Source organism: Alosa alosa, chromosome 7 (assembly GCF_017589495.1).
Source record: "Alosa alosa isolate M-15738 ecotype Scorff River chromosome 7, AALO_Geno_1.1, whole genome shotgun sequence".
Taxonomy (NCBI): Eukaryota; Metazoa; Chordata; class Actinopteri; order Clupeiformes; family Clupeidae; genus Alosa; species Alosa alosa.
This window is the reverse complement of record NC_063195.1, coordinates 31,636,381-31,707,522: the sequence shown is the minus strand read 5'-3', so window position 1 is coordinate 31,707,522 and position 71,142 is coordinate 31,636,381. Positions and strand designations below refer to the sequence as shown.

General features: G+C 41.9%; 4 protein-coding genes and 2 long non-coding RNA genes across 11 annotated transcripts; 3 read left to right on the top strand and 3 right to left on the bottom strand.

The window, feature by feature from the left end:
- Positions 1 to 26,754: 26,754 nt before the first annotated feature.
- Positions 26,755 to 27,221, top strand: LOC125297005. Its single transcript, XR_007193912.1, has 2 exons — positions 26,755 to 26,799; positions 26,937 to 27,221. It is a non-coding gene; the product is annotated as an uncharacterized LOC125297005 (long non-coding RNA).
- Positions 27,222 to 44,045: 16,824 nt separating this feature from the next.
- Positions 44,046 to 48,121, bottom strand: mcrip2 (MAPK regulated corepressor interacting protein 2). The gene is made up of 5 exons (XM_048247380.1): positions 47,342 to 48,121; positions 47,050 to 47,119; positions 46,065 to 46,195; positions 44,932 to 45,033; positions 44,046 to 44,466 (listed from the first exon to the last, which is right to left on the bottom strand). The coding sequence occupies exons 1-5, from the start codon at positions 47,394 to 47,396 to the stop codon at positions 44,396 to 44,398; spliced, it is 429 nt and encodes a 142-aa protein (XP_048103337.1). The 5' UTR covers positions 47,397 to 48,121; the 3' UTR covers positions 44,046 to 44,395.
- Positions 48,122 to 48,205: 84 nt separating this feature from the next.
- gde1 (glycerophosphodiester phosphodiesterase 1) lies at positions 48,206 to 52,825 on the bottom strand. Its single transcript, XM_048247377.1, has 6 exons — positions 52,279 to 52,825; positions 51,639 to 51,814; positions 50,819 to 50,924; positions 50,448 to 50,540; positions 50,024 to 50,235; positions 48,206 to 49,145 (listed from the first exon to the last, which is right to left on the bottom strand). Exons 1-6 carry the CDS (start codon positions 52,540 to 52,542, stop codon positions 48,998 to 49,000), a joined length of 999 nt encoding a protein of 332 aa, XP_048103334.1. The 5' UTR covers positions 52,543 to 52,825; the 3' UTR covers positions 48,206 to 48,997.
- A 525-nt stretch (positions 52,826 to 53,350) lies between these two features.
- tmem186 (transmembrane protein 186) lies at positions 53,351 to 58,174 on the top strand. 2 transcript variants are annotated; one of them, XR_007193980.1, is made up of 6 exons: positions 53,351 to 53,660; positions 55,064 to 55,221; positions 55,331 to 55,408; positions 56,067 to 56,278; positions 57,348 to 57,473; positions 58,048 to 58,174. XR_007193980.1 is itself a non-coding variant. In XM_048247378.1 (2 exons), the coding sequence occupies exons 1-2, from the start codon at positions 53,658 to 53,660 to the stop codon at positions 54,571 to 54,573; spliced, it is 702 nt and encodes a 233-aa protein (XP_048103335.1). In that variant the 5' UTR covers positions 53,351 to 53,657; the 3' UTR covers positions 54,574 to 54,792. The 2 variants fall into 2 exon arrangements, 1 of the variants encoding a protein (XP_048103335.1); XM_048247378.1 differs by lacking the exons at positions 55,064 to 55,221; positions 55,331 to 55,408; positions 56,067 to 56,278; positions 57,348 to 57,473; positions 58,048 to 58,174 and adding an exon at positions 53,875 to 54,792.
- On the bottom strand, positions 54,677 to 62,406 carry LOC125297191 (4-aminobutyrate aminotransferase, mitochondrial-like). The gene is made up of 16 exons (XM_048247376.1): positions 61,929 to 62,406; positions 61,522 to 61,609; positions 58,953 to 59,053; positions 58,618 to 58,647; positions 58,267 to 58,384; positions 58,074 to 58,123; positions 57,901 to 57,981; positions 57,681 to 57,773; positions 57,497 to 57,559; positions 57,344 to 57,407; positions 56,834 to 56,982; positions 56,407 to 56,544; positions 56,039 to 56,206; positions 55,679 to 55,825; positions 55,312 to 55,423; positions 54,677 to 55,198 (listed from the first exon to the last, which is right to left on the bottom strand). Exons 2-16 carry the CDS (start codon positions 61,583 to 61,585, stop codon positions 55,077 to 55,079), a joined length of 1,500 nt encoding a protein of 499 aa, XP_048103333.1. The 5' UTR covers positions 61,586 to 61,609; positions 61,929 to 62,406; the 3' UTR covers positions 54,677 to 55,076.
- LOC125297195 lies at positions 59,063 to 65,275 on the top strand. Of its 5 annotated transcripts, none has more exons than XR_007193985.1 (4): positions 59,063 to 59,081; positions 64,162 to 64,241; positions 64,626 to 64,796; positions 65,091 to 65,275. It is a non-coding gene; the product is annotated as an uncharacterized LOC125297195 (long non-coding RNA). The 5 variants fall into 5 exon arrangements; XR_007193983.1 differs by lacking the exon at positions 59,063 to 59,081 and adding an exon at positions 63,418 to 63,729; XR_007193982.1 differs by lacking the exon at positions 59,063 to 59,081 and adding an exon at positions 63,421 to 63,725.
- The last annotated feature ends 5,867 nt before the right edge of the window (positions 65,276 to 71,142 follow it).

Here is a 71,142-nt window from a genome sequence, read left to right as displayed (position 1 = left end):
TTAGTGAAACACAAACAGCACACAGTGAACACACAGTGAGGTGAAGCACACACTAATCCCGGCGCAGTGAGCTGCTTGCTCAAGGGCACTTCAGCCGCGGCCCACTGGTCGGGGCTCGACCGGCAACCCTCCGGTTACAAGTCCAGAGTGCTAACCAGTGGGCCACGGCTGCCCGCATTTGGACGTGTGAAGGAGGTAGATGGTTTGACAGCAAGGAAGCTGGTGGCCAGGGATTTCTTATGCTCAGCTTGTACCTTGCTACTGAAGAGGGCTAGTGGTACCATCTGCAACATGTATGTGTTATAACACATAATAATATAATAACATGTATATGTGTTATAACACATAATATAATAACATGTATATGTGTTATAACACATAATAATATAATAACATGTATCTGTGTTATAATTAAGCAATATAGCACGAGTGAGAGTGGGGTTGGTCATGGATATTCCCACGGGTGTTGTTCGGCCGTAGCCACGAGACCGGATTATTGCTGCATGCATGTTACAAGGACACTGGGCCATGTCATGTAAGGGACATGGTACTGCAAAAAAACGGAAACATAATCTACATTGCAGAACCACTCAACTTTATTAATGTATAGTGAATAAATGTTACACTACTGTGCACAGCCTGACGCGGACGATGCTAGCATCGCTAGCAGCGGTTAGCTAATTATGCTAACGTTATCTACAAGTCTCCTCCAAGTGACAATCATATTATACACAATGCTGGCAATGCTGAGAACAATTAACATCCTCGTTTATCTTACTTACATTGAGTTGACTGTGTGGCTTAATCCACAGATGTGGTGAAGCACTGTTTCGTTATGGTTTGCTAAGGAGTAACCCTTTGCTTGAAATAGTGGAGAGCTGGGTGTCAAATCTTCACATTGTGTCGCGGAGTGATTTATTATTAGCTGTGCTGAGTCTGAGTTGAAATTTCCAGGGATATTCCAACTCATGGAACGTCTCTCGGCCAATCAGAAACAAATAAATAGTTCCATAGAACCCAATTGTTGTATAATTAAGCAATATAGCACGAGTGAGAGTGGGGTTGGTCATGGATATTCCCACGGGTGTTGTTCGGCCGTAGCCACGAGTGGCCGAGTGCCGCAGGCAACAACAGCCGTGGGAATATCCATGACCAATCCCACGATCACGAGTGCTATATTGCTTTTATACAACAATTCTACCACAAATTAAATAATCTGAAAACACCCCATTATTGTTTAAAAATTTTAATTTCGACATCGTTCTTACGCATCAAAAAATAGTTCCCTTTTCAATAGACAGCGTCTTGGTTGCTAGGTAACCAACATTCCAGACCCCTCGTTACGGGTCTTTGTGGTTTACATGTCTTCTTGAAAGAAATTTGGAAATCACATTCATATCTAGGCCTCGGCTATTATTGTTAAATAAATAGTTCCATAGAACCCAATTGTTGTATAACACATAATAATATAATAACATGTATATGTGTTATAACACATAATAATATAACAACATGTATATGTATTATAAGCACATGTACTGTAGTGCAACAGCTGACTAAGCTGCCCGAGCAGGAAGGCCCATCCAAAACAAGTTGATTGCTAGTGTGTGACTTGAGGAAAAATCTAAATCAAAAAAGAAAACGCAATGGCAACAGGGAAAAAGCAATAGCAATAAGGTGAAAAAGCAGTGTAGTACAGGATTATGTGCCAGCCAGACTGTGACATACTCAGGTAGGACTAAGCCATTTGATGCTGTTGCATTGTCTGATCTGATGCACCGTTCTGACTGGCATGCACAATATTCCTTTTCACTGACAGAGGATACAGTACAAAGACATATTTGAAGAGTTGTTTGTCATCCTCTCTGTGTATCTCTGGGTCATTTAACTATGGATTCAGGAGGACGATAATAAGCACCGAATGCTGCCATAAAGACAAATGCATTATGTGTTAATATGCAATATTTCTAGATTTTTACAATATGTGTGTGTGGTATGTACAGGTGCATCTCAGAAAATTAGAGTATTATGGAAAAGTCCATTGCCCTGCACAGACTGAGAGATTAAAGTCACAGGAAACCATTGCCTGTGCTTTAACTTAAAGCTCATCTCAGGTCGATATTTCTGTACCATAAATTCTTTATTGTATTATTTTGACATTTTGTATTTGAATCTCCATCAAGATTAAATTAATCAAGATTGAAATGTCCCCTCTATGTGAATGAATCTAGATTACATAACTTTTCCATGACATTCTAATTTTTTGAGATGCACCTGTACAGTAGGCCTATGTGTTTGCACTGGATGGTGTTGTTGTGACTAATTTTACTCAAGATGAATGATGATGCTGAATGATTATTGTTAGGTTTGAGAATTTGAAGAAAAGGGATGTCTTTATGACATCATCACCTAGTGATTATGACATCTTCACCATGGCCTTTTGTCAGAAAACTGGCAAGATTCTACCATTCCAATTCTACTCTACTTCTGTTTGACTACTTCTACTACTGTTTGAGACACGTATAGCAATTTGGTTATTTTACTATTTAGTTTTTTGCCATTTTAATACTGATTATGGAACCCATGGAATGGGAGTTCAGCATGGCTTGGCCCATGTGGGGCCTAGCTCCTGTGCAGGCAGGCGTGACAATGGATGCAGAAGAGCCCATGGACTGGGAGGACAGCGGGACCCAGCCCTGTGGTCAAGCCGTTATACAGGCAGGCTGGGGAGTTGACAAGATGGCCAAAGCTCTGGAAAGTCTGGTCATCAAATGGTGACTCCCTCCAGAGCTACCAAGCCATCACCCAATGTCCTCTGGAGCCTGAGGTAACATGATGTGAAGGCTCTTGGTTCCAGAAGAGGCCTTCATGAAAGACCAGCAGAACAACCATGTTCTATGAGGAGATCAGAGCTCACCCCTAGCCTGCATTGACCCTGGTGAATGATCCTATTTCTCTTCAGCTTTGGTCTGTCCATTTTGCTGGCTGACTCCTTTGCTCACTGCTGCAATCCTTCACCTGACTGGCATCAATACCTCAGCAACTCATCCACTTTCACATCATCAGTGGTTCAGTACCTGAGTCCACTTAATCCCCTTTCCTTTCAATAGGCCTACTCACTTAGGCTTAATAATACATTCCATTATACACAGAATATTTTATAATAAAATCCATTGTCTTAAAGTGTAATGCCTCTTTTCTTTTTCCTGTTCAAATTGTACTAAGAATGTGTGAGTTATCCTACACCGAGCCCTCCACGTTGACACTCAGGTCAAGTTTAGTATAAAGGAGGTATACAAATGTAGCCTGGCTTCCAGACTCACTTATTATTTTCACTTCCTTTCTTTTACTAACAAGGAAATACTGTCCACCGTAAATGGGTCCTTCTTAGCAAATGGTGCCGTTTGTGTCCCCATGACATAATCAAATATAAGTTACACAACCTGGCCTGGGTTGTTACTTATTTTTTCAAGCTTGTTTACAAAATGAAATACATCTCATACTACGTAAAAAAAGGTTTATGCCCTCAGGGCTTATTAACTTATTAACTATTAACTTTAAAATGCCATGTCCTCTCCCCAGTCATGCTTTTTCAACTTCAGTTGCAAATATAAGTATAAAATTCAAACTAGTACTGTACAAACTGTAACTTAGGGGACAAGGCGAAATGAGCTGAGACATACGTTCACACTCTGTATCATGTTTCAACATACAAAATCACACCGGAATTCTCCTTTAAGTCCCTCGGTGTCACCTGCATTGGGTAATTTCAAAAACATCTCTCAAGGATGTCCTTGTGTGGGCACGACAATGTTATACCGGGGACATCAAGGGGACGTTTGTTTGCTAAATGCATGCGAGGCAACGGAGTTGAAAGAGCTCTGGCTGCAGCCTGCAGGACGGAGACATTCACATCCAAGGAGAGGGCTCTGGCTGCAGCCTGCGCGACGGGGTGGGGACATCCACATCCACGTGCGACTTCACGTGTTCTGCGCATGTGCAGAACTCCTCACAACGCTTTAAACCTCGTCATATCTGTGAACCTACCGTTGTTGAGTCCATTATCCCGTTTGTTCAACTGTTGCCACTTGCGTTTATTTGCTGTTATAATGTAAACCTTTTGAAATTCTGGTTGCTAAACACACCATTCTAATGTAGTTTGGGAGGGACAGAACAGCGCAAGCAGCGCCCCTCTTCTGTGGGGCGCATGTGAGATGTAGGCCTTCCCTACTAACAATGCGCCGTTGTTTCAACGTCCTAGGAACCCCCCCAGTTGGTGCCGAAACGGTAACATTACGTACACAATTTACGTTCCTGGACGTACATGGTCGTCCCACTAACGTCCCATGTACGTTACTACACAACGTCCCACAAACGTCTATGTTACCTTACCACGACAGCCATAAAATGTCGCTAAAACATTCCTAGAAAGTAATCTTATACATTGACGTTGCTGGGACCTTACATTGACATGCTGGGGTGCGTTTCCCAAAACCATTGTTGCTAACCTGTAACCTGCAACTTATGGTGGCCTTGGTCAGTCGGAGTCATTCCTTTTCTAGTTTTGCCGTTACGACAATATTAAACATGTTTGATATTATCGCAAGTCTTTCTAGTCGTGGCTCATGCAAATAGTGACGTGAACTATAAAAACCTATAGTGACCTCTCTCCAACACCAAACAGGAAGGGGCAAAGTAGGCGACAGCTGTAGCCTATATGATTATTTGTTATTCTTGTAATATTTGTCATTTCTTATACATATTTAGTCGGCTCTTCCATGTGACAGAACAACTCTATATCGGTTAGGGATGTCACGCATGAAACAATGCTGCAGAAACACGAAAATACGACTTTGAGTTTAGTAGGCTATCATTTCAGTTCCTGTATATTGCACGATGGGTAATAATTTAAAGGAGAATTCCGGTGTGATATTGACCTAAAGTGTATTGAAACATGATACCGAGTGTGAACGTATGTCTCATAGCCCATCTCGGCTTGTCCCCTGCAATCTGGCGCTAGTTAGCCGATGCTACCAACAGCTTTTTCAATAGTGGTGCTTCGGCATCGGGCTAGCCATGCAAATAAATCACTGTTTTACACCCATTTACGAGGCTCAATGTATCTCCACACTTCATTGGTAGACTTCCGAGGGCCCTGACATTTAAAACGAGACATTGAGAACTTTGAAAAAGCACTGGTAGTTTACTTACAAGACGATTTATACAGACAGTATCTTCACGAAGTTTAGCGTTTGCCGCCATCTTGAATTCAGTCACGATAAGTCGGCTAACTAGCGCCAGATTTTGGAGTGCAGGGGACAAGCCGAGATGGGCTATGAGACATACGTTCACACTTGGTATCATGTTTCAATACACTTTAGGTCAATATCACACCGGAATTCTCCTTTAAAGGAGTCTAGTTGCAGTCTTGTAAATAGTGACCCTGCAAGATCCCTAGTCATTGTAAAATCATAGTCTGTGACTTAAAACTCTACTACTTGTCTTTAGATGAGAGAGGGTCTGAGACTGTAGTCTTTCAAAAATATTTTCCAAATCTTTCCAAAGTCTGTCAGTGTAAGGAGGGCTTAAGTGCCACAGAGTACAATTCAAGACCCTCAGGTTTGTTTATAAAGCACTGGTCGTGTATAAATAAATTGACTATGACTAAATTACCTTCATCTTGGATTGTCTGAATCTCATCGGCCTCTGTGTTGGGCGTTTTTTTGGAGGCTCAGCCTCAGAGTCCTCCGAGTCCGCCGCAGACGTGTACAGAAACACATCTTCCAGCCCCTTGGCAGTGCCATAGTTCTTATTGTAATTATGGGACCATGAATAAACGTCTACCAAACGTCCACTGAAGGTAACTTACCTAAATAGAACCAAAATGTAACGTTCCATTTACGTTGTGTAAGTAGGGTTTGATATTCACCGATATTTGTCTTAATTTACCCGCATTCATCTCCAGTGTTAAGTTTCAGTTGCGCATGGGACGCACACAATGCATTCGCTCATACTAATTGTAGGCTATGCCTGATGACACCATATTTCCTGATTGGGGAAACTTTGTTTATTTTTTTTTTTCAGTCCGCGGTTCCATAATACCATTTAATGTTGCTGCAAATGATCAGACGTGACAGAAACACCGACAAAATTTAACTTCGCCGCTCTGCGGACCAGTAATCCTCTTGTCGAGGAGGCCCGTAGTTGTTTGAGAAAAGCTGCAGATCATAGACAGAGAAAGCAAATGCTCTGATAACAACGCAGTTGTCTACACAGCCTGTCTACACAGAAACAACAAGTGACCGGGACAGTCCCGATTTTGAGATGCGAGCCCTGACAAAAGCCGGGACGCTAAAATGTCCTGGTTCACATCAACCACTATTAAAGTGTCCCAGTTGTCAGAGGTTACATAGCCGACATGGTCTTATTATAGCCCGATCATTAACTAAACCCATGCCATGTAGAGACTGTAGCCTGAAGCAGTCACCAATGTTACAATGTATCTGTAAACATTGTTGCAATGCCTCTTCATATCTGCCTCGTTTTAAAAGTTATACGCATACGCTACGCATGTCTGGATAAAGGGTGAACAATGTTTAGGAGACAAACAAATTACTTTGCACTCGTGTTTAGGCATAGTACAGGCCCTTTTTCTCTGACTGAAAGTTGTGAGTTTACATAACAATATTTAATACATTTTCTTGGGGGTGACACCACCGAACCCCCTATAACTTTTGGCCTTAAAGAAAAAATGTCTGTGTCTGTCAGAGCTGCCGCATGGTCACGTTAAACACGGTCATGCACAAATCTGGTCACCCTAATCTGAACGCATATTCAGAAAGTTTTGGCAGGCCATAGAACCTTCTGCAACCGTGCTTGTGTACTGGAGCAAAGCACAGAAGATGGGATTAGATGGGATTTATTGCCCATATGGCTGTCCCGGGAAGAGGTGAGAAGACGACTTCCATCCAAGTTCCAGGAGTTCTGCCCAGATGTGAGAGTGATTCTTGACTGCACGGAGTTGCGCTGTGAAACGCCAAGCGCACTTACTTTGCATTCAGAGACGTATAGTTCGTACAAAAGTCACACCACATTCAAGGGCCTTATTGGTGTTTCTCTTTCTGGGGCTGTGACGTTTGTGTCAAAGCTCTACACAGGTGGAATCTCTGACAAGGACATCACAAGACAGTCCGGTGTCCTTGGTTTGTTGGAGAAAAGGGACAGTGTTATGGCAGACAAGGGTTTTCTAATTGAGCCCCTGCTGAGCACTGTGGGAGCGAAACTTATCATCCCCCCTACAAGCACAGAGTCCAGTGGTTAAGGCAGGAGACTGAGCAGACACAAGCCATTGCTTGTGTTAGGATCCTTGTTGAACGAGTCATCAGAAGGGTGAAAGAATTCCACATCTTTGACACCACAATTCCACTCACAGTTGCTGGCAGCATTAATCAGATCTGGAATAACTGCTGTGTTTTGGTAAATTTTCAAGGACCTATGGAGTTGGACAACCAGAGAGAGGACTCCCATTGAACCAAACAAAGTTGCTGATTGGATCTTTTATTTAAGCAGCCACAGCAACCAAGAGGATTTTTTACATTACATTACCCAGGGATGGCAGATAGCAAAGTGGCTGATTGGATCTTTTTTAAGCAGCGACAACAACTATTATTTTACGTGTTTTAAAAAAAAAATTATTTAGTGAATGTATTGGTATTGTATAGTTACTTTATAGGACTTGCGTGACGGTTGTGCATGTTGCTGATTGGATCATAAATGGCCACAGCAACTAAGAGGAGCGACTATAGAATTTGCCAAGGCAATTAAGAATCTCTTTTTACTAGTAGTTCAGGTGTGGTTAAGAGTTGTGCTATTTTCCAAATGTATTGTCAGTGGTAAGTATAATTGGCAAGTATAGTTACACACATAATAAATATTCCTCTTTATGTGTCCTGTGAAAACCACCGGTGATCCTCCTGCTCTGCAGGATGTCTTTACGGATCCCAGGTACAGCATTCGGTGTGTGTTGCAGCTGTCACGAGCCAGTTGTGAGTGGTGGTTGGATCAGAATGGCAATATGCTTTTTGTTTTGAGTAGATGTATGTAGTAATGTTTAATTGTTATTTTTTGTTAATGAATTGTGAATTGTTTTCTGATTCGTGTCTGTTGTATGTTTGTCTCGTCTTCCCACTCAAGACCTGCACCTTGCCTTGGTGGGTGGGCTTTCAACAAAGTCAGGTCACTGAAGAAAAAATTTGAAGAGAATATGACATCTTCATCACTGCCTCCTTTTGCTAGAAAACTGGCAAGATTCTACCATTCCAATTCTACTCTACTTCTGTTTGACTACTTCTACTACTGTTTGAGACACGTATAGCAATTTTCGTTATTTTCCTATTTAGTTTTTTGCCATTTTAATACTGATTATGGAACCCATGGAATGGGAGGACAGCATGGCTTGGCCTCTGTGAGGCCTAGCTCCTGTGCAGGCAGGCGTGGCGATGGACACAGAAGAGCCCATGGAATGGGAGGACAGCATGTCTTTGTGTGTGTCTGTGTCTGTTTACACATGTGCCAGTGTGTGTGTGTGTATAATGTAGGCCTACAGTTTCATTTCAGAAAATTAGAATACCATTGAACATTGAGAATTAAGAAAAGGGCTGTCTTTATGACATCATCACCTAGTGATTATGACATCTTTACCATGGCCACCTTTTGTCAGAAAGCTGCCAAGATTCTACCATTCCAATTCTACTCTACTTCTGTGTGACTACTTTTCTACTGTTTAAGACGCGTATATAGCCAATTTTATTTTCCATTTTGTTTTTTGGTATTTCTAGTTTAACACTGATATTATGGAACCCATGGAATGGGAGTTCAGCATGGCTTGGCCTATGTGGGGCCTAGCTCCTGTGCAGGCAGGAGTGGCGATGGATGCAGAAGAGCCCATGGACTGGGAGGACAGCGGGACCCAGCCCTGTGGTCAAGCCGTTATACAGGCAGGCTGGGGAGTCTACGAGATGGTCAAAGCTCTGGAAAGTCTGGTCATCAGATGGTGACTCCCTCCAGAGCTACCAAGCCATCGCCCAATGTCCTCTGGAGTCTGAGGTGAAGCCACCAAGCCAAGGCTTGGTTCCAGAGGAGCTCTTCAAGGAAGACCATCAGCTGAACATCATGGTCTGTGAGGACTACAGAGCCCAGCCCTAGCCTGCATTTACTCCGGGGAATGACTATTTCACTCCAGCTTTGGTCTGTCCATTTTGCTGGCTGGCTCCTTTGCTCACTGCTGCCATCCTTCAACTGTGTGGCACCACTACCTCGGCAAATACATCCACTTTCACATCATCAGTGGTTCAGCACCGAGTCAACTAAATCCCATATCCCTTCAATAGACCTACTCACTTAGGTTAAATAATAAATTACATTATACAACGAATATTTTTTAATAAAATGTATTGTCCTAAAATATAATGCCTCTTTTCATTTTCTTGTTCAAACTGCCCTACGAATTTGTTGAGTTATCCTATATACACACCGAGTCCTCTGTGTTAGGTATCGCTGAACTGTGTGTGTGTGTATAATGTACAAGACCATCTTAGGGCCAATCCCATTTCTGTTTTACCCCTTCCCCTTGGAAATGAGTTACCACTCTGGTCAAGTTTAGTAAAAAGGAAGTATAAATGTAGCCTGGCTTCCAGACTAACTTATTATTCTCACTTCCTGAAGAGTTTTGGGCCTCTCATGATTGGGAAACGTTTCCAACCCTAGCGTTGTAACGAGCGTAGACTATGCGTTAACTCTGATCTTGTTGGTGCAGCCTACCAAATCACATCTTTCTTTTACTAACAAGTAAATACTGTACGGTAAATGGGTCATTCTTAGCAAATGGTGCCATTTGTGTCCTCATGACAATCAAATGTAAGTTGTGTAGGCCTACTTGGCTTCACTCTCTTTAATTACTCTTACTGAGAAGCAAGCACTTTAAAAGCACATGTCCACTCCCGAGTCATGCTTTTTCAACTTCAGTTGCATACATAAGTAATAAAAAATTCAAACAATTTCTAGTCAGAATATGAGTCTGATATTGCTCCATTGGGACATAATTATGGGGCGTGTTTCAACCGATACAGAGGGAAATGCCTCTGCACTGGATAGACCTTAACCAATCAGAGCAACTAAATAGCTTACCGTGAGCTGTAGGAAGAACACACAACCATCCTTCTCCACATATGCCTTAAAGGACAATTCCGGTATTTAGCACTTTGAGTCCCTTTTCTGGATTGTTTTGGATGAACTAGAGTGGTGGACACCGAAATTTTGACGATGGGTCCTGTCTCGACTTTCTGACTCGTTTTGAATGTGCTCCAAACATGTCCTTAAAACAACCCTTAACGTTCGTTTTCAAAACTGTGAAAACTCACCGAGTGGTTAGTGGTGGTGTTCGTTGATTATTAAAACAAATATATCAGTGCAATGTATGATTTCAATCCCTGTTATTTGGGGAAAAGGGGAAAGGCTACAACCGTAAACAGACCCCCTTTCCGTGTCCAGTAGCACAGTGATATCAAGGAGCAAATGAGTCTTCCAACAGAAATCAATGGGATTTTACAAAATGGCAAATAAAACACGACAGAAACTGTATTTCGCGCTGCTGTTATTGGAACATCAATGAACATCACTAGCCACTCGGTGAGTTGCACTGTTACTCGGTGAGGCACTGTTGCTCACCTGTCCATCATCATAAAGCCCAATTTGATTGGTCCTTACAGCTCTAGTTCGAGCATAGTTGCTCCACAACGGTAGCCTAGAAATCTAGACGCACCCTAGCGACGGCAAATTAATTTGCTCAGCCTGTACGTCTAGTATCAAACCATAGGGATTTCTATTGGCTGACGCTGTGGACGTCATCCAGTCACAGCGCTCTATTTTGTTAGAGAGTCTTAAGGCGGGCTTAACAGAAAGACGACAGTCCTGCGACGGTAGCAACAAGGAAGGTGGCTATGGCGAACGAAGAGCGGTTGTTTGAATCGGCGTTGGCGTCAACTTTGGAGGAATTGGACTTGTGCTTTTCTTTGAAAGTTGAGCAACACAATGCACTTAAGTCATTCCTTTCGAAGAAGAATGTATTTGCCGTTTTGCTGACCGGATACGGTAAAAGTTTACCTCCCCGTTCACTGTTTTCATCGCTCTGGCCACGTCATCCTGCTCTTTGTTCTGATTGGTCGTAGCGCTGGCCTATTGCATGCCTAGGCAGTTTGAAAGACAATTCTCTGCCCGCCCTTTGGATTAAGCGAGGTGAATGGTTCGATTCCAGACTATACATTTCAATGATATAGGATGGCCTGCCAGGCTACCACAACGGAGCAATGCCAGACCGAACTTCCCAACCTCAAATGTTGTGGAGGAGGCTAAATTCAGCTGGCACTAGGGTTGCCAACCGTTCTGTAAAATACGGAATCGTCCCGTATTTGCAAGGAAAAAGATGTGTTCCGTATTGAACTGATACGGAACGCATTTTGTTCCGTATTATTGAGAATCAATCGTGCAAATCCATGACAGATCAGTATTATAAGTTAGTGTTAATTTCGTCAGACGAGACGAGAGGAAATATGTTCGTCAACGACCTTTTTTTTCATGACTAAAGGCGAGGCGATGGCGAGGCGGCAGTAATGTCCTGAAACACTGACTAAGACTATCTTAAGATGCATTATTGTTGGCCTAAAAAAAGACGAGACTAAAATGTTTTGCATGAAATAAAAACTAAGATAAAATTTCTCTTCATTTTCGTCTACAAAATGAGAAGACCGAATATCTAGCTGTTACGTTTTCAAAATATTCCGCATGAGTTCATACGCAACAGCTTTCCTGTAGGCTAGTCTACGTGCTGTTGCTGCAACCCTGTGGACATGGAACAAGAACACTGTTAGCAAGATAACTACCTAAGCTTTAAGCCACAATGCTACATACCCAGAAGTTGAAGCTTCTCTCATACAAATTAACATCCCCCAGAATGTCCATACGAAAATGTTCATCATGTAATGCCAACTATTTAACTAGTTAGACTGATGATGCAAAGTTTGCTAGCAAGTAAGCTAATATGGAAAGTTCGCTAGCAAGTTAGCTATGGCTAAGATGGAGAGTCTGTTTGGGGAATGTGTTGTGTTTGGGCGCATATCGCCACCTAGCGAGGCGGAGTAAAACATTAATTCTTTGGCCTACGACAGTGTTCTTCAACACACTTTTTCAGTTTCAGGACCACTTAACTAATCCTAGCTAAAAAAAAAAAAAGATTAGATCTACTTCAACAGTAGCCTATAATTAGTCTACACAATAGGCTTACTCACTGAACCACCTTGCTTATTGTCTTTGCACTTTGCTTATTGTGTGGATTCATACTGTATGATTTAAACTGGCATATCTTACATAGACAGTGTTGCAGAACTGTTTTTACATACAAGTTGGTTCAATATTGCAAACAACTCATCTATATGATATTTTACCACGTCTGCTCGCGGACCACTTAGGATAGCTTGCGGACCACCAGCGATCCCCGGACCACACTTTGAGAAACACTGGTCTACGAATATGACAGTGGTCCAGTCAAATCTTTTACTGTCTATGGTCAAATCCCAGCCGAGCTATAATTGTAGCTCGACTTACCAGTGCATGTACATGTAAAAAATCAGAATGAGTAATTATAACAGACGAGTAGCCCTGTGGACACACAATATTGTTGGAAAATTGAGATGTGTGAAACACTATTTGACTCAAATGGTAATCAGAAATAATTTGTTATAAAAAGAAGACTAAAATGTGTTGACTAAAACTGACTAAGACTAAGATACTTTTAGTCGACTAAAACTTGATTAACAAAAATGATATTTGAATGACTAAATATGACAAAGACTAAAAAAGACATTTCGTCACAAGACTAAGACTAAATTAAAAATAGGTGACAAAATTATCACAGTTAGACTATGAACGAAAAATACACAATTTGTATGAAATAAAGGGAAACTTTGGCTGCTGTCATTTATCCCTCTCAGTTTGTCTGTCATCACCATCCCAACAGAGAATGCACTTTTCGTTTGAGCCACTGCGAGTCACGTATATTACGCTGATAGCGTAGCATGAGATCACATGTCTTGTCATGAGTTTTACAGTGCATCTGTGCAAGATAAACAAATAGGCTAGCCTACTTGCTGCAGAGACAGAAAAAAGCCAGAAATAAAATTCATTCAAATTCAGAGCTTCTGGAGCTGCTTGTGATTTTCAATATATTTTTTTCTATGACAGCATATCCACCAGTTCAGTTTTCAGAGTTATTTGGTTTGAGTATAATAGGCTACAAACAGTTATTTCTTTATCAAGTGTTTTTGCATCAAAATGATTCTTGTTTTGCACCAGATAGAAAATGAGTAGGCTAGTGGCTATAATGTTAAAGAATTTTTTAAAAATATATTGTGAGAATGTGCGTTCATTTGACCAAATTGTGCACTCATTTTACTAGATTGTGCATAGAATGTAGTATATTATGTGCGCATTTTAGTAAATAATGGCTCACAATTTTGTAAAATGATTTCACTATTTAGTACAATAATACATACATAATTTCAATACCCCCCCCCCCCACTAACTGAAGTGGATGCCGGTGTACTGAAGTGTATTATCGACCCCCTTTCCTTATTTTCATATCAGAAAGTTGGCAACCCCAGGCTAATGTTTTTAACTATTATTGCAAAATACTATAAATTAAAAATATTTTCCCGACACGGGACGTCCCCCGGACTTTAAGCGGACATTCACAACATCCCCAATTGGTCCCCAACTTCATGTTCTCTAGTGGACGTCACCAGAACGTTTTTGACATCCGGATCAAGTTCTCGTTTTTGTTCTTGTGATGTCCGGTGTCGGACCTTTTGGGGACATCCTCACTAAGTCCCTTGGTGTCGTCCGCATTGGGTCATTTCAAAAACATTCCACGGACGTTCTTGTGTGGACCCGACAATAACATTATACCGGGGACATCAAGGGAACTTTTGTTTGCAAAGTGTACGCGAGGCAACCGAGTTGAGAGAGCTCTGGCTACAGCCTGCAGGACTGAGACATCCACATCCATGTGTGACTTCACATGTTACACATCATTACCTAGCAACATTGAGTTCATCTTAGGTTCAGCTACACAGCATTCGGAAAAAGTACACCATTGGTGGCCACCGATGAAAGTATGTAACATGTTTGGCTGTGTATGTAGCGGATAAAGTTTTCAATAACGGAATGAAACTGAATAAAAAGTTGTCAAATATGAAGTATCTAACGTGGCAGTCAAATTATGCTAGCTCACCTTTAGCAGGTTGAGCTAATGAGCTGCAAACCTTTAGATATGTGAATTACGTAGCAGTTACGTTTTTTAATGTAGGCATATGCAAACTAGGCAATGGATTTTATCAAATTCACATTAGCTGCTTGCTTGGTGTAGCTTCTACTACAATGCAGATAACTGTCATTACATGATGCATGTAACATGCTCTAAATAGGCCTAGTCATGTACTTATTATCTGTTTTATTTTCAGAACCGAGGCTGGGGCCGGGGCTGAACCGAGGACTTTTGCGGCTGAATATGATGCAATAAAACTAGAGAAATGATAGAAACAGACCACAAACCCAAACTAATTTAACCTGGCAATAGCCAGATGAATTTCGCTCCGCCTAGCTCCACTCATCCATCTGGAACCGATCCATTGAACTGTTGCTTCAGAAGGCTGGGCCTAATCAAAAAATGCTTGCATATGATTGAATAAGCCACTTGTCCGTCATCTATTGACGTGCTACTTCAACCACTCACATCGAAGCCAACCCGTGACGCTTATAACAGACTCACAGTCGCTTCTACGCTATGTCACATCTATGAAACTCCCGCCCTGCGTCCTGATTGGCTAAACCATAAAGTTGGTTGGAGAAATCACTCTCAATGGAAGAGGTCCCAGATGGATGTGAGTGAAGCTAGGCGGAGCTAAGCGGAACGACATTCATCTGGCTAGGGTCAGGTTAAAACTAATTGCCATCACTAGAAAATTGTGTGGAAACCGATTGCCTTAAACATTTTAGTTTTTACCAAACATAAAACTAAACAGGTTTAGTTGTGTCAACAAATAACCTTATGTAAATGCTGTAGACAAATTAAGCTTATAGTAGTCTTTACTCAAAAACTTTATTGTTTCAGAAGTTCCAGTTATAAACTAGGTTAAAATAAATGTTAAAAATCTCATTAAAATATGAACTAATCTAAGTTCTGTATATATTGTTTTATTTTAAGATTAGGCTGGCGTATTAAATTAACTGTTCTATTAAAAGTGGTAGAAGGAATTCATCACGTAATGCCTTTTATTATCATTAAACATGAACCAACAGCCTTCAAACTCATGAATATTCCACATCCACTGTATCTTGAAGATGAAGAACCTATAAAAACATAAGAAAATAAACTTTTAGTTCATGTTTACTCAGTTGAAATAAAAGTTTTCTAAATCACTGCTCTGAATGCAACAAATGGGTAGCCTATGAGTGAATGGACATCAGCTAACATTAGCCTAAAGCTAACGACATGTGCTATTGTTAGCTAAAACTGTACAGACAGAAACACCAGTTCCAATGATAAAGTCTGAATTAAACGAAGTAGCACCAAGACAAGTATATTTACATGAAAACATACGTGATATTGTTATAATCTGCCATACACACCCATTGGAATGCTAGTCAGGATACCATGAGCTTAACTGCCCGAAAGACTACTAGCATGCTAACAACGATGCTAACTTTACCTTAGTTTTCAAGTTAATCACATAGGCTAAACACACATTTGGCTAACTATCTGTCAAACTGAACATAATTTTGGGTTATTTCATCAGAATTTTAATTTCAAGTTCATCAGAAAGTTCCCACCATTGAATGTAAACTATTTGTCACAGCAGCACGCATGGAATCATTCTCTGTGTGGACTGAAGAGGAGAAACAGGAGGAACGGTTGGGCAAACATTTTATTAGACCTCTCATCTGCCTTGCAAAAACATAAACTTCATTGTTGTCTCTGCTTAACATATTCAGTGCACTGTATATTTAGTCCCTGTAGGCTAACTTCCAGCAACAAGGTTGGGCTGTAGCAGACAAGAAAATCGTTTCATTTATCAATATAGGTCTTATTACATTTTCTAACTTTAAGAGGAGACAAGTTTTAAAAAGGAAAATACTGGAAATCTTAGTCACTTTTAACCGTGATGCTAGCAGGCGAGATGCTAATGGTCTAATCCGATTCAATGATCTAGACTAGGCTGGAACTAAAAGTGGTATCGCCAGACTCGGAGAGCGGCTGGATGAACTGGAGAAAACACAAGGGGAGGTGGACAGTGTTGCCCACCCAATTGGGCTTCTTTTGACTTCGTCGGGCGGGGGAAAATAAGCTTTAGGCGGGCAAATAAAATTTTGAGTTGAATGGTTCTCTATACATACAGTCGGCAACTAGTCATAATCGTGGTTACCGCCCCCAGTTGCCGTGGTTACCGTGGCTGAAAAGCCCCCTAGGGGGAAAACATTTGTTTCGATTGCATGTAATCTAATGGAGGTGCACCGGCTTGAGTCCAGAAAGCACCTATAAAAATATTAAATCTTTTAGCAAACATCACTAACTCAACTGAGAGTTATCTGTGTGTCAAGGAGGTTAAGGGTAACATTAAGTTCCCTCATTTTGCTAATTCCAGTTAAACGGCCAGAACTGTCTCGAGTGTACTCATTGTAGAACTGCTTTCAATGGCGGACTGTGTAGCTTCGGTTTAGCAAGCTAACCCTTTTGCCTTAACATCACATACTCGTAAGTTGCATCTGAATTTATTCTCACATGAATGCACATTCCCTACAATGGCCGTGGGAATAGTTTTAACAAGTAATGTGTACCAGTTGGTTATGTTACACTGACGATATAAAGTTAGCCAGTTAGCAACCTAATGATGCTACCATTGAATATAGCTTCCAGAGAAATTTGTTGTCAACATTGGGTAATCGAGGGTGAATTAAGTTGTTAGCATACACTGGGCAGTTAAGTAAACACAATTCCTTCAAATTATTGTGTTCAGAAACAAGCAGAACTCCACCTGAATGTAAAACGAATGTATAAAGTCTAACTTAGCTAGCTCGTCCATTGACTTCTATTGTGTGAGGTTAGCATGCTTTCCCCCTCGTGGGGGGCGGTAACCTTTCCGAACATCTTAACCGACTGTACCTATGACAAAATCGTTGTTGGGGCGGTTTTTTGCTCTAGATGGCGGGTTTTTGAACGTGATTGGGCGGAAATCACTCAACCCAATCTGGCAACACTGGAGGTGGGAAATGAGTGTAATTCCCTAAATGGTGGAATACCCCTTTAAGTACTTAATGAGAGGATATACAGGGCTAAGTTGATGTTGCCTATAAACAATAATTCATGTTCATATAAACAAGGTCACTAAAACATAATTATATATTTCATACCTGTGTTGCAGCATGTAGGCTAATGTTAGCTGCATTATAATGACATGCCATGTTGGAAATGCTAAAGTTTAAGTATACTTGATCTTGTGAGGGAAATTTGGTCTCTGCATTTATCCCAATTTGTGAATTAGTGAAAAACACTCAGCACACAGTGAACACACAGGTAGGTGAAGCACACACTAATCCCGGCGCAGTGAGCTGCCTGCTACAGCGGAGCTCAGGGGGCAGTGAGGGGTTAGGTGCCTAGCTCAAGGGCACTTCAGCCGTTACTACATAGAGCTTGAGTAGGCTAATCTAGCTGAACTGTTTGTTGTGTGCTTGTGTTTATGTTATTTTTTCCTTCATTTCCAACACAGGAAATGGCTATAATAATATAGAATAACATTGACTTTTTGTTTTGATTTACATAACTTTAGCCAAAATGCATCCTAGCCTTTTTAGTGTTTTAAAAAATAGCGATTTTGACGTGATCATGTCTCAAAATAGTAGGACTAGTGACCCTACGATTCCCATTCACAAAAACACCCTAGGATGCATTTTGGCGAAAGTTATACTTTAACCATGAGCGTTACTATACTACTACCAGAGAATGTCTAATAAGGGGAGAACCGCCACTCTCGGGAACTGGTTGCAGTTCCCATTCTGGTTCCATGTGAGGGCGCTCATGAATAAGTGCAGAATGAATGGAGGTCTATGGAGCTGTACCCTCAAAATCCACTTTTCTCACGTTATATTTCTTTTTGTAGAAATTTAAATGTTGCAGTCGAAAGAGGGGGCAAAGAAAATACAAACAGCTGAGTATTATATTTTTTGAGTCACGTAATTGTTCTAAAAAGCCTTTCAAATGTGTCAATGACGTCATTCATTAGCAGAAAGCTAGTGTGTTGTGGGCAACAATGACCCAACCTGTAAGAAATCGAAAGGACGTGACTACTCATTCATTCAACTTTTGACCTATAATCCATATTGAGCTTGCAGAAACCACAATCAAATCTTCGATTTCTTAACGACAACCAAGTGAAAGAGACAAATTTAGCCGTCTAGCTCCATAGACCCCCATTGTTTTTGCACTTATTCGTGATCGCCCCTAGCGAACTGCAACAGATTGCAGGGACAATGGAGTTAATAGGGAGTGATCCGGCTCTCCGTAAACGGGCTCTGCTACTACTAAACAGGGAGCTAGGCTAATTGTTTATACAAAAGTTAAATTTAAGTGTAAGCTACAGAGAAAACTTGTTCAACAGAAATGTTCGCAAATTGTGTGATGTGAACGCACGCACCTATCGAGCAGGTAAGACTGATGTTAAAGGGTTCAGGATTTTGGACATAGGACCTCATTTCCAAGTAAGCAAGTCTGATATTTATCAGTGGAGACCGTTTTCAACATGTTTCATCCAGTCCTTCTAATTTCAGAGTTTGCAGGTGCTAGGCTTGTGCAAGTCAACGGTATGTGGTAGCCTGACACTAAAAACAGTCTTACCCACTCCAAAGTACACACCAAATATCACACTTGCTTACTTGGAAATGAGGTCCTATGTCCAAAATCCTGAACCACCCATTTAACGTTACATCAACATCATCCAAGTTAAGGACAACCTTACATTTTTTTAAAGAAAAAATCTACATACCTGAAAGACATCCGACATCGCTAGTAGGCGTTGAAGACGTCTTCTGTTCATCTCATTTCTTCTCCGTTGGTTGGTTTAACGGAGAAGGATGATAAAAACTAACATAACACCTGGAGCCGGCATTTTCATCAATGGAACGTCTACTAGGCTACTTTCGTTGATGCGTGTGACGTAGGAGAACTCGTAATGACGCATCGAGTGGTATCCCATTTAGTAGGTAACGATTTCAATCCCTTAAAGGGAAACTTGGCAGGATTTCCCCCTCTGCTGGAGAAATTGTGCATTATGCTATTTCAAACTGTGGGAAAAGGTAACGATAAAGCACATGGATTCAAGCTAGCGAACGGTTAGCATAAGTTTGGCAGAACTATGTGGATGTTACAAGGTAAGAAACACGATTTAAAACAAGTTACCTGTTTCTCACTTCTCTTTCCAGGACGGTAATGTTGCAAGGTTGGTTTTCCGCCTGGGGACGCTAGGCGCAGCGGGGAAAGTCACCATTTTCACCGGAACAGGTCATTTAACCATCCAAATGATTTCTAAACGGGTTTAATATGAAATAGTTGCCAAGTTCCCCTTTAACACTTCTCACTCCATTGTGAAGGGGCACTCCCCAGTGAAGGACACTTCAATGAAGTGGTAGGGTAAAGGGAAGAGAATTGGGACTGGCCCAATACTGGTCGGGGTTCAAACCGGCAACCAACCCTCCGGTTACAGGTCCGCGCTATAACCAGTCCCTGTCAGCTGCCTGAAAAGTTTGAGTGTTTAACATTTACAGTGGTCTATTTTATAGTGTATTGGCCCTGACTAAGTTTGTGTGATGTTTAAACCACAATCCTTGTTGATACAAGTACCAATGTACTATAATAGAGCCGCCCTATCAACAGATGGATTCGGTAGCAGCTAGCTGTTCTCCCTCGTAGCCGGAGGAACCACTGGCTTTCTCCTTGTCACCAGTAGTGCTATCGGGGTGGCGGTACTTGCTCGACGGCTACTCAGTGGAACCACAGGCGTGCCTGCTGTGGCGCTAACTGAGCAGCAGTTAAACTAGAGAAATCTCTCAGCGAGACGTTTCTTATCAAACGAACACTTACAGTTCATCTCAGAGCAACTGACCAAGCCTAACGTCGCACTTAGCTAGAAACTAGCAGCAGTATGCTACGTTAAGCTTCCCAGGGCTGAAACTAAGCTAAGGGGCTGAAACTTCAATAACGTTAACGTCAATAACTAAAAGGTAAACACCTGGCATGTATTAACCACTCACTTTTTGAGACGGGGTTTACTACCTACTTTCAATGTAACATACTGTTTTGGTAGTTACTTCTATCATAGAAACCCAAGCTTCTTTCGTCTCGTCACTTCTCCCTCTTGTTTCTCTCCTTCTGTGTGCATACTCCACCCCTTTCCCCCCACCAGATCTGATAGGCGGAGATTGGTAGCTGACAGTTAACTTGTTCTATGATATTTCTTGTCTCCGTTATCAACCTAGGTTTTCCTCAACATGAAAACTACAGTTCATCTCACACAAACCTCAAATTAGCAAAAATGCCAACAGTCCATTTGGGAGAATAACTAGCTAACAGACAAATAGCTAGCTAGCAGACTAATAGCTATAACGTGCAGGTTAGACAATAATGCCTAATGTAATGCCACTATAAAATGCCTTATGTGAAAAATCAATTAGCTAGTAGCTAGAGGGTTGTGAATTAACCCTGGGCTACACTCATAAATTGCATCTTAATTTATTCACACATGAATGTACATTCCCCACAATGTCCGTGGGAATAGTTTTAACAAGTAATGTGTACCAGTTGGTTATGTTACACTGACGATATAAAGTTAGCCAGTTAGCAACCTAATGACGCTACCATCGAATAGCTTTGTCGTCAACATTGAGCAATCAAGGGTGAATTAGGTTGTTAGCATACACTGGACACTTAAGTAAACACAATTCCTTCAAATCATTGTGTTCAGAAACAAGCAGAACTCCACCTGAATGTAAAACAAATGCCATTGTGTGATGTTAGCATGCTTTCGCCCACATATGGGGGGCGGTAACCTTTTCGAACCTCTTAAAGATGCACTATGCAGGTCTAGTTATTCCTTTGCTGTTTCTGGGTTTTTGCCGGATTTGGGCTTGCATTTTTTACTACACAGCTCCCCCTGCAGCTTTGGTAGCAAGTGACTGCTACGCTAAACCCCCACTAGCTAGCGAGCTAGCCATCAAGAAACTACCCAGATAGCAAGCACACGTTGGCACAACGGCATATCATGTGTTGGCATGACGTTGTTTGTGCCAACTTAATTTTGTCCGGAGGGGTAACGTTGTTTTGATGTTGGCACAGAAAAAAACTTTGTGCGTCTGTTGTGTGACGGGGGGTCAGCTTGTGGGTTTTGTAAGGGCCAGCATGAGGGACAAGACCTACAAAGTTGTGGTGAGTTTTTGCAGGGAGGTCGGTAACGTTAATGCTGCTAGTTAACATTAGCTATAGGCTACTGTAGCCTTCATACTGTATGAGTCATATCAATCATTAACCTAGGAATACTTCTTTGTGCATTTAAACATTTGATAAATTTGAAAATCCAAAACCTTTCTTTTTAGTAAACTATGTGTACACGAACAATGTTCTCAATGCTCAGAGTTCATGTGTAGAGACACTGATGATACTTTGATCAAAGTTTTATGTTGTGTTTTGGGCGACTTGAGCGTCAAGCAGAAAGTTGAAAGTCAGTCAACTTTATGGTAATGAGCTATGACGCGGTTCAGCGACCAACGACCAACGACCAGCAACCAATCGAAATAGACGGCCTTTAAATAAAGTAGTAAGATAGAACTTGTGTGATCGAACGTAGAATGCCCTCACGTCAGAGCGGCCAAAGCGTCCCTGTATTTTTTTGACAAGCATCCTTGACAGGGCGACCCAAGCTTCTTTGGAAGCTGAAGTCGGTGGCGGTGTGTACGTACAGTTAGTGTTTTAAAAATAGCTGTGCCTATGAATAATACTCATCATAAATGCTCAAACATTGCTTCCTAGATAATGTGAATTCCAAGCTACAAAACTGAAGTAATTCTAAGGACTGACAATTATATGAATATGATAAAGACAGGATTTGAACAGAAATATTTTACAGGCTTTTGGTTTTGGGACCCATTCTTGATAAAGAAAGTTTTAACAAAATCTGAGATGGTGCAGCAAGAACCATTCAGGTCTGTGACGTCTCCTCTTCCTCCCTCCACTCCGGTCACTGCTGTACTTCAGCCAGTTCTTGATTTGGCTGTCACACTCGCTGGCAGTGATGTTCTGTGCTGCCGCAGCACCTGAACAGGTAACAGTTCTTGATCATTGAAAATACAATGCACTAATTCCAGGAGAATCAAAAAGTGTCTATTAAGCACACTATATTTATTTTTTCTTTTACAATGACAGCAATGCAGTGGCATTGAGACACCTCTTATAGCTGCAGTAATCCGTAACGCTGCAAAAGCCTTCTTTTGGCCTCCTCGCCCAAGCCAGTTGAATTGGGTTGCAAGCGTGTCGGTGATGAGGTGACGCATAATCCTCCTTACAGCATCCCCAGCATTCATCCCACCGAGTGCTGTAAGGTGTGCTGTCTACAGATAAGAACAGAAATGTACAGATGTATATAGATTTTATACAGTTAAGAACAAAAAATATTCATACCCCAAGCAAATATTAATTTAATGTTGATTTTCTCTTAACCAATATCAAAAGCAAAATTGGAGTATAAAGACTATCATAGTTTAAAACAAATTATTATTATCGATTGGTACAATAACAGCGCTATCAGTCTTAAGAAAATAAATGCTGCCAACCAACCACGTTGATCTTCTCTTAAATCATGTCAGCCAATCATAGCCATATCCGTCCGGGTGACCTGTTTCCTTTTTGCAAAGAGACATTATATGTTACCAAGTGTATGCGTTTGTTTTCTTAAAAACATGTTGTAGGCCTAGCAGTAAGTTTGCCAAGTCATAGCCTCTTCAGCAGAGTAGTTTATATTACTCAAAGTGCTAATTATGTGCACCATTTAGTATTAGGCAAATCAAAGGTAGCCCTATCTGTAATCAATAATAAGCAACAACAGCAAGACACAACATTGGTAATTTGACAACAGCTTAACCATCTTAACCTATTCCTCTAGCCTGGAATAAACAACCATTAAATACCTGCACATACAGTAGGTAACGTTATCTTTGCATAGCCTATAATTTGCACTAGACTTTTACAGAAAAAATTTGTTTCGTCCCCAGGGGCCAAACCCCCCCATGCCTATACATGCGTGAGACTGAGACGCCTGTTTATTTTGTTTTAAGTGCGTGCAGGGTGTGAGAGGGGAATTGATGTGCTTTGATTCCAGCTTGGTAGTTGTAGTCTGTGAAATTTAAAAGCACGTGTGTGTGAAGTATCCAAACAATGACACCTTCATTTCATTATGGCTGCTTTAGCAACACACCTTAAGCTACTGTGTAGTGGGTCCCATTTAGAAGTGGCTACTTCATTCGCGCTTTCCTTGACTCATGGAGCTGCGTGAATTTTATTACAACTTTTCGCCACGATATGGCCGTTTAAGTCCGCTTGATACTGTAAGGCGTAAGCCATTGGTTTCAAAGGAGATTGTTTTTTTGTAAGCCAGCATAGCCTATTGACAATTTATGTTGTAAATAGGCCTACCTTATAAGCCTACCTGTAGCTTAGGGAAGCTAACAGCTTTCTATTAGGATCTAGTTTGTTAGTTACAGTTTAGTCATAACTCCCTGATACATTTTTGCATTTAGAATAGCCAGAGCGTGGATATCTCAATCGGAAAATTAAACAATATCGGGTGCCTATGGACTAGGCTGGGTGAACCCAGCCTGATCTGCCCGCTATTTATTTTTGGATTTCTTAAAAGATTGAGCTTGGTCTGGTGAAAGCCAGACTAGCTATGGACCTCAGTTACACAATGCAAGGGAACATGAATCAGCCTATATTTGCACGAACAATAACGGACAACAGCTCTTCAACTTTGGCCCGTTAAAATGTGTATGAACAGTCTAGCGACGCATTTCATCAAGGCCCATTTGGACATGTCAGTTATTTGCACCACTGGTTAGATGTAAAACAGCATTTCGTTTCAGACTACTGTTACTTAAAGCTACTTAATTTGTGCATTAACAATAACGTTTCAGACTACTGTTACTTAATTTGTGCATTGACAATGAAGTAGTGATGTAGTACTCGAGTCCGGTCTCGAGACCAATTTCTGCTTTCTCGGTCTCGTCTCGGACTCGTTCCTTCAAAGACTCGGTCTCGGACCACAGTGGGAGGAGAAGGACTCGTAATTTCAGACCGAGTCCTCGAGACCAACGCATTTTTTATGTTCATATAAAAAACAGACAACACATAACAACAATAATAATAAAATGCAATGTTGACCGGCATTATTTAAAAATGACATCCCATGGTGCAATGCAAAGATACTGCCGTCAGAGCCGTTTATTTATTTCTATGGCTCTGCTGCCGGTGAGTGTCTGTAGGTCAGCATAGTCCACATTAAGACATTAAGACTGCTCCTCTAAACAATTCCCAATCTAGCTTAGTCTGTAGGCCTAACTGTTGATTATTAACTGGGGTGATATTAAATTATGAATATTAAAACTGACATTTTTTTATGGTCTTGGTCTCGACTCGGTCTCGACTCCTAAAGGACTCGGTCTCGACTCGGACTTCCTTCCTCAAAGACTCGGTCTTGACTCGGACTCAACTGTATTTGAAAACCAACAGACTCGATCTCGACCCTTCAAAGACTCGGTCTTGACTCGGACTCGGCATAGGCGGTCTCGTCCCCATCACTACAATGAAGTATTACATGAACTAAAGATGACTAAAATCTTATGTAGAAGAAGAAACCTTCACAAAAAATCCATCCATCCAAAAATGACCTTTGTTTTTGATAGCTGTTGAAAACGGCATGGAACTGACAGAGATGTTTTTGTTTATAAATAAATAAATAAATAACATTATGCTGATACCTTTTGCTTTTCCCAAATACAATGTAGCCTACAGGTGTAAGTGACCTTTCATCAATCCAGTTGCAATGGATGAACTGCCTACTTGTGATTGTTTAAAGATTTTAAAGGTTTTATAACAATGCTACATCTTCTTTGGCTATTCTACAATCTATTCACCTTTTCAGCACCATTAGGCTACTTTCTGTGCAGCCGCACACACACACTCAGGCATGCCAAACAAGCATACACAAAAGTTTCAAAAGTGGGGGATGGAGTAAAATATGGAGACAAATTGAAGTATGATTTATTTTCGCGGCGGTCATATTTTGTACCGCATAGTTACTATACTAGGTACATCTAGTTATTCATCAAAGGTGGCGACTGCTCTAGATCCACGATTTGAGGACCTCAAGTGCCCAGAGCAGAGAGGGAGCCAGTGTGGGCAACGCTAAGTGAGTTGGTGAAGGGGGAAAAACTTGCTCTGCAGCCTCTGAACCCTGAGCCACCCAAGAAGAAAATAGCCCTGCTACTGATGGGATCAGACACAGAATCAGATGAGGAAACACCAGAAGACAATACTGTGGCGAGGTACAAGGTAAAGTAGCCTAGAAATCTAGACACGCCCTAGCTAGTCTAGCAACTCTCCGTTGGCTTGTGAGCTCCAGAAATCGAAACTTAATCAGGCCAATGAAATCGTGTATAGAGTCGTTAGGTGGGCTTAACATAATGATTGATGGCAGAGTCGCAACGGTTTGGATGTTGCTGCTGGCGAACAGTGTGACACGAGTTAAGCTTTTATTAAGTTGGCAAACGTTTGAACTAGCCAACTAGCTCCGCTGGTGGGAAACGCATGGGACTCATAGTGCTGCCGCTGTCCTATTGTGTGCAGAAGGAATTTGAAAGACAACTAATTATCCCGCCCCTCGGACTGATCACTGCGAACGGTGAGTGCCCAGACCCTACATTTTAATGTGGGTCTGGCTTGTCAGGCTAAAGGTAGAGCCCAGTGCCAGTCTAGATCAGTGTCCACTGAAGTGGTGGTCGGAGCACACTGCTGTCTATGGTAAGATGGCCCACATTGCCCGTAAATACTTCATCACAACCTCTTATGTAGGCCTACAGTTCAAAATTCACTGAATAAACAGTTGGTAAACACAAGTACTCTATCTTATTGACGATTATTTATTTTCATCTCCAATTATCATAGTAGAACAGCTTTCTGTCATGAGCATTCTCTCTCCTTGGTAACAACCTTAATTGATTAAATTCTCTGCCACTCTGCTCACTCGCTCTCTACTCTGCCTAACGAGCTCCACCTGGCTCCGCCCTGCTCTGCTCTTGTTACCTGGCCAGCTGCGCTGCATTTCCCACTCACCATCCTCACCTTGCCCCACTCTGCTCTAATTACTCTGCCAGCTGCACTGCATTTCTCCTCTAACCTCTCCCAGTATATAAAGCCCTGTTTTTCAGCCAAGCCCTGTCAGATCGTCTTCAAACCTGGACCAGTAACCTGCCTGCCTACTCTCTGACTCCTACCTGTGATTTGGATCCTTTCTTGACTGCCTCCCTGTTCTACTGCCCCGGTTATCCCGACCTGCCTTCCGGATCTTCTCGATTACTCTCTGATCTTCAGCCCCCCCGGTAACTCGAATCTGCCTTCTGTCTCTCACCACGTTTAGTGCCTAGCCCTGGTCTGTACTACTGCCTGCTGTTCACCTTGCTGTGTGTGTGTGTGTGTGTGTGTGTGTGTGTGTGTGTGTGTGTGTGTGTTCCCCCAGGCCTCCGACCACCAGACGAGCGAGCCCTGACGCATCACCACCCTCAGCCCGAGACGCCGCTCGATCACTGGGGGACACACACACACACACACACACACACACACACTCAGCACCTTGGACTGGAACCCCCCGGAAACTTGGAAAACCCCAGAGCCCCGAGAACCCCTGGAACCCCTGACACCCCTGGCACTCCTAGCACCCCTGGAACCGGAACCTTCAAGACCTCACGTTTCTCTCACTCCTCTTCCCCCCTGAACCCTTCAATAAAAAGACTCTGAATTTGAACTTGCGCTCTTGGGTCTTCTGTCCGTGACACTTTCTCAAGCAGTTTGTGAGGCATTTTGGAAACAGGAGATGAGCCCCTTGTCTAATGTGCCACCTGGCTTGAGAAACCCGTTCTCAAAGACTTTTATTTTATTATTAATTTGGGTAACACATATTCTGAAAGCCTTAGGCAGAATTCAAATGAGCCATTTTAATCTAGTTTAAAGAAATTAATCTATGCCCACCACTAAATAATATGCTACTGATGTTGCTTGTCCTCTTTTAAAATACAAGAAATGGGATCAACAACAAAAAAAGTGTGCAAATTGTGGCACAGATATTTTCTGTTCAATTCACTACTACTTTGTATGCACTGTATACTGCAGGTCTGGTGGGCCTGGTACAACTGCCTGAGGTTGCAGTTGAGGCAGAGGCTTGGCTGTACTGTCCAGGGAAAACAGACTAACCCCCCTAAACTATACATTTTCTAAAAGTAAATAACCTGTAGATGAGATTTACTGTAGCACCATTTAAGAGATGTCCCATCTTCCTCCATGCTATGCACAATCTTCTATTATGTATAGGTAAATCTAGTGTGAAGTGAAATGTGGGGGCAGCCGTGGCCTACTGGTAGGGCTTCGAGCTTGAGACGGAAGTGTTGGCGGTTCGATCCCCGACCAGTAGAGAAAAATGTGGGCGGGGGAAGTGGTTGAGCACTGCTCCACATCCACGGCTGAAGTGCCCTTGAGAAAGGCACCTTACCCCTCACTGCTCCCCGAGAGCCACTGTAATGACTCACTGCTCTAGGTTGGTGTGTGATTCACCTCACTGTGTGTGTTCATGTGTGTACTCTGTGTGTTTCACTAATTCACGGATGGGACAAATGCAGAGACCAAATTCCTAGAGAGCATACTTGGACAAAAAGCTGTATGATTACATTTGGGCCTGTACTGTCCTGGGAAAACAGAATAATCTCCCTAAACTATATTTTCTAAAAGCATAACCTATAGATGAGATATAACACCATTTAAGACATGTCCCATCTCCCTCCATGACATGGAAATGGTACATAAATCTGCACTGTTTTTGCTCTGTATTAAAACATAAAAAAAGCACCGAATAATCCTCAATGTAAACATTTGAGGACATACTCTTTCTTTGACCACCATTTGACCTTACATTTACCCCTCCAGGCTGGACGATAATTGAGATACATCTTGGCTGATTTTCAAGATGTTATTTAGCATGGTCAGTAGTACGTTACTTCCCTGTGAATTTTTGCACTGTATATGGCAGGTTGGGATCACACTTCATGCCATACTGTGCTGTTGTTTTGGAGCCTTGTTTCTTCTTCTAATTGTAGAGCTTCATCACAGGAAGTTTTGAAAGTATCATATAGTTCAGATAAAACTTTGGGCAAAACATAAGAGTAATTGCATGGCTGTGCAGGAAATGTAAAAGTGGGTAAGTTGTTAGAGAGATCAGGGGTGGTTAGGGTCTGATAGGTGAGAGGTGATCCAAATGGGAGATTCCCAAATTTGGTGGGGATGTATTTAACATATTGTGCATTGTTCTCTAGAAGTCTGGACATCTGACAGTCGCTTCCAATTGACTTTATGTTGTCTAACAGTGAACTGGCAAATGATTCACAGGGTAGGGGTAAAGGGATGGGAGAGGACAGCTTTGGGCCAATACCATTATCTTTATTTACTGAACTGTGATCAGTCTTGTTGGATTTTACCTTATTCATTTTTAAGAGAGTGACAGGTTTGGATCTAGGCCTAATTCTCGAGAAGGGATGTGCCAGGTTTGGGGTAAGGAGGTTTTACTTTTGGTTAGGGGGACTGATTTGTATCCTAATTTTGAGTAATGAGCAAGAGTACAGGAGGCCAATAAGGTGTGAGCAGTGCCCGAGACCTGCTTTACAGGCATAGCTGGTATGCTGAATCCGCTGATCAGTACTGGACAATTCAACCTGGAAAAAAAAAGATAATATTAAAACTTGTTCACGGCTTAAGTCTTTATGCAAAGCCTGTTGATGCTCAGACCACACACATCTAGGGAAAAATCTATAGAATGCTAATTTGACATCATTAGCCTACCTGTACCCTGTAAGATGGCTCATTTTTACGCATACTAGGGTATGCCTTGGCTATAAATGCAAGCCTGAGTCTTGTTCTGGACAGAAATGATAAACAAGGCCATACCTTAATACAGGTTTATCGGTGCAGCCCAGTTAGCCTACATAAAGTGGTATAACGTTAGCAGTTAGGGATGCCGACCTGTTCATCTACCCATGTATCGATCTCTTGGAATGTCAAGGCTGGTAGATGGGTTAGGTTTTTGTACCATCTTGCCATAACTGGGCTAATAATAACTAGCCTGACGTAGTCATACTCAATTCTAGTCAGAATATGAGTCTGATACTGCTCCATTGGGACATAATTATGGGGCGTGTTTCAACCGATACAGGGGGGGAATGCCTCTGCACTCAATTGGATAGACCTAACCAATCAGAGCAACGAAATAGCTTACCGTGAGGTGTAGGAAGAAAACACACGAACCATCCTTCTTCTTCTACATCCCCTCCGTTTTTTAAAATAATTCTGTTGAACAGTGATATGCTACAAACATGTTAAACAGCTGGGAAAGGCTGTCGCAAATCCCTCGAACAGGTGGTCAATCAGAGATTTCATAAACGAATGAGGGAACATGTCGCAATGCAACAGCGCTGTTTTCCCTTGATGAAAGTGAAACCACGAGTTTTCCCACATCTCAACTTTGGCCAGAGTTTTCAGAAATAATCGTTTTCAGTGATACAACCTCATTAAATAATATGAATTTTCAATATGGGGTCTTAAAAGCCATGTATCCTTCTAGCCACAGCGTTTTTGTTTCAAACATAAGCCTAATCTAAGCGTGCTCAGATGACGTGATAGACCAGGCACTGTTGCTCACCTGTCCATCATCGTAAAGCCTGATTTGATTGGTCCGCCCGATATAGGGCGAGCATACTTCCACCACAATGAAGCAATGCCAGACCGAACTTCCCGACCTCAAATGTGGGCGGGAGTAAGTTCGGAATGGCACCCAGGCTAAATAATAACAAACACCGAACAGCTGACAGTTATTTGTTTGGACTTCCCAGAGGATTCCCACCCTGAGCATGACGTCATAGAAAGATGGGCGCCGTGTGAATTTGGTGAATTCTACTCTACTTCTGTGTGACTACTTGTCTACTGTTTGAGACGCGTATATAGCAATTTTTATTTTCCATGTTGTTTTTTTGGCATTTCTAGTTTAACACTGATATTATGGAACCCATGGAATGGGAGGTCAGCATGGCTTGGCCTCTGTGGGGCCTAGCTCCTGTGCAGGCAGGCGTGGCGATGGATGCAGAAGAGCCCATGGACTGGGAGAACAGCGAGACCCAGCCCTGTGGTCAAGCCGTTATACAGGCAGGCTGGGGAGTTGACAAGATAGTCAAAGCTCTGGAAAGTCCGGTCATCAGATGGTGACTCCCTCCAGAGCTACCACGCCATCACCCAATGTCTTCTGGAGCCTGAGGTAACATGATGTGAAGCCACCAAGCCAAGGTTTGGTTCCAGAAGAGGCCTTCATGGAAGACCAGCAGAACACCCATGCTCTGTGAGGAGAACTCACCCCTAGCCTGCATTGACCCTGGGGAATGACCCTACTTCTCTTCAGCTTTGGTCTGTCCATTTTGCTGGCTGACTCCTTCGCTCACTGCTGCCATCCTTCACCTGAGTGGCATCACTACCTCAGCAACTTCCATTGTCCAAAATCCATTGTCTTAATATAATGCCTCCTTTCTTTTTACTGTTCAAATTGTACTAAGAATTTGTGAGTTATCCTATAATACACCGAGCCCTCCACGTTAACACTGGTCAAGTTTGGTAAAAAGGAGGTATGTAGCCTGGCTTCTAGACTCACTTATTATTGTCACTTCCTGAAGAGTTTCAGGCCTCTCATGATTGGGAAATGTTTCCGATCCTAGCATTGTAACTTTGCATTAACTTTGATCTTGTTGGTGCAGCCTATCAAATCACATCTTTCCTTTACTAACAAGGAAATATTGTCCACCGTAAATGGGTCATTCTTAGCAAATGGTGCCGTTTGTGTCCCCATGACATAATCAAATATAAGTTACACAACCTGGCCTGGGTTGTTACTTATTTTTTCAAGCTTGTTTACAAAATGAAACACATCTCTACTACGTAAAACAAGGTTTATGTCCTCAGGGTTTATTAACTCTAAAATAATTACTCCGACTGAGGTGCAAGCACTTTAAAATGCCATGTCCTCTCCCCAGTCATGTTTTTTCAACTTAAGTTGCAAACATAAGTAATACAAATCAAACAATTTCTATGTTTTTACCTATTATTGCAAAATACTATATCTTACCACATGCTATTTGTTAAAGTAAAAATGTATTTAATATTTTAAATCTGTGTTAATTATGTTCCTGAGTCTATTGTCCCTGCTACTCTGATGAAAATCCTTTTGGACACACCCTTTGATTGTTCTTAGTCACTTGGCTCTCAGGAAGTAGGATACATTTTCAGATGGAAAGTACCGCGGCTGAGTAAATAACTCTGAGTAAAATTAACTTTTTTCAGTGTTTTAGAGTAGCTTACTTATGTGTTAAAGCATCAGTTATAAGCCCATTATGCTTATGCATTATGCCCATTATGTATGGTGGAAATTGAAATTTATTTGTGATTTTGAAGATATGGTTCATTAATATGTTAAAAATGTTTTTGTGTAGTTACCATGTGATATCTTGTTGCTCATTAGTATTCATCAGTAATAACGGCCAACTTTAGCCTGATGCATCCTCCCCGTCAGTCAACACTTGAGTGATATTGTTTTTACATTACTGTACATGCTGTCCACCCTGTTACTCGCTGCCAGCCTTGTTATAAATGAACAATTATTTTGCATATTTTTGTGGTTACTGGGAAATAAACTGGTAAAAATCAGATTTGTTAAAAAATGTGACCAAATTCCATAGAAATTCCTTCTTATTCTAAGAAAATATGTTGAAAATATATCTAGTCTTCAAAATAGAGCATGTATTTTATAGATAATGTGTGGTTTATTAAAAAAAATATTTGCAGGGTAAAGCGTGGGACATCTTTACTCTTAGAAAACATAGATATTATGATAACATTTCAAAACATTTATTTATAGAGATGAAAATGTCCTGGACATTAGTATATGCAACAATTCTAATCATAATTATAATGTCAACATCCTGAGTTTAACATGCCCTTCTTCAACTGAAATGATGAAAAATTGGAATCACATCTGGAATCACAAGTCAATGAAAAATTGGAATCACATCTCTGGCTTGTTATCTGAAACTGCTGAAAAACTTTCCATTTAGATGCCCACTGCACCAAACGCTCTGGCGTTCCATTTAGATGCCCACTGCACCAAACCCCTTGCCGTTCCATTTAGATGCCCACTGTGCCACACTCTGGCGTTCCATTTTGATGGCCACTGCACCAAACGCTCTGGCGTTCCATTTAGATGCCCACTGCACCACACGTTCTGGAGTTTCTAAGCCTCCCACGTTCTCCTGGGGCTTTCCCACTCTTCCTCAGTGTCATTTGTAGCTCTAAGCTTATATCACCCCTTATCCATAGAGGGTGTTAGCAGATCTACACTATTGACACTCCAGGACCACGGCCAGCTGGCAAACCAAACATGCTTATTCTCAGTGCGCAACATCAAGCCTAGCCCCTCCCACACATTGTGGAGTGACATTAAGTTTTGGTTTCCCAGTCTTTACAGTCCTCACTCCAGACATTATATAACAAGCTTGCACAGTGGACTGAATCATTTCAATCAAGATGAATCCCAGCATCACTTTTAGTGTTTTGTGTGCGCTCCTCTCTGAAGGTAATTCTCTAATCTCTCTACCTGTTTGATTCACTTGCCTTTTTGTTGTATTCCAGAGTGTATCTGCAAGTTCTAGTTTAAAGTGGTACAGTTTTATGTTTACAGTTCATAGCGGACAGTTTTGTCACAATTTTACAATGTTACAATGACATCAATAAACATTACAATTAACAGTTTAAAGCAAAGTCTTTCAGCCTGAATTAAACAAATACCAATATAAGTAATATACTAAATAAAACTGAACAGAATAACAACAAACAAACATATACAACATCTCGAGAGCAGACTTTCTAGGCTAATTGCTCTGTATGTCTGCCTTTAGTGGCTGCACTCACTTGCTATCAGTGCGCTACGGATCCTTGCACAAAAACTGAGACCTGTAGTACAGGATTATGTGCCAGCCAGACTGTGACTACATACTCAGGTAAGACTAAGCCATTTGATGCCGTTGCAATGTCTGATCTGATGCTCAGTTCTGACTGGCATGGTCACAATATTCCTTTTCACTGACAGAGGCTAAAAATGAGGTCAAAAATTCGAAGAGCTGTTTGTCATCCTCTTTGTGTGTCTCTGGGTCATTGAACTTTGGATTCAGGAGGACGATAATAAGCACCGAATGCTGCCATGAGGACAACTGCAATTCACACGCTCCTGGTATATATTCAGAGTATTTAATATCTTTGAATGTTAGCAGCATGATATTGTAAATATTGTCTGAAAAAATTAAACTGAAGAAACATATTGCTATTATGTTCCCTTTGCTCATAGAGACACACATACACACTTTGTTATATTTTGTAATGTGATCATTTTATTTTAGTGTTCAATACAAATTCGTCTGCCAATGGGAAGACGTGTTTCACCTGTAAAGGATATGACTGCACAAAACACCTGGCATGTGTTGGAAATGAGGACCGTTGCATTACAGCAAAAGGTGAGTTTTTCCCCACCTTGAAGAACATTAATCCTAGTCCATTTTCTCAACCTTTAAGCATTTCCCCACCACTATTGCAGATGAGGTGGATGGGCAGACAATCGAGTTGGCAGGATGTGCCTCCAGCAGTCTCTGCGTCGGAGACTTCTCGGAACAGGTCGGCGCTGTGGCTGTAGCGTTGACCTGCTGTGAGGGGGACCTGTGCAACAGCGGCCAGAGTGTGGGCCAGAGTGTGCTGCTCCTGCTGGGGTCTCTCGTGTCTGTCCTGGTCTTCCACTGAGTGGGTTGCCTTTTGGAGTCTCTCCCAGGTTACAGTTCACCTGCCTCATCTCTGCAAAATGAGAGGCCATTGATGAATGTCTGCTTTGCACTACTCACGTTGGGAATGAAAAGCTTTAAAATTAATGAATGTATTTTTATTTCAAATATATTGATTGTGAGACATATCTGTGAATAGTACTTGCTACAGTAACATGTCATAGTCACACAGTAACTTGATCCTTTTTTTTGTGAGTCACTTTGGTTAAGCTTCAGCTAGTGACTAAATGTAAATGAGGATATGTTTTTTTTAATGATTGATTAAACTTACCACCCTTTGTTTTAAAATGACAAAATTTAAATGTGGAAAGGGTTTAACAATGTGATCGAAAAATAAATGAGTATAATATTTATGATCAGTGTTCCTACTCTTTCTTCAGTTTCAAATTCAATGATTTTACGAGTCCTTTTTCTGCATATTCAAGGACCCAACATGGCATGTTTTGAGACACAGACCAAGGTACATTTTATCAATGTGACAATTGATGTCCAATTGAAATCCAGAGTTCTCGCGATAGCACAATGGAATTGTCTCTGCGAGACGCTCTGGCAATGAGCAATGATGCACGTTACTTTTACCCCTTGCATCCCGGGGAACCAATCAAATTGGCGTATCTGATATATGCAGGCCAGAGGCGAGCTAAACTGATGACGACAGTGCTGCAACGTTGGAGGTCAGTAAACATTGGTCGTAGCGTTATCCAATTACATCAAAGTCCAGAATCATTCAGAGTAAACATTGGTCTAGTGCAGTGTTTCTCAAAGTGTGGTCCGCAAACAGACGTGGTAAAATATTATATAGATGAGTTGTTTGCAATGTTGAACCAACTTGTATGTTAATCCAAACAGTTAAAGTAAACTATGCCCGGTTTAAACATATGAATCCTCTGACACAATAAGCAAGGTGCAAAGGGAATAAGCAGGTGGTTCAGTAGGCCTATTGTGTACTGTTGAAGTGCAAAGGGAATAAGCAGGTGGTTCAATAGGCCTTGTGTACTGTTGAAGTATACTCTTTTTTTAACTAAGTGGTCCAGGAGTTTTTGTTTAATTGGTTAAGTGGTCCTTGGTCTGAAAAAGTTTGAGAAACACTGGTCTAGTGTTATCCAGTTGCGTGCAGTGAGATGCAAATGCATGCTTGGTGCCGCCCCTCGAGTTGGGCCATTACATTGTTCGTGGCCAGACCCTTAATTTTCCTAGATTACCAGGGTCTGGATTTTCCAGGCTAATGTTCTTCACCAAAACCCCCAAAAGGGAAAGTTTGTTGACTGAGAATTCTGGTCAAAGGAGTGACCCAAGTAGGGAAGAGAAAACCTCTGATGGACATCTGTCACGTCAGATGGGCTGCTAGACATGACATGTACAGTCATATTACAATAGCTTTGTGTGTGAAAGGTCTGGAGGTCATTGGCTACCATGAGCACATGGAAGAATATGCAGATCATGGCCGTACGCACCATTGATGTCACAAGGGTCCAGACTTCCTTATTTTTTCAAGGTGTAGAAAATACGGCTGCTTCAGAACAACAAATAACCTCCATACAAGGTCAAACAAACTAGGCCCATCTAATCGTATCACTATAGTGTTATCAGCCATTGCTTTACCGCAGTTTAGTTTGGTTGTTATTAGGCTACAAACGTTTTTATCAATAGCTCACGCTGATTACCCATATCAGTCCCGGACCTGCTAAGCAAACTTGATTTGTAAGGCGTTTCCCACAACCTTCCATTTCCGATACCGTGGGGAGATAAGAGATTAACTGACAAAAGGGGGAAAATCCCATATGGAAAAGGCTTGTTGAAAACACATGATTTGTTTGTGTCCCAATAGAATAATGGAAGGACCACATGTGGTTCTAAAACCACATATAATACATATAGAAGGATGGGCGCCAGCAGTTTGAGATGATGTTTGATCTGCATGTGCCTGAAAGTCCCTCCCCCCTCTTCGGCACATGATTTAAAAGTTCCTCCTCAGACGTCATCTCAGCAGTCAGGGTCAGAGCTGAGAGAGAGTTCTGACCAGTGGTCTAAAGAAGTCGAGCTCATAGTGCTGTCAGACTCGGGTGATGACTCCCCAACGTGTTTGTGGATCTGTGTGTGTGTGTGGGGAGGGGGTATGTTGTGTGTTTGGGTCAGGGGGATGATGAAATGGTATGTGTGTGTATGGGGGGGGGGTTGGTGTGTGTGTTTGGGGGGGTATGGTGTAATGGTGTCCCTGCTGAAAAAAACAGCTAGAAACCAGCTTATGCTGGTAGATGGTTTTATCTGGTCTTTGCTGGTTTTCTTCCAGCTCTTGCCTGTCTTTGCTGGTGTAGCTGGTTGGGCCCCCAGCTGGATATGCTGGCGTGACCATTTGAGTAAGCTATCAAGCTGGTCATGCTGGTTTGCTAGAATGACCAATATAAGCTGGCATGGCCAGTTAAACCAGCACTATAGACCAGCAACACCAGCTAAAATGACCAGCTTGCGGTGGTACGACAAGCAAAACCAGCTGAATTACCATCATAAGCTGGGAAAACCAGCTGAAGGTATGTTTTCGCAAGAGTTTTGCTGGTCTAGCAGGTCAACCATCAGGGTGGTCAAACAAGCTGGTTAACAAGCTGGTCAACCAGCAAACCACCTTTAGCTGGTCAGGCTGGTTTTTTCAGTGGGGGGGTGTAATGGTGTTCCCTGGCAGACCAACCAAGCGTAGTAGTACAGAAAATAATTACAGCTCTGACTTCAAGGAGCCCAGGGCGCCCCCTGCTGTCTCCCCCAGGAAAATGCAGCTCAGCCTGGATGCCCAGGAGCCCTTGTCCCTCTCGCAGAGCTCCAACGCTTCCTCCACAGACGCGAGTCAGGACTCTGAGAGGTCAGCAAACAGTGCTGCTGTGTTTGTGTGTATGTTGAGACGTGAGGGTACATGTTCTGAAACATGGCTGTGTAAGCATGTTTGTTTTTCCACATCTGTGGGCTATTGCTGATGTGAGTGTACACAGTAGGTTCAGAGTGTGTGTGTACCATAGAGACATACATACAGACTTGTACATGCATGTAACATTTAACGAGTACTTTCAGTGTCCCAGCTTGCATCTACAGTTTGAGTCATTTAATTCATCTCTCTGAGGTCAACCAGCTGGTCCAAAGTGGTCAATAACTCCACCTTGTTAACACGTTCCTCTTCCTCCCTCCCTGCCCTCAGGTCCAACCCTGAGCTCCTTGTGAGCGACGACGGCGCTCCTGTCGCGGCACACAATCAAGCTCAAGGCCGTGCAATTGCATGGATGTGCCAAAGCATTTGCTGGTAATTCAATGTAATGACACATTGCTATTATGATGTGCAGAAGTGACTAGATTATGGAGGTTGTAGTGGTGAGAATTTCAATTCTGATCTGAGAAATGCAGCAGGGTGAAGTGAATACATTTGAATAATTTAGTCAGTATAACTGTAGACCACCAAATTAAAGTCTCAACTCACGGCTGAAGAATGAAAGTGCAAATGTTTATTTTGTTTCCCACAAGCTTGGGACCTGTTAGGAACATCAACAGCAAAGCAAAGTGATCCAGCAAGTTGCTCATTTGGGAGCAGGCAAATAGGCCACACTCAAGAGGGCTCAGATAGAGTTGAAAAGGGTGTTGCTATGGTGCTTCATCCTTTTGGTATTTCAACCAAAGTATGAGAGATATTTTATCACCCCAAGAAAGCAAGTGTGTGTGTATAATGTGTGTGTGTGTGTGTTTGCGTTTGACAGTGTAGGCTATACATTAAAGGCCAGTGTGGCATAGGGTGATTTGAGAGACAGAAAAGATTACATTTAGAAAACAGAAAAGACTGAACCCCCATTAGGAACACTGCCACTGATTCTGTAGACCACAGTAGTAGTTTTCAACCACTGTGCCGGGGCACACTAGTGTGCCGTGAGAGATCATCAGGTGTGCCGCAGAAAATTACCCAAATGTTACTCGTCCAGAAAAGCACTGCATCAAAGAATTTATAACCACATGCTCTCATGGATTGTATGATTGCACTATTTGTGGTATGCAGGCATTGTACAACGGGGGCCCCATATCCAGTATTCACAGAATCATCACATATCCAGTTCATAACAACAATTAAATTAGATATAGTCACCTACAAATGAAACAGAGGGTGCTTGTTTTATTGAGCAGGTCTTCCATAGAAGCCATAATAAGGCCATATCTGTGTATTATTTGACATTTTAGGCTATGGTATGTTTATTTTTTCTTCACACAGGATGTTAGTGTGCCGTGGGACATTTTAAGTGTCAAAAGTGTGCCGTGGCACAAAAAAGGTTGAATAACACTGCTGTAGACCTCTCAGTGATATAATTAATCCCAGTTAAGAGTAAACTCTCCAGCAGATGGCGCTCTCTGTAATACACTTAAGCAACTACTGGTAAATAGCTGACGGACGCCAGAACAAGAGTTGACGAGCACGTTTGTAGAAGACTCATCTTTTGGCTCTGGGTAAATACACTTAAAACAGAATCTTGAAAACAGTGATAGAAATACAGATAGCGACCTGTTGTAATGTTAACTCTCTACAGCAATGAGTTTTCTTGTGAGTTGCCGATACCGTAGCTTCTACGGGTAACGTTACAATGGCGCGCAGTCAGTTAACGGTTATTGGCAAAGCCACTAAGTTGCAGCTAACTTTATGTTTGTTAACTTACATTGTACGAGAGCTTGTCAGCTAGACGAATAATATAGTTCAGAAATGAATGTTGTGTATGTAATGTATGAGGTTTACTGTTATGTAAAATATGCTGAAGGTATCTTTTTGTGTATTAGCTCCATGTTTGTGTCAGCATCAGCCCCAATGAGTGAATGTATGTTAGCTAACGTTAACGCTAATCACGATAGAGGTTATTGCATTGTTACACTCTCTACGTGGTTTCTAAATGAAGGATACACTAAGACAGGATTGTCCTCTATTGTTTAAGTGTCATATTATTTCTGTATTGATGTTAGGAATTATCATCTGTTATCTCCACACTGGGAAAGGGAAATTGAGCTACAAGAATGAGAATGTTGTACACAAGTGCCAGCACAGACACAATCGGCGCGCGCACACACACACACACACACACACACATTGTATCTTCACAAAGACTTACCTGTTACATGTTTACAGTTTACTGTCATTGGGTGAATAGCTGTTTTATATGCTACTGCTACATACACATAGTAAATACTTACCTGTTACATGTTTACTGCTTATGACAGAGATTGTCATTCGATGAATAGATGTTATATGATTACTGCTACATACAGCGGGGAAAATAAGTATTGAACATGTCAAAATTTTTTTCAGTAAATATACTTCCAGTGAGGCTATTTGCATGAAATTTTCACCAGACATTAGTATTAACTTAGGTAATCCACACATATAAAAAAATCCAAACATTAATGTCCATAAGTAGAGTTATGAGCAAAAAAGTGGAATGGCACAAGTTTCAAAACTTAAGAATCATCCAGTAAGCAGTATTGGAGCCATTATCTGCAAGTGGAAGGAACATCACTGCATCATCAATCGGCCATGCACAGGATCTCCTCACAAGATTTCTGACCAGGAAGTCAGAAGGATAGTCAGAAGTGTAGCCTAAGAGCCAAGGACCACTTGGAGAAAGCTCCAGAAAGACTTGGAGGCAGCAGGTTCAATTGTTACAGAGAAAATCATAGGTAATGCACTCCACCGCCATGGCCTCTATGCACGCTCACCCGCATGACTCTATTACTGAAGAAAAACATGTCGAAACTTCGTTTGAAAGTTTGCTACACAACATTTGGACAAGCCTATTAAATACTGAGAGAATGTATTCTGGTCAGGCTTAAAGAAAATGTTAACTTTTTTTGGATGTCATACTACACACCATATTTGGAGGAGAAATGGCACTGTGCATCACCCTAAAAATACCATACTAACAGTGAGGTTTGGAGGTGGAGGCATCAAGGTGTGGGGCTTTTTCATCTCATAGTACTTAACACAGTTGAAGGAGCGATTTTTCCTGGGAGAATCTTGCCATCCACCAGGACGATGAGTATGAGACGTGGCTAGACCTTCCAGCAGGACAATGATCTAAAGCATTCAGCAAAAAAAAACTCTCAATTGGTTTCAGAGAAAGGAAATCAAGGCCCTGACTTTAATCCAATTGAACAATTTTGGAAGTTACCTAAAGATCAGGATTTACTAGTGGGACCACTGGAATCTTCAATATTAAAAGACTATCTGTTTAAAAGAATGGGCCAAAATCACACCTGAATACTCCAACTGATTAGTTTAGTCATACAGGAAATGTGTTGAAGCTCTCATTACAAATAATGGCTTTTCCACAAAGTATTTAAGAAATTTCAGTAGGCGTGTTCAATACTTTTCACCTGTGGCATTCCACTTTTTTACTCATAACTCTACTTATGGACATTAATGTTTGGATTTTTTAATATGTGTGGATTATCTAAGTTAATACTAATGTCTGGAGAAAATTTCATGTGAATAGCCACACTGGAAGTATACTTACTAAAAAAAATGTTGATGTGTTCAATACTTATTTTCCCCGCTGTACACATAGTAAATACTTACCTGTTACATGTTTACTGCTTATGACAGATTGTCATTCGATGAATAGATGTTAAATGATTACTGCTACATACACATACAATACCCTCCAGAATTATTATTTTTACAGAATTATTAATTATTAAATGTTGGCACCTCTGCTAAAGTTGACTAAAAAGAGGAATATAAAGGGGCCGTCTACACCAGGGGTCCCCAACCTTTTATGTACCATGGACCGGTTTGATTCCTATTTGGACCGGTGGTCCGTGAAAAAAATTATTATATTCGTATTATTATATTCGTAATTCGTGCATTACGAATATAATCAGTGGGAGCCCTGCTTGTTTCCCTGCAACAAGAAGCTTCCATCTGGGGGTGATGGAAGACAGTGACATCCTCAGTGTGTTTGAAATGTCCAGTCGATTGCGCAATTTGTCTAGTTGCAGTCATTGCCGAAAACCCGGCCTCGCATAGATACGTGGTGGGAAACGTTTTCAGCGCTTTTACGGCTATCTCGGGATATTCTGCTTTGGTTTTGATCCAAAAACCCGCCAGAGAGGTTTCCTTATACACGCTCTTAAGACCACCGTCATTTGCAATTTCGATCAACTGCTCTTCCTCCTGCGCTGACAAGTTAGAACTATTCAGGATATTGACAAATGGGTTGCGGACCCACTCATTGGTTTGCCGTGAATATTTGAAGGATGGGAAGTAACGCTCAAACTCATTTGAGAGCGCAACAAGGTGATCGCGCACCAGCTGCGAGAGAAAGGGCCCTGCCTCAGTCTCTCCCAAACCCCCCACTACTTTTTGGAACATATCAAATACACCCTGGTCCACTCGCAAAATGCAAACATGCGTGCAATCAAACAACTGCATATAGGCCTATGCCATGTAAAAACGTGACATTATTGCGAATTAAATTTAGTTTAGTTTGCATGCATTTTTTTTTAAACTCATGTCGTAGGCTACGGCCCGGTTAGGAATGTCCTGCGGCCCGGTGGTTGGGGACCGCTGGTCTACACGACGCTGGTTTTTATGGGTGAAGGGTATGTGATGATGTGGGGCTATTTTAATTCTGGAGGGTACTGTCATAAATACTTAATAGGCTTACTGCTACAGTACACACACACATAGTAAATATTTACCTGTTACATGTTTACTGCTTATGAGAGAGGGTGTCAATGGATGAATAACCTAGATGTTATATGATTTCTGCTACATACACATAGTAAATATTTACCTGTTAGTGGTTATTGATTGAATAACTGTTACATTATTACTGCTTATGCGAGACGTTGAATTTAATTGCATATTCAACTATTATATGTTTACAATGTTCTTATGAAATCCAATGTGTGACTGGGTAATACATGAACTATAGGTTATGATACTTGGTAATGTTAAATATTGGCCAGAACAAAAGTTGTCGAGTATGTGTGTAGAAGAGTGCTAATGAACTGTCACATCGTTTGTATTCCCAACAGACTTTTAATTAAATGTTTTACACCCGACCACAGTGTCATTCTTGGACCCGTAACACCAGCATGGCTTGGCCTCTGTGGGGCCTAGTTTCTGTGCAGGCAGCCTTGAAGATGGACACAGAAGAGCCCATGGACTGGGAGGACAGGGGGACCCAGCCCTGTGCCCTTTGCCTTGTGCAGGCAGGCTGGGGAGCTGACGAGATGGTCAAAGCTCTGGAAAGTCTAGTGATCAGATGGAGTCCTGCGAAGCCTGAGGTAACATCCCCTGATGTGAAGCCACCAAGCCATGCTTGGTTCTAAAAGAGCCCTTCATGGAAGACCAGCTGAACATCATGGTCTGTGAGGACAACAGAGCTCAGGCCTAGCCTGAATAGACCTTTGAAGTTCGCCTACAAAAAAGAACCAAAACTGCCATCTTTGCCCATATAAGGAGATCCTAGATTAGATCTGGGGTAGCGAAAACCAAAGATTCTAGAACAGAGCTCTGTTCTAGAATCTTTGGCGAAAACCTGTTTGCCGTCTTAACATACCGCAGATCACAGTACCCACTTGAAGGCAGAGGACAAAAACATTTGACAGGTTTGACAGGTGCGATAAATCAAAATACCCATGTTTCCCATAGGAGAAATCGCAAGATACCGGATCACAAAGATTTTTTGTAGGCGAACTTCAGAAGTCTATTGACCCTGGGGAATGACCCTATTTCACTTTAGCTTTGGTTTGTCATTTTTGCTGGCTGGCTACTTTTATGACATCATCACCTAGTGATTATGACATCTTCACCATGGCCTCCTTTTGACAGCAAACTGGCAAGATTCTACCATTCCAATTCTACTGTGACTACTTCTACTGTTGGAGACACGTATAGCAATTTTTGTTATTTTCCTATTTAGTTTTTTGCCATTTTAATACTGACATAATGGAACCCATGGAATGGGAGGTCAGCATGGCTTGGCCTATGTGGGGCCTAGCTCCTGTGCAGGCAGGAGTGGCAATGGATGCAGAAGAGCCCATGGACTGGGAGGACAGCGGGACCCAGCCCTGTGGTCAAGCCATTATACAGGCAGGCTGGGGAGTTGACAAGAGGAGTTTTCTTCCTTTTTTACAGTTGCGCCCTTTAGAAAAAGGTGGATACAACACCTCCATGGTAACGAAGGGTAACTAGTAGAACTTTGATTAAAATGTAGTTGTGCTCTTCAATTTACACACCTCTTTTTTTAGGCAGTAGAAACACATTTTGCTCTTTTAAAAAGCTATGCTCAATCTAAGCACCTTTAAATCAAGACTGTGCCTTTCCATTTTGCCCCAAACACGACTTCAGTCGGCTTCAGAAATGGAAACAAACTCTCGTTGATTCATGACCGTATGGATTAAGGGAATGGATGAACGGTTACATTCATCGTTCCCAAGGGTACTTTCATAAATCACTACAAATCACAGGTGAGGGCTGAAGTGGGATGGATGAGATCAAGCAAGAAGACCAGATATGCCATTAAAACACTGAGAAATTCAAAAACCACAGTAGGATCATCATTACCTTTTTTTATTATTTTTATTATTATTTCTATCCCATTGTCCCAAGTTTTTTTATATATATACACACCAAGTACCAAGAAAATATTTAATCTCAATTCACTTCGGTGCACAGGTTGGGCAGTGAGCCCTGAGCGGGGGGGCAGGGGGGCTTGTAGAAAAACAGGGTAATGGTGAAGTTCGAACCAGGAAATCCCATGCACACCGACCGACCAGACAGCCAGACAAGGTCAGAAGGTCAGTCTGGAGAGGTGGTGAGGCAGGAGTCTAAAAGTCCATCACACACGGCTCTAGCCAGAGATTCTCTTGGTTTCTGTCTCTCAGTCTTTTGTGGTTCCTGTTCTTTTGAGCTCCCATCAGGTAAACCAGGCCCCTTCTCCAGGCCGCAGCTCAGTCAGGTCCCTGGGCTCTTGCTTCACCTCCTCCTTTGGCGGGGGCTCCGTCATGACAGGTTGCCGATGTTGGCCAGGAAGCGCTGGGCCCACCACTCCTCCAGGTCAATGGGCACAAAGTCTACATAAGGGAGGAGACGGCACACAGGGTAAACGGAAGATGACTACTGGCACACAGATGAGCTGATACATGTAAGGGAAATTCACACTCACACACCACATCTGATCATTAACTTGTTTCTACTAATTGACTATGTGCATATATATACCAGGTAGGTGCTACACATTGGTGGTGGTTAGTGAAGTTCACCCTTCACTTTTAAGCACTTTGGTGTGTGTGTGTGTGTGTGTGTCTGTCTGTGTGTGTGTATGCCATTGTTCACCGACACTGGGTTTTGGTATAGCTTGAGTGCCTTCACACAAAGCCAAAACACTGATCCTGGCCAGACGACTCACTGCTCATGACTGGGCTAGGTGTGTGTGTGTGTGTGTGTGTGTGTATGCCACTGATCCTGTCCAGACAACTCACTGCTCATAACTGGGCTGTGTGTGTGTGCATGCCACTGATCCTGGCCAGATAACTCACTGCTCATGACTGGGCTGGGGGTCTTCTCTGTGTACTGGACAGGTCCTCTGCTGGTCTCTGGGCGACGGCTGGCTCCCATGCTCTGCTCCACCTCCTTCCAGGCTGTGAAGAAGACCCATATGCATATTCAGTTCCCCAGACAACAGACTACTACAAAGCAAGGTAACTGGCTAACCCGGCTAACTTTGGGAGTAACCGCTAAACTTTTAAAGTGAGGTGTTGATTGGAGATCAGAGGTTACTCCTAAAGTTCCTTGGGTAACTTACTTGTATTATACCCATCTGGTTCTCGGTCTTATGATTGGGTTAAACAACATTTCAAAGGCATAAATCAAAAAGAGGTTAGTCATCCTTCAGCCTAATTCAGCTTAAAGCTTTTGGTCATTTGTATGGTGCAAAGCTCATTGTAATGATAAATCCAGTCTTGACATCCGATGAAATCGTATCCCCACATTTTCAATTCCTGCTCTTGAAGACCCATAGACTTTTGTTGTATCGTCCGATATCTTCAAGCACATGTCGCTAAACTCAACATCTATATTTGGGTGAGACAATGTAATCGTTTTTTCGAAGTACAGTGCAGTTATACTGCAGTACAGTGCAGTACAATAATATTTTCATGTCCAAATTATCGCATTTCTGCAGTAGAGTACTACTATGCAGTACAATGCAGTTTTTTCCTGCATTTCCTGCATAAGAACAGCAAATAATTCCTCAAAACTGCAGTGTTTTAACATTTGAAGTTGTACAGTTATTTTTGTGTGTTTTGTGTGTAAGAAATAGTGAGCTTTCATCAGAGTCCTCTCCCACCAGTGGCACTAGATTTGGGTTTTTGAAAAGCATTCCTTGTGTGACATTCCTTGTTTTTTGTGTCAATGTAGAAAGCAAATTGTGAAGATCGTTTAAGTTAGTCTTAGTGGTATAGATACATGTCAAGGCAGGAAAGTATGAGCTTTGATTTATCACCTCGGTCATCCATTAGAATAGGTTTGCACAGTTGCACAATAATTCTAACTACAAAAACACCAATACCGCGTTGACATCCCATGCACTATTAGATTGAAGTCACGCGTTAATCATTACCAATCTTCTAAAGCAACAAACTAATAAAGTTGATCATAATGAAGCACACACCTTCCAAGGCAAATTTAACATTCTCTTCATGTGCGGGCGTGAAGCCTTCACGTGGGACAGCTTTTACGACAGATGGTTTGTGGTACCTCTGTCCGTTTAATCGGTGGAAAACAATCTTTGGAGCAGGGTAGCTGAAAGAGGGTTTAAATAAGCATGTGACTGAATCAGATCAATTAAAGTTTTAAGGTATAAAATAATTGCAATTATCAAATACCAATTGTCATTTTTACCAGTTCCTATGAACACCCAAGGAAATAGCAGTAATGTTATGGAGCAAGCAAGGGAAATCATTTGTCCGATTGTCAAATGACATTTGGTCAATACTAAACAAATGTAGCCATTCGACAAAAACATTGTACAGCTGTCTGCCAGTGTGCCTGCCGTGCATGTAACGACAACAGCTGAACATTCATCCTGGAGAATGGGGACTGGGAACCATACATAAGAATTAACGTTACTTTAATTAATGAGAGAATAGTATTTGTTTAATCAGCACATTAAGCACCCTTTCAACTTTCAATCAGTAAAGCTGCTTAAGTGCAGGACAAGTCGATAACGTTACGTTAATAGCTTTAAAGCTAACTGGCTACATTCTAGCTCCCAGCTACTATGTACGCATAGAGTTAACCTTGCAAGGTCACAAAACCCCGAAACCTCCAAGGCTACTCAACCGCGTTATCCATCGTCTACATGCACGTTGGCATAGCAATCAAAGTAGATATTATAGCTATTGCGTCCCCATGTAATTCACCATCAATTGATATTCAATTCAGTTAAGACGTTTGCCACGTTACGTTATATTGGTTTTGCATGTCGTGAATATGACCGTGAGTTAATAACACAGTAGATGCTACTGACATTAACGCACGTGGGCATGATTCCCAATCCAAAGTCACAAAGTTAGCTATAACGTTAGCTAGCTAGCTACTACAACCTGGCAAAAAGGCACACTTGTCTTTAGTGTACTGATTTCAAAACCTCTCACTTTGTTGTAAACCAGTGGGGCTGTTTGTGTTTCAAGTCCGTTATTTTGCTTTCGGTCTGCTGTGCTGTACCTGAACAAAAAATAAAACAGTGACTGACATTGCCGGTGAAATTCAAGGCAGCTGTTTTCATTAAGTAACGTTCGGCATACAAACATCAACGAAGGCATGGCAAAGTATATGAATGTCATCTTAATAGGTGGGTGCTGATTCAAATTACCCGTTATTGATTTGTTATTTTGATGCCATTCTAACAACGCTCACTTGGTCGCCGTTTCTTTTGTAACATCTTACCTGTTCTCCGTTGTGTAACAAGTTTGCTTGGACCTCTTGTGATTGTGTACATCATGTGCAGGCAAGCTCTCAAAACTTGAAAGTAACACTAGTGTTCCAAGTGCACGAGATATCCAGTTCGACTGACACGTTACAAAACAATGCTGGACTTGCTGCGCATATCCAAACTGCAGCAATATTCACGTAATCCCGTGGATTTCCAGACAGGAAATGTGTCCAGGTTTTTACATTCAACTTTGTGGAGTGTTGCCGACTTGCCTGCTCCCTTGCTGTTGCCGTTTTCGGACTGACCTCCCAGTGACAACAAGGAGTTGCAACAGTACAAGAGCTTATAGCACCGCCTATACTGAGTCTAGTGTTGAAGCACACACTGTTTAAGAAGCGGAGGCGAAACATCAAAGACACGATGTGTGAATTACTTCTCTTATAGAGGGTCTTTTGAAAACAGTGTCGTGTTGATGGTAAAAGTTCTCTCTGAAGACTGTCTTGTGGTGACACTAATAGGTGAGAAAACAAGCAAGGTGCTAAAATGACAATATGTTGTTGGTGCATGTTAAACAGTTCAGGTTGCTGCAAGCATTGTGATGGGGTGTTGCAAAATGGAAGCCATTCTACTTAGTGGAGATTTTAATGTTACAAAATGTTAATTTGACACACTGCTTGATATGTGACTGCACTGCAGACATTGTATGAGAAGCTGTCTTACAGTCAAGCCTAGTCAATTCCAAGCAGATTAAGTGGGGGAAAAGTAAAAATCTAATACAATCATATATAAAGTGTTCTTTGATTAACTAACCCACTGTGTGAGAACTAAGTACATGGGTTAAATATCACAGTAAATAAAAAGCAAAGAATTAATTCAAATTATGTGATCAGGCTTTTATTTGTGAGCTAAACCTTTAATCAAGACATCGCAGAATTCTAACATTATCAATATGTTAGCTGCCAGGCACCTTGTACTGGAAGATATGATGTTATCTATCTTATTGCTGCTGGTTCCATTTCTGATACTCACTGTCAAGTTTGAGGATAACACAATAAACACAAACTGAGGCTATAGGAGAAATATTTTATAATGTGATTTCATTTGATGGAAAAATGATAATTAGTAGCTTGAGTCAAGGTTACAACGATACTTAAACTTACATGGCAGCTCTAGTAGAGCCTTGCTGTAAGATAGTGGTCCAGTGTTAATGGTATTCTAAAGAATGGTTGTTTTTTTGTGGTATTCTAAAGAATGGTTGTTTTCTTTGTTTGAAAGAAGTAAATACTGTACATCTTGAAATATTGCATGCACACATTCATTGTGTCGATGAAATTACAGTAATCTAAAACAACTTCATATCATTTTTATGAGCATTTAAACCTCTTCATGACCATGGACGCAGTAATGCTCCCTTTCCCCACCACATGAAGGTCTGCGAGTAGTTGCACCAAGAAACTTCACATATTTAAATATCTGGAACAATTGTTTTTACAAATTCTACTCTTCCACTTAAAAGTCTGAGCGTAGTTGCACCTGAGTGGGCCTGCATTATACAGTACTTAAGTAATATCATATTTACACGTCTTTACTTGAAGGCCGTGGGGAATTTGGCAATTGCGTCAGTGCGCACGGTAGGTAGGTGCTGTTCCTTGGGACTTCCCGCAGGTGGGTCAGTAGTGTGGATCGCAGTCCTCCCTCAGGCTGTCGGTGATGTAGTTGACCTTCAGCAGCTCCTGGTAGTACTGCTTCTCCACCGCCGTGTTCACAGTCCAGGCAACCACCTCCACACCCCGATCCGCCCAGTATTGCACATAGTCCCTGTGAGGGGGAGGTGAGAATAGAGGTCACCGTGGTAGAGGTCACACAGCTCAGGGTCATTAAATGGAAGCTCTGATCTACTTTTGGATGATAACTTACTGTACATTTTTGTTTACTGCCAAACTGCACCAATTGAGGTCATTTTGGTCCCATATGAAGATTTACACTCATTATCATCCACAAACAGACCCAGGTTGTTGCAAGACCGGATGGGTGATACTTTAAGCTACTGTGATGTCTGGGGATGTGTGTACTGATCAGATAATCAATGCAGCCTTGTTAAAGGAGCCATATTATGCAAAACAAACTTTTTCTATGCTTTTGTACTTCCATTAGGGTCTTTGATGCTTCTAAACACACTCTAAGTGCGAAACAAAACCGTGCATTGAGGTTTTGTGGGCAGGCTGAATGTAAGGCATGTTTGTACTGTAAGACAGATATGCGCAGTGCTGCAAGATCGAACACGCCCTTGCTATAATATTCATGAAGTTACTTCCTTACAGACATATCCTTTGTGGTTAATGATTTTGTTATTGATTTGGTCTGTGAACTTGAATGGAAGAGTGGACTCTGAGGTACAAAATGGCATGGCATATGTTAGTCATACGTTGCCAACTTTGCTTATAGCCACTTTAGGTTATCATAATGAGTAAAAACAGGTCAGTGCAGTACATCCCATCTCCACTGTGCCTACCTTGCCGTATTTTTTAATTATTTACCTTTTTACATGATTGGTCCTTTGGGTATTTGTGGCTTATTCTACGGTTGTGAGTGTGATCTGAATGGCTTTTCCTCAGAAATGAACACCTTTTAATTTTTAGTATCTTAATTAATAATAATCAAATGAATTATAAAAGTATTAGGTAATTAAGACTCACAGTGAGATAAAGTTCTTCTGCACCAGGAAAGCGGACACCCCACACAGGTGCCACAGCACGTGATGGTGGGCCCAGTCCAGCAGGACATCCAGCACCTGGTGCCAGTGGTGCTTCCATGCGGCAGAGAAGCGCGGCGTGCCGTCGCCTAGGTGACTGAGGCTCCACGGCCGGTGGGTCAGCGCAGTCACCACCCCCGGGTCTGCCTGGCGCATCTGGGACAGAAGGAGGAGACGCGGGTTACAGTAGAGTAGTGGCTCGGTGTGTGTCAAAGCTTCAACTGAAAATCTTTAAACCATAGATGTCAGTCAGGACAACTGGGAACAATTCTATAGACTGGTCAAACTGATGATTTATACATTATATCACTGGTGAAACATCAACTCATTTTGGACATGATGATTTCTGTGAAAGTACAACTGTCTACCCTGTAGATGACTTTTGGCTCAAAGGAGCAGACAATGCTAGTGTTGTACAGGACTGGATGCTTCTTATACAAGTCCTTCAGAGTAGCCGCTGCCTGAAAAATAGACACACAATCAAGAAATTAGTCAGCATCACTCCGTGGAAGTGTGTCTAATCTACCCTTTTGAACTCATTTAACAAAAGAAGGAAAATGTATTCTAATGAGAGATATGGCTACAGGTAAAACATTTTCAAAACAGGTTTTTTTTTATTTGCAGTTGGAGGCATTTCGCTCAAGCATGCTGTTAAAGACCAAACATCAGTGACTGAGTGAAACACATGCTGGAGGATTGACCCCTGAGGTAAATTATGTGCCTCATTTTAATCTAGTACCTCATCTGGATGACCTTTGACATCAAAGTAGATGGTTAGCTGGTGTTTAATACACTCCTCTACAGCCTCCTGCAACGTGGGTACCTTCTCCCCACGGAAGCGCTCTCTGGGAAGGAGTACATTTACAAATGTTACAAAACATCATATACAACAACATAGGACAAGACAGGATCAAACTAGATGTACCGCAGAGCAGTACAAAATATGACTGCAGCTTTTGTCAATGACTGGTGAGTTTGCCCCCTGACTGGTGAGCACGGCCAGTGCACAAGAAGCATAGCACCCCGACCGACTGGGAAACTCACCAATCAGAATTTCTGTGCCCCACTCGAACTATGCATACCCACCAACCAGGAGTGGCACAGTCAAGGAGGATGACATGAATTGGAGGAAGTCATAAATGTGACAAAAGTAACTGTGCACGATTATTTGTAGCTTTTGCAATTAGGTAATTGTGTTGGTTCATATTGCGATTACGATTGTGCTAATTGTGCAGCCCTAGATGGGTTGACATGGCCCCTTGAGACCAACATATGAAAAAAGTTGGTCATCCTTGGCTCTACGGTTCTCGAGATATTCACAGACAACTGTGTCCGGCCTACCCTCCTTTCTGGGGGCCCGGTCTGTCACACACTCATGGCCGATATCGGTTGCTACATGAGACAACAAAGAACATTTCACTTCTTTCTTTTTATTTTATTGATTTATACTTTATTGTTTATTTCCTACTTGTATCAGATTGTGACAAAATATAATCCCATCCCTTCAACCACCTCCCCTTCCAATGAATTGGTCTTTCTCACTTGGTCTTGTGCTTTACCTGAGGCGGTGCTTGGCTGCAGCATCAAGTTTGTTGATTTCAGAAAAGCGCAGCTGGCAGAGGGGTCCTGACCCATTGGTGGTCCGGTCCACAGTGTCGTCATGCATAAGAACAGGCACCCCATCGGCGGTGAACTCCAGGTCCAGCTCGACGCCTGTCGCTCCATTCTGACTGGCCTGGTGGTGGCGAAAAAAGATTGTGGGGGAGGAACAGAAAGCTGCATGGCAAGACGGAAAAAAGCAGAATCTGGCACCCACAGTAAAACCCTCTTTACACAGCACTTTTTAGAGGACATTATAGTCTGTCAACATAGAACGTTGCCCAAGAGAAGAGCCTATCTAACCAAAGAACACACACCCTCATTGATTTTAGGCAATCAAGCTAATCTAATAAAAGATTAATACTAGGCTAAAGGGTGCAAGCATGAATGGCACCATCTCCAAACAATTAGGTTAGACCCATTACTGAACTAATAGGCTAATGCCGTTTATTTCAAACGCCTTTTCCTATTAAATCCTAGTAGGTAACGCGGTGACATCTATCGAATGTAGCCTGGAAATTATCTCGCTATTTGAATTAATAACAAAACATTTTTTAATAAAATCTGGACAAATTTTAAGACACATGCACATACACTTACTTCACGGATAGCCGCTAAGGTGTTTTCTGGGGCATCGTGACCGCCACCTCGATGAGCAATGACAGAAATCGCCCCGGCGGTCGATTTTTCAGGCCGCAGCACCTGCCGCGCTCGGCTCGCCGGGACTTGCGGGAATCGGAACATCACCAGAAAAAAGTAAAGTGATGTAGTGACAACCGTGGACCATAGCGCGCTCCTGGTTCCGAGGAGAAGCACGATAAACACTGCCGACAGGCAGGTGACACCGTCCCCAATTTGTAGCATCTTTTTTAACACAATTGTTTTCAAAATCCCGGTGCCACTTCAGCTGCAGCTAAGGTGTTCCTGAATGCACAGTGCCCATTCAATATTCAGACAGACGACTGATGGATTCCAATGTAGGAGGCTAGGCTAGGAGGTAAAATCAAAAAGTCGGGAATCAGACAGCTTTTGGTACACACAAAACATTACACTCCTCGTTAAAACAGTTCAGAGCGAATGACAAAATCTGACCAGGGTAGACTTCATGTCAACACCAAGCGAAATTGTGGCACGGGAAACTGGACTTCCTAGTTACCAACCAACCCGTCAATATCCGGTTCAGTCAAAAGCGAAATAAGAGTCCCCTTTCACTTACCTTTTTCACACAGGTAATCAGATGTGGTCGTGGTAACAATAGGCTTTAAGAAAGTAATGCAGTCGAGATGTTATGTAAATTAGATCCTCACTGTAATAGTTTATTTATATTGTGAAACATATGACTAAACAATGGGTTTGGCAACAGTGGAAACCTTGGTGTAGCTCAGCCCTGAAAGCCTGAATGACTCAAACATGTAGGCTACCGGTTGTGAAAAACTGGAGTAAACGGACGTGTCCGCTCGCTGTCTTTCAATGTGCCAAATAATGTAATCACATTGCACAATTACTACTTGGCAGCCTAGCCTACCACAGCGCAATATTGCATTGTCTGTTAGAAACTCAAAACGCAGCTAGGCGTAGACCTGCATCAAATTAATACATAAATAAATCCTGTAGGCCTATGGGCTTTCTGATCCTAACTACATCAAAATGAAATGTAATAGTTATGGCACATTATTATGTAACCTTAGCATATGTAGATGTGTGTCAAATGTTCCAAATGTTTCGTGTAGTATTGTAATAGTAGCAAAATCAGGTTTTACTTTGCAATGTGTAGATGAATAGATATCCCACATTGAATCATTGATTTTGTATTGAATGTTCTGATGGCAGCTAGTTATACTTCATATCGAAAGGGGGCAGCATTGTGCTTTTAGTGCATGTTGGACGAAAAGAAAGAAGCGATTCAAGGGCTGATGCGCATGTGCTTGTAGAGGTCATGTTTATAATGTTACTTGAAGTCCCTGGTCAGGCCTGATAAGATGGTAAGTTTGTAAAATCCTAAATTATATAACCTTTATGCATGCTCTTCTGACCGTGATGTTGTGAAGAGCAAAACAATTCAATCATATGTGAATATCACAGACTAAAGTGCTTGAAATTTGGGGTTGGTCACTCACACTTCTCCTGGTTAACGTTAACGCTATCTTTCAAGTAGGCTAATCTGATGTCGTATGTTTTATATTACCCCTTTTACAGCTTAAATCAATACAGCTTGGTCGCTTTGCGATCTCTCCAGTAATTAAATGTCGGGGACACGTTTATTGCGCTAAAGGAAGCGGTGTCAGCCAAGTCCTTCGTAGGATCCCAGCGCACTCTCACCCGGGACTCTTCACTAGACCAGTATTGCCATACGTAGGCCTACAGAGTGCACCTCTACTCTATCAACACCAGATTGTTGCCCACTGTGCTGATCTGTCCTCGCAGAAATATACTTTGATCTATGCATTACCTACCATAACAATTTTACGGGCTTTGTCTAGACTTAAACTTATACAGACTGGAATCACTGTTGTCATGCTCCCCCCTCTATACTACCTCTTCCTCCAAGGAGAACTCTCCCTGACCGTGGTGAACTACAGCACTGGGATTGCAGCGTTTGCTGCTGTCATGCTCTACTCCATCAGTCAATTCGCCAGACGAGTAGTGGGAAGGATGTACTTGGACTCTTCTGGAACTACGCTCAAGGTGTCCCATCTGACGTTCTGGGGCCGTCGCAATGACCTGTACATGCCGGTGAACGATGTCATGACTTTTGGAGATGTCGGCGACTCTCCAAACGAGACGATTTTGTACTTCAAGCGATATAGTACCACGGACATAATGTATTTCTCTACCCGATTTGGACGCGTGGTTGATAAGCGTGGATTTGAGAAGGTCTTTGGCACTCTAATCTAAATCGTGTGTTATTTTGATTACTTTTTATATTTTGGCTCATGTTTTTTATTATTGAAATGTTGGTGTGTGATGTACAAAATATGGCATAAAGGGGTACCGTATCTTACATACATGTTGTAGACAATTTATTTCATGATTGCACAAGAAACAGAATAGCCTATGCAGTTTTTCCAAACTTACTTCATTGATTCATAACATTAAAAATACATCTGCAACATTGAAATTGTAATATCATTTTGTGCAAAAAGTGTTTCTGGACCAACTTCAAAAAAAAAAAAAAATAGCCTATGTTCTCTGTATGGAATATCATGCATTTTGTGTGTTGATGCATGTTGCGATATTTTATATGGCTATATTTAGCAGCATTGACTAATAATTGCTGCCCAATGCATCAAACAAAACAGATAATGTGCTATTTTATTGGTGTGCTATTGTTTATGGTATGGCCAGAAAAAAATGACCCTGCGTGTGTCTGTGTTCCGTTGGGAAGTCTTCCCGGCCTTTTACTTCATGTCAGCCAAGGTGTCACTGAAGATGCTCAAGAAGAGTTGTGCATGGTGTTCTTTGAAGACCAGAGCAGGTCGAAATCTGATAGACTGGGTGCCACAGCCTCCGAGTACAACACCTTAGCAAGAGCAACAGAGGCAGGTAAGAGCTCTCAATAGGATGCATGTGCTATTTGAATGCAACATAACTGTATTCTCATGTTCTATGTTGGGGCGTCATGCTTTGTCCTACCCTTGTTTCTGGCCTTGAGGATGAGTTTGTTTCGTGTGTCTTCATCCTTGACGTCGATGGCACAGAATGTCCCCAGTCCTCTGGCTTTACTCAGGAGGTGAGGATAACGAGCCTGGAGTGAAAGGTAGAACAAAACTCGTATTCACACTAACTGCAAGTATGAAGGGGGCCGAGTAGAAAATAGTTTCCAACAAATGCAATAGGCTTATGAAAAAAAAAAAAAAACTTTGATAACCTTTGCTCCAGGTGCACATTGTGAACATTTGGTAGAGAGACGTTATTGCTACTACGTATGTAGACTGACTTTGACCTCTGCTAAACCTTTACACGTTGTGTATGTTTACAACAGTTCCCCCCTGAAGCCTACCTGTAGGTCATACAGGCCATTGAGCATGACATGACCCGTACGATTCACTTGGTCCAAAAGATTCTCGGTGCGCATCACCTTCAGCACCTCAGACAGGAACATGTTCCTTGTGGGATCCCCCATCCAAGTGTTAAAGATCCTCATGGGCTTAGGAGGGGAAAAAACAGATCTCATGAAAAGCATATGTTTTTTTAAGGCTGAAAAATAAAGGGACTTATATGAATGATAGTGATTTTGACACAATCTTGATGTGAACAGATGGAGAAGAATCTTGATCAGATCTGTCAAATCCAAATAGCATTTAATTGTGATGCTACTCAGAAGCACTCAGTAATCAGATTTTAATGGTCTGGACGCTACCTTGTCTGGCTGAAACTCGTCTTTGTAGAAGAAACCACCTGTCAGCAGTTTTTTGCTGAAGGAGACGATGTCTGCAGGGTCATCCAGTCTCCAGTGTTCATGGGCCCAGAACAGTCCCGTGGAACCTCCCCCTGTTTGCACCTCATCCACCAGGAATGCAGAGCCGTGCTGTCGGGAGGAGACAGAGATCACCAACAATATTCCGATTGTGTGGTCAATTTTCAAGGTGCAAATGATCAGGTAAAAAAGACACAGCACACAGCAGAGGTAGTAATATTGACTCAGTCAGCCTCATATCCCGCTCCACACAGCCACCGTTTACAGTTCCATGAGGCCTATGAGTCACATGGTCATAGTAAAATCCAAACCTTCTTGGCAATGGCTCTGAGCTTCCTGAAGAAGTCAAAAGATGCGTAGTTGTCGCCTCCTTCTGCTTGTATGGGCTCAATCACAATGCCTGCTACTGGTTTGCCTTTCTTCTCCCATTTAACGATAAGGTCCTCCACCTTGTGACAGACATATACAGGCATGTTGTGGGGTTTAACAGAAACATCTTCACATACCGTTCATCTTACAGTGAAGGTAACACCGATACAGAGAGAAGCAATGAGCCAGTGGACAAACTAAGACAACTAACAACTAATGTCCTCGATCTGATTCTGCTTATCATATTGAAAACATTATTTTATTTCAAGATAATAGTGTAGGGCTTATGGGAACATAAACAGGCCAGCATTATTATAATACTCAATGTCCTTTCTCAGTGATGAAAGAGTCTGTGTGTGAGGACTTCACCTCTTCCAAACATCTCTTCTCTTCCTGTGCGTTCTCTCTCTCATACTGAGCCAGTGGGTAGCGCAGTTTGGGGAAGGGTGCTATTGGCCAGTCAAAAGCCGGCACGTCCAGCTTCTGAATGGCCTTGGTGTGAGTGGTGGACAGGCAGCCTGTGGGACAGATAAATGGCAGACACAAGAAGCAATGACCTCTCATGCTCCATTTAGTTTAGTTTGGTGATCTCTTGATTAAAAAAAAAAGTTTAAAACAACAGGAAGCGTACCCTAAATTACACATATCAGACTACATACATGTATAAAAATGACATATACACACACATATGTACAGTATGTGTATGTATATGTATATGTGATGTGTGTATGTGTATATATGTATACACTCATATAGTCAGTGGTGGTTTCACAATGTACGGTGAATGCATAATAATTTTGATGTAGCATTAATGGCAACTTAATGGTACTTCTATACTCTTTGTTAATAGCTAGCATGGTTGAGAGTGTTCTTGTTTACCCAGGGTTCTGCCATGGAATCCACCCATGAAGGACAGAATGCTGAGATCAGGACAGCCAGGGGCCTTTTGAGAAGAGTGCCAGTTAATTCAACTACAGGACACATTGGAAACAGGAAAAAATACTATAGGGTAAACATGTGTGTCACTCTGACCAGGTTAATGACACTGCTTGTCGTTTCTTCAGAAGTTGGGTCACTGTGGCCTCTTTGCTTAGTCTAAAGAGTGTATAAGCAGCCAAATCAGTTGTACACTTATAGCTAAACAATACCATCAACAACAAGTTTTCTCTATTTCTGTGAATTTTTATTCCTTTAAAGGTGTTTGAATTGTACTTACTCTGTACCATATGAAAATGGCTTTGTAGGCGTTTTCATTGGCGCAAGAGCCACAGGCCATTGTCTGCACCCGTTTGAAGCCCTTGGGGGCCACCTGATGAGGAGAAAATAGAAATGGCTAACAGACTAGCCTTAAACCACCATTACATTTAATAGGAAGACAAGCATAGTTGTCTGTTTGTTAAATCAGTTATTGACAAAAGAGGTACTTTAGTACTCACAGAGATTAACCCATCCAGCAGTTTTTCTGGAAACATCCGGGGTGGTAGCATACCCAGAGCTGGCCGGTTAACAAAGGAACTCTGAAAGAGTTTATATTAAATTTGATGATGCATGATTCTCACTGTCTTCTTTTCCCACTCATACAGGTAAGGAATGCATTAGCTACCCTTACCAGATTGCGAGGATTGGTCATAATGTTCATAAGGGCGGGGTGGTTGTATCCTGCAAATGAATAAAGCATGGAGACCGTCACTTATTGTATTTACCCTCTGACATTATGTTCATTATTTTAGAATCACTAACTACCCCCAACCATATGCAAACACAAAACATTGAGAGAGAGGTTTTTGTGTCTCCGCTCTCACCAATGGGTATGGAGGCGATCTGGGTGTAGACATCCAGCATGCGATTTCCGTCCACATCCACCAGGTAGTTCCCTCGACTCTCTTCGTAATCACAGAAGAAGTTCAGAGACTGTACGTTCTGAGAGAGGGGGGACCAGCGCAGTCAATTCATACACCCGTCTGACTGATATACACATGCTCCACTCCATATTGTATACTGTTTTTTAATTATTTTTGGACTCTTGAGCATTTTAGGAGGAATGCTCCTGAAATGCTCCAGATGAAATTCTCGGATGAATTTTACAGAGCCTAACATGATTGGTATCAAGTCAGGGGTGGTGTTTGTGTGTGCAACATACCCTCCCTGCTCACCTGGATCTCTCCTAGTTGTTTCTGCAGTGCCTGTGTGGAGGTGGAGTGGAAGGGGAGGAGAATAGTTAAGACAGGAATGTCACAAGCTGTCCAATGATGACAAAAGCAAAACATTGTATACGCACTGTCCTCATGGATAAGTTCATGTACTCATCAACTAGTGCTATTTTCAAAGGTAATCCCAAAAGGCCTCACTACAAACTTGATGATGTATTAACCTCGAGGGAAAATGGTCTGGTGGTGAGTGTTAATTCTCAAAACATATTTGGTAACCATTCACAGTGACAGGACAGCTGAATCAGTATTTCAGGAGATATTGGTCAAGAGTAGGCTACCAGTGACAGTGGCCCAGGAACTGAAGTCTTCATATGAGGCCCATCATACTCAAACTCCTCCAGGGTCTTGACCGACGCTGATTGAGTGATATGCCTTGGACCTGCAGCAGAAACACAACAAATACAGTGGTAAAAAACTTGTGCCAATTATGATTGAGAGTAACACCCCAATCAGTTGTCAATATTACTCAAAATGTTTAAGACTTAAAACTTATTACTTAAAAAAATCAATGGACAATTGTTGTTACATTATAAAAAGTCATAGCCTGTTTTGAATGCGTAAACGGTGGTGACGTGACCTTGTGTAAATAAATAAGCAGAGGTGACACTGGGGCAATAATCTGAGTCCAGTCTGATCCTGTTCCTGCCGAGGTGTATGTACAGTAACTGACGAGATTCAGAGAACAGCTTCTCCTCCTGGCTCTTCTTCACTTGAGGTTTACGTCAGCAAAACAGGAACTGAACCAGAGGGAACTGGACAGAATAGTGCTAGTGGATGATTAAAAGGCATTATACTATTGTCCTCTCCTCTCTACCCGGCTCCCTGACCTATTCACCCTACGTATATGCACTTCTGTTGGCCTGATGAGAGTCGATTTGGTCTGATTATGCATTGTGATCAAAATTTAACCTGTCAACAGATATGTTTACTGTATGGTAATGGCAAGCGCTATAGGCCAAACTCTTTTGTATGTTTTTGTTTTTTAAGAATGATACCGGAGCATCCATAAGTTTTGAAATTTGCTAGCTCCACCCACTGACAGAAACTCAGCCAGAGAATCACTCAGCCACTAAAGCCATCATGGGCGTAGATTTAGGGTGGGACGCTAAGGACTAGTCCTAATCAAAATTTTAAGATGACAAAATTGTCCCCACCAATATTTTAGCGAACTTATTTGTACTGCTGATCATTCCGACAGCCAGCACGACAATACAAGAAACGTCAGGGTTATCTGACACGCAGGCTACACGCATGGAGAATGCCAATGCACAGGCTACTTTGCAGTGGCAGTCAAGCGAGCAGGTGTGTCAACGACAACGGTAAGTTACCAGGGCTGTCTGCCTTTGTTGGTGTCCTTATGTGAACTTGCACACCTTGCTCATCTTTACTTGCGTACGACTTCAGTGCTTCAGGGCAGCCGTGGCCTACTGGTTAGCGCTTCGGACTTGTGACTGGAGGGTTGCCGGTTCAAACCCCGATCAGTAGGCACGGCTGAAGTGAAGTTCCCTTGAGCAAGGCACCTAACCCCTCACTGCTCCCTGAGCGCCGCTGTTGTTGCAGGCAGCTCACTGCGCCGTGATTAGTGGGTACCTCACTGTGTGTACACTGTGTGCTGAGTGTGTTTCACTAATTCACAGATTGGGATAAATGCAGAGACCAAATTTTCCTCACGGGATCAAAAGAGTATTTATACTTCAGACCAGAGCTGATGCTTCAGCAAAGGCCGTCACTGAAAAGTTGTGAATGTCGTTGAACACAGCTGTTCTCACATTAGCCATCTCACATTAACCATTGTTGCCTAATTACCAATTATTCATCAAGTAGTATCTACTTTTTTTAGTGTTTTTCACATAGTATTTTGCAGTATTTTTAAAATACAAAAATACACACCAATAAAGTATTTTGATACAAAATACAGAGCCATTTCCTTCAACCCAATAAAATAAAAATTACAAAATACTATTTTGTATTTGAAATACATATTACATGTTTCAGAAATCTTGACATGTCTAAGTTTTGGGTTGCAATATACAGGTAGTGGGCTCTCTGTTAATTTTTAATGAGTAGGCCTAAGCCTAAAAGTTACAGCATTTCTATCACAATTGACCAGACTTTGACCTTTGGTCTGCTTTTAACAAAATTCTGGCTATGATTGTTCCTTGTATTGCATCATGAGCCATCACTGTGCCTATTGCATTCTACTGTTGTTAGCCTTAAGCCTAGCTCAGTCATTATGTTATACCACAACAACATAACAATCAAATTCTATGATTGCCACTGATGTGAATGATCTCACAAATCACACAAACCAAATCAAGTTTTAAAAAAATCGCAAAAGTATCGAAATTGAGATTCTTCACTTAGTATTGGTATTGAAACACTAATGTTGGTATTGTGACAACAGGAGTTGGGGATGTGTCCCCACCAAAGCTGCGACCAAACCTACGCCCTTGAAAGCCATCCTTACATCAGAAGACTTTGACAAGATTTGGGAAAGATTCTTGAAAGATTGGAATCTTAACTAATGCCCCCCATTCAAGCTTTACTCAAAAGACTACAATCTTTCCCAAATCTTGTCAAATTCTTCTGATGTATGGGTGACATAACGCACTTTACAATCTCATATTTGTGTCAGCATTTATAGTCATTCTCAAGGGAAAAGAAACTTTAGAGGTTTTTAATGCTACATATACACACAAATATAACCCATTCCACACTAATACAACTATAGGGCATACATACAGAGCCCATAGCCCCACACTGCTCACTGTCTGTGTGCATGAAGTGCAGTATGAGCATGCAGTGCCACGCAGCGCAGCAGGGCTGTATAACACCGGTCCTTCTCACCCTGTGCTGAGACCCAGGCTCTGGAGTGCAGAGCCAGGCATCGCCTGTAGAGACGGGAGGCCATGTTCCACGGCTGCAGAGGACCAACCTGTCCAAGAGTTGCAGTGATCGCTACTTTAGAGATGGGACATTATAATCACGAGAGGTGCAGTGATTGCTACTTTAGAGATGGAACATTATAATCACAAGAGGTGCAGTGATCGCTACTTTAGAAATGGTACATTATAATCACAGGGGGGCACTGTTGCTACTGATCCATCTTACAGTAGTTATACAGTGTCAAATTCAAATAGTTATTAGCATAGCAATTCCTGGTATAGTACATCTGACACATGTTTTGAAATTTCAGCATTTAGGGAACAGTGGCATGACTTTTTAACACTTTAAATTCTCTGAGAGCAACTCACTGTGTTGTGATGAAGTTCAATCAACAGGTTCCAGTCAAGATGGTGTGTCTGTTTTGTGGCAAGCAAGAGGACACAGTGGGTTTTAAACACTGAATGAGAGGAGGTGTGACCGGCTGGGCTAAAAGTTAACCGCCTTCTCGTCGTTCTGGTTTAGGCAGGAAATAACTAGCTGTAACTAGTAATATGAGATTGTTTTTGAATAACAATGGTGAATGTGTCTTCTTCAAATCTTTAATGCCCACCCCTGATCAGGGCACCTGGCCAAATGTTACGCTAACTGGAGAGTTAATGAGCACTTGGAGTAGGTGGCAGGGATGGTGAAAACATCAAAGACATCTTTTCTCTGACAAAGAATCACACCAGGGAGGCAGAGTATGTGTGTGGGTTTGTTCAATTGATGGATTCCAAGTCTGAATGACAAAGCAAATGCTCTAAGAATTGTGCTTAGAGATACCAGCCATTAACAAATGCATTAGCAGTGTGTGGAGATACATGTCGAAATATAAGACTTTTTATAATACTCTTTATATTTTAATTTTTGATAAAAAAATCAAAATAAAATCAATGCTAGGACGAAATGATCTGGACAGCCTAGACTCTGCTGAAAAAAAAAACAGTATATAATATGTGTGTGTGGCACTTAGAATGACCAATAATCCTTATGAATAAAGGTAGGGAAAATTAGGGTTCTAAGGGTTAAGCAAATAACCAAATACTGTTCTGTGTCAGCAATCTTAGGCAGTCTGCATGTTTGGAAGGCGGTGCCATCTCTATCCTTAACATATTTATTTTATTTATGTATTAATTCATGTGGTTGTGACTATTAGCATAATGTTTGAATTGTCAGGTGAAGCATTTACCCGTGTGCATGTCTGTATGTGCATGCTTTTGTGTGAAATGTGTGTCTAAACCAACTTATGTGAACTGCACTGCCAATGTGTCTGTGTGTTTGTATTGGTTAATGTTATTCCCTGTTAGCAACCAAGTCTGAATGTCATGAATTAGTTGCAAATGCAAATCTGTATTCTGTCTAAGCATATGAGGCTTTCCCTCTGGTGACTTTGAGGTGAAGAGGCAAAAACAATATTTTGGCCATCACTCAGCATCTAACTGCATAGTATAGCCTACAATACCTAAATGTATGGTCATACCAGGGTGTTAATACCTGAATACCAGGGCGTGCAGTAGACTACACTGTCAGCTGTACTGGGTCAGTGTGCAGCAGGCTACGGATTTCAGAAAGCCTACCTGTCTCTCTCGCCACAGTCTAGGCCTACAGGCAGTGAGTGTTCGCCAAAGGCCCGCAATCAATTCAAAGAATTTAGAAATTTGTAGCCCATGGAGGTATTCCAACTACGTAGTTTGGTGACAAACCTGTGTAAGTTAACTCCGAGTAAGTGGTAAACCTCCTAAAAAGAGCTGTATGGCTTCATTCTCCTAACAAAACAATGTCATAGGGCTTGTGGTTTACTATTTACTCTGAGTTAACTTACCTAGGTTTGTCACTAAACCACGTACTTGGAATACTCCCCAGGTCTTGTCGTAAATTGCAGCTTGCAAATTGCAATGCATTGTACATTTTCATTGGAGATGTTCTAACACAGACCTCAGATGAAATTAGAAACTTCATGTGTCTCTTCATGCCATACCAAAAACTACCTTTCCCAGAAGTCCGAACATTGCACGTGACCGTTTCACGACAATCTGATTCGCTGGGCTGTGTTTAAAACAGCTACAGTTTTCACGGAAGTTGTTCTGTTTCCGACCTTGAGGGTCGGCGGAGGAGCGAACTTTGAAGTTGGTAACGTTATCTGGTTTTGTAACCTTTTGTTTTCAACCATTTAGTTATTTGAAGACAATGATGAATTTTCGGTGTATTCTTTAGGTAGCTTTCTGAAAAATAATTCGCAGGTACAACTCAGGCTTGGTGCAGCTAGCTTAATGTTAGCCAATTTGTTGCGAACTTAGTAAGAACGTGCTAGTCTTTCACTGTTGTCCCCAAACTATTTTGCAATGATTAATGTTACTTTTTTCCCCACACAAATGTAACTAGGCTGGTAACATATTTTGATGAATACATTTTATTGCAAGTTTTGATTGTTGGAACACCTGGACAGTGATATGCATGAGAAGCATGATGAGAAGTCGCGGCTTTGTCCAAGGACGCCTCGTGGCACTCACTGACTCTTCTATGGTCTTTACATTGATGGTCACCTTCTCATTATCTCCTGAGGGCCGACATGAAGCACACGAAGCCAACGAGTGTTGACCGCCTAATGCCTTTACTCGGCCCACTTCTGGTTGGATTTTCTGGTAAGTGTCTTGACTGACTACGGATAGTTTTTTTTTCTTACTGGTCTGGGGCAAACGTTTCAGTGTTGCCAGACTTGTCGGGTAGTATGCTGGAGCCTGCCCTGTCAGACCTAGACTATAACAGAGACAGCAAAGAGACTGTCACTGGCAGTTGCAGGTGTGAGCATGTATACAGCTGTTTGATGACTATAACAGAGACAGCAAAGAGACTGTCACTGGCAGTTGCAGGTGTGAGCATGTATACAGCTGTTTGATGCTCATGTATGATACTGCAGACATTAATTTCTGTTGAATTGCTGTTTTTCTAAGACTCTTAGTTGTAACTTTGTACTATTAGCCTACTATTGAATTTCACCCCTCCCCCTCCCCCATTCATATGTTCAGCAGTCTGGAGTGTCCTGCCATTGTGAAGACCTGAGTGACTAGGTATGCCAACAGAAATGGTTTTGACCCGCCCACCCCCACCCTAGAGGCCGACATGAAACACACTGCTGATGGGGAAATGAGTTGACCATCTTATGCCTTTACTCGTCCCACTACTGGTTGGATTTGCTGGTAAGTGTCTTGACTGACTACGGATAGTTTTTTTTCTCACTGGTCTGGGGCAAAAGCTTCAGTGTTGCCAGACTTGTCGGGTAGTATGCTGGAGCCTGCCCTGTCAGACCTAGACTATAACAGAGACAGCAAAGAGACTGTCACTGGCAGTTGCAGGTGTGAGCATGTATACAGCTGTTTGATGCTCATGTATGATACTGCAGACATTAATTTCTGTTGAATTGTTGTTTTTCTAAGACTCTTAGTTGTACCTGTGTAGTATTACTATTGAATTTCACCCCTTCATGTGTTCAGCAGTCTGGAGTGTCCTGCCATCGTCAAGACCTGAGTGACTGTGGGTATGCCAAAAGAAATAGTTTGACTCCTACACCCTAGAGGATTTTATGTAGGCTTGTCAAATATATAATGTATAGCCCACTGTTGCCTCTGTTTCTACTGCAGTTAGCAGAATTGTCAATAAAGGAAAGTGTTAAACTGCAGCTTTAAAGGAGACATCCGGTGTTTTCATACATCTCCATTTCTCAATGTCGGAGTACTGTGGGTATGAAAAAACTAAAACAATCTGGTACCTGGTTACCTTGCTGCAGCTACAGTGCTATGCTCTAGGGCAGTGGTCCCCAAACTTTTCCTTCCGAGGGCCAGCTCACTATGCCTGGCTCTGAGAGGGCCAGAGACTCTGAGTATATCAGTAACCATAAATAGCTTAGTGCTGTGAACAACAAGTCTACCATAGTTGAATATTCCATTACATTTAATCATAGGCTACTGCAATTTAATACCATTGTTAGCTGTGTTTATATTGCCATCATGCCAAGTAAAATGTAGCTCAAATGAAATAGATATAGATACTTTATTGATCCCCAGGGGAAATTCAAGGTCTCAGCAGCATACATGCAACACAAACACATTCTTTAACCGCAGAAGAGTAATTAAAGCATATAATATAAAAACACAACTAGGCAGTAAGGACAGTAGAGGGTAAAGGATATGCTAAATATACTAAAATACAAACACTTAATACAATATATAAAAATATACTAAAATACAAATGACAAAATTACAAATTCTACTAACACTTAATCTAAATAAATTCTAAAAACGGTATCCACATAGTGGTGATTAATAAATCAGAGGTGCTTGCAATGACTGAGGCAGGGACTGAGCCTGTGATTCTCTGTATATGGTAAGGTGCTCTGTGTGAATGAGTCATGGTGGTAGTGCAATGGTGATAGTGGTCATGGTGATGGTGCAAATGAGTAAGTCAACAGTGCAACAATGCAGAAATAAAGTAAAGTCTATATATTAAACTATTTAAGAAAATGTATAAGTGTGGCCACAGTTCGGCTGTGGCATGGAGGGGGCGGGGGGGGTTATGCATATGTGCTAATATAGCACGCAAACAGTGAGGCATAAAGACAGTGGTACAAGTGGCTAGTGGACAGACAGTACCAAACATGGAGGGGATGAAGAGGCAGACAGACTATGCAGAGAAGTCTATCTCGCCTCTTCCCTTAAGTGAGGCATTGAACAGTTCAATGGCCCTGGGGACAAAATGACTTTCTCAGTCTGTCAGTTGTGCAAGGCAGTGAGCTTAAGTCTCCAGCTGATCAGGCTCTTCTGTTTAACAATAGTGCTGTGGGTGGGTGACACTCATTGTCCAAGATGTTGATCAGTTTGTTCAGGGTCCTTTTGTCAGATAGTGAAGTGATACACTCCAGTTCAGCTCCCACTACAGAGCCAGCTTTCCTTACCAGCCTGTCAATTCACCCCACATCCTTCTTCCTTGTGCTTCCACCCCAGCATACTACTGCATAGAAGAGGACGCTGGCAACAACAGACTGGTAGAACATCCTGAGGAGCTTGAAGGACACATTGAAGGACCGCAGCCTCCTCAGGAAGTACAGCCTGCTCTGCCCTTTCTTGTAGAGTACATCAGTGTTGGCTGACCAGTCCAGTTTATTGTCCAGGTGGAGACCCAGATACTTGTAGGTGCTAATCCACCTCCACACATTGACCCCATCAATGTGAACTGGTAGCAGAGTGGGGCTTTAGACCCGCGGAAATCCACCACCATCTCCTTGGTCTTTGAAGTGTTAAGTTGAAGATGATTGAGTTTGCACCATTGCACAAAGTCCTCCACCAGGCTCCTGTACTCCTCCTCCTGCCCGTTCCTGATACACCCCACAATTGCAGTATCATCAGAAAACTTCTGCATGTGGCATGACTCGTTGTTGTAGCAGAAGTCAGATGTGTACAGGGTGAACAGGACTGGAGAGAGCACTGTTCCCTGTGGCGCTCCGGTGCTGCAGATCACAGTGTCGGAGAGACAGTTCTTCAGTCTGACAAACTGTGGTCGCTCGGTCAGGTAATCTGTAATCCAAGTTACCAGGTGAGCGTCCACACCCATCTGCAAGAGCTTGTCTCCCAATCTGAGGGGCTGGATGGTGTTAAAAGCACTTGAGAAATCAAAGAACATGATTCTCACAGCACTTTTCCCCTTGTCCAGGTGGGAATGTGTCCTGTGTAGAAGATAAATGATGGCATCGTCCACGCCCACTTTCTCCTGGTAAGCAAACTGTAACGGGTCTAGTGCATGGCGCATCTGGGGTCTGAGCATGCCTAAGACCAATCGCTCCATTGTCTTCATCACATGTGATGTAAGAGCGACAGGTCTGTAGTCATTAAGCTCACTAGGGTGTGGCTTCTTAGGGACAGGGGTGAGACAGATGTCTTCCACAGTGTTGGAACTTGTCCAAGGCGTAGGCTCAAATTGAAGATGTGCTTCAGTGGTTCCCCCAGTTCAGCAGCACAGGCCTTGAGTAGCCTTGGGTACAGTCTGTCAGGCCCAGCTGCTTTATTACTGCGCAATTTCTTAAGTTGGACTGTCACTTGATCCTTTGTAATGGTGAGGGGTGTAAGGGGAGGGGGGAGGGGTGCATCTGGGATCTGTGTGTCTGATGGCTGTTGACTGAGGTCGTTGTCACCTCATTGTTCGTGATCACCATGTGGGGGAGGGGTGCAAAATCCAGTGATGGTGGGGGTACGATAGCCTGTGATGATGGAGGTGAGTGTCCCCCTCAGGGTCCCCTCCACAGAGCTGCTGTTCTTCTTCAGGCCAGTGATAACCTTCATGCAGTCCCATGTTTCCTTCAAGTTGTTTTCCTGCAGCTTCTGTTCCACCTTCTTTCTGTCATCCTCCTTAGCTTCCTTCAGCTTGAATTTGAGTTCCCCTTGCACGCCAGCCAGCTCTGCCATGTCCCCTCTCTGAACCCCATCTTTTTCCTGTTGAGAAGGGTCTTGACATTGCTGGTTATCCAAGGCTTGTTGTTGGGAAAGCAGCGTACAGTTCTGGTGGGAACAACAATGTCCATGCAGAAGTTCAGGTAGTCAGTTGTGCACTGTGTGACCTCCAAGTCCTCTCCATTCTGTAACACACTCCAGTCAGTACACTCGAAGTAGTCTCTCAGAGCCTCATCCACTTCGGGTGTCCACTTCCTGAAGACTTTAGCATTCCCAAAAGTATTAGCAGGGAGTCCCAAAAGTATATTTTATTTACAATGTGTGAACTCTGTGTCTTTGCATACACGGTTAAGTTGTGAACAAGCGATATCCTACAAATAAGTTCTCAAACTATGAGAGTTTATGAAGTGCTGGCAAAAACATCTGAAATCACCATTCTAACTTCCACTCACCTGATGAGAACTTTGTGAATTGTGAATTTGGATGAACATTTGAACGAGTGAATAAAAAAATGGAAATAATTGTCCCAGGAATATGACTTGAATAGAAGTTAGTTATTAACAATTAATTGATAAACTTTTAGAATACTTTGAGCACTGATGCAGTCAGCATAGGCCTCTTACATTGTTTGCAGGTAGGCCTACATTTCATTCAGTTTTCGATTGGTAAACGCAAAACCGTGCCAAAACAACCACCAGTGGACAAAAAGAGTATTACAAGTGTACTGTACAGACTCGCCATAGAGAATCCGGCCCGCCGGCTGTAGTTTGGGGACCACTGCTCTAGGGCATGTACATGGGAGGTCATGGACTTGCCCCCACAGTGTAGCGCTGTAGCTGCCTGGCTGCGTCAAAGATTACACATGGGCGGAGCAAGATACTTGTTTATAGGCGTGAAATGGGGATCGAGTCCTGTCTACATAAAGAGACGTATTGATGAGTGTGTGTAGCAACCGGCCAACAGCAGCAAAATAAACTAGAGAATGTAATTCCAGGGAATTACGAGTGCATGAAAATGCAAAAATGGCTGCTGAATGAAATATTGTTGAATATTGTCTAAAATATAATCTAAGTAGTAAATGGAGGTCAGATAAAGAAAAAAGCTGGCGGGGAGTCATAGTTGATGACAACTGACAGTTGGAATGGCCGAAACGGTTAAATAGTTGAGTAGTTTAAATGGTTAAATAATTTTATAGCAAATTATTGTATCGAGGACTTATCTTGAAGTTGAGGACAGGAAACAGTTGGCGGGAGTTGTAGTTGATGACTACTGACAGTTGGACTGGCTGAATAGTTAAATAGTTGGACAGTGCAAATGGTTAGGTTATTTAATAGGATATTGTACTGAGTACTTTTATTTTGAAACAGTTGTGGGCAGAGGAAACAGTTGGCGGGAGTCATAGTTGATGAGAACTGACAGTTTGAAAGGCTGAACAGTTAAATAGTTGGATAGTTAAAATGGTTAAATTATTTAAAATGGAATTATTGTAGTGGTGAGTTTTATTTTGAAACGGTTGTGGGCAGAGGAAACAGTTAACGGGAGTCAAAGTTGATGACAACTGACTGTTGCTAGAGTAGTTATGGTGGTTGCTATGCTGGTTGCTAGGTTAATGATGTTGGTTCCTAGGTTTTAACTGAATGTGGTTGCTAGGCTGTTGCTAGGGTACTTGAAGTTGTTGCTAGGGTGTCCATGGTGGCTACTATCAGAAATATAAAGGAGTTACTACAGTGGTTTGCTAGTATAATCATCTTGGTTGCTATGGAAACTGACATAGATGCTTCATTTCAATGATTGCTAAATTGGTTGCTAGGTAGGTGGTGGTTTAATATAGTAGGCTAGAGGCATAGTTGATGCTAATTGACAGTTGGAATAGTTGAAAAGTTAAATAGTTGGATAGTTTAAATGGTTAAATTATTTAATGGGGAATTATTGTAGTGGAGACCTTTTATTTTGAAACAGTTGTGGGTAGAGGAAACAGTTGAACAGGATCTGTAGTCTTAAGAGAGCCAGATTGTATGCTTAAAGCCTGAGACAGACGGTTGCTGGAAGTGGCCGGAACCAGAGCCATATAAAGGTAGAGTTGCGACAATAGAGCTAGTAAGTCCCGCCCCTTCCGCTATCCCCAGTGGACCTCTAGATTGAAAAAAGGTTAATGCAAGTGAATGTGAGAAAATAATAATTTTCTGGTCCCGTTTAAATTTTGCCATGAATGTCAACATATGTTGTCTGTGAATTTTTAATATAAATTTTCGTGTAAAGAATGCTACAATTTAGCGGGTAGAAGTTTGATGCGGTTAAACTTTGTGTGAGAGCACTTTGTGGACTACAGCTTTCCCCTAGACGATAGCTAACTAGTTTCCCATAACAACCATCAGTTGGTCGAGATGTAGAGGGTTATTAAGATCGACTTTGAACATGGTGAACCATACAACTTTACAATTACACTATCATAGTGTTAATGTGTTGAGTGAAGCTAGACATGTTTCGAATATTTTTGTTACCATGTGTGTTTATTCCTGCCGTTACAAAAACTAGCATATCAGCTAATGTTAGCTATTAGCTCACGTCACATAGGCGACATGTAGTCTTTCTCGTTATGTCTTTTCCACAACTGCTAGCCGAAGAATCATATAATATACTGTCAAACTCGTAACATGAGAAATTATATTAAAAATTCAGACATATGTTCATTCATGGCACAATTCAAACGGGACCAGAAAATAATTATTTTCTCACATTCACTTGCATTGACGATTTTTCAATCTAGAGGTCCACTGGGGGTTTAGCGGATGGGCAGAACTTACCAGCTCTATGGGTGTTCAAAATTCGTTAAGGTCACGTGGTTCATGTAAACTTCAAAAAGTTCCCGGAAGTGATTGACAATGGATTAGAATGCATTAAATAAGCTACTGTTCAATGAGACAGAGCCACAATTGTGGGTAATTGACAGACAATAAATGCATTGATATACAATATTTATAACACAGTGTAATTATTGTGTAAACTGTGTAGTACCATTACAACAATAGGCTATTAAATTAAATTCCAGACCGTAGCCTGCTAAATATCGGAAGCTTTTTTTTCTCCCTTTTACGTATGTGTCACT

What these genes read in the sequence shown, in the direction of transcription:
- mcrip2 (XM_048247380.1), bottom strand. Translation starts at nt 47,396, where the DNA reads ATGATGTACACAATCACAAGAGGTCCAAGCAAACTTGTTACACAACGG. An exon ending in TGTTACACAACGGAGAACAG is followed by an intron (nt 47,120 to 47,341) that starts GTAAGATGTTAC and finishes TTTTTTGTTCAG; the next exon opens with GTACAGCACAGCAGACCGAA. An exon ending in TGTTAAATTTGCCTTGGAAG is followed by an intron (nt 45,034 to 46,064) that starts GTGTGTGCTTCA and finishes TCTTCTTCACAG; the next exon opens with CCTGGAAGGAGGTGGAGCAG.
- gde1 (XM_048247377.1), bottom strand. Translation starts at nt 52,542, where the DNA reads ATGCTACAAATTGGGGACGGTGTCACCTGCCTGTCGGCAGTGTTTATC. An exon ending in CCTTAGCGGCTATCCGTGAA is followed by an intron (nt 51,815 to 52,278) that starts GTAAGTGTATGT and finishes CGCCACCACCAG; the next exon opens with GCCAGTCAGAATGGAGCGAC. An exon ending in TCAAAGGTCATCCAGATGAG is followed by an intron (nt 50,541 to 50,818) that starts GTACTAGATTAA and finishes TCTATTTTTCAG; the next exon opens with GCAGCGGCTACTCTGAAGGA.
- LOC125297191 (XM_048247376.1), bottom strand. Translation starts at nt 61,585, where the DNA reads ATGGCCTCCCGTCTCTACAGGCGATGCCTGGCTCTGCACTCCAGAGCC. An exon ending in ATTCCATGGCAGAACCCTGG is followed by an intron (nt 56,983 to 57,343) that starts GTAAACAAGAAC and finishes TCTGTCCCACAG; the next exon opens with GCTGCCTGTCCACCACTCAC. An exon ending in ATGGCCTGTATGACCTACAG is followed by an intron (nt 55,424 to 55,678) that starts GTAGGCTTCAGG and finishes CTTTCACTCCAG; the next exon opens with GCTCGTTATCCTCACCTCCT.